At 43.6% G+C, this 60,948-nt stretch overlaps 4 protein-coding genes across 8 annotated transcripts; all 4 read right to left on the bottom strand.

The window, feature by feature from the left end:
* Window positions 779-8,765, bottom strand: LOC8076322 (cysteine-rich receptor-like protein kinase 10). 2 transcript variants are annotated; one of them, XM_021461142.1, is made up of 10 exons: window positions 8,620-8,765; window positions 7,596-8,523; window positions 6,591-6,655; window positions 6,319-6,380; window positions 2,847-2,944; window positions 2,641-2,676; window positions 2,415-2,574; window positions 2,054-2,318; window positions 1,814-1,955; window positions 779-1,269 (listed from the first exon to the last, which is right to left on the bottom strand). In XM_021461142.1, exons 2-10 carry the CDS (start codon window positions 8,481-8,483, stop codon window positions 1,003-1,005), a joined length of 1,983 nt encoding a protein of 660 aa, XP_021316817.1. In that variant the 5' UTR covers window positions 8,484-8,523; window positions 8,620-8,765; the 3' UTR covers window positions 779-1,002. The 2 variants fall into 2 exon arrangements, with proteins under 2 accessions (XP_021316817.1, XP_002450012.2); XM_002449967.2 differs by having other exon boundaries at window positions 2,415-2,676; window positions 8,620-8,763.
* LOC110435519 (glutathione S-transferase omega-like 2) lies at window positions 2,955-6,297 on the bottom strand. Its single transcript, XM_021461143.1, is given in 2 exon segments — window positions 2,955-5,023; window positions 5,026-6,297. Coding segments are annotated over 2 exon segments (843 nt in total). The 5' UTR covers window positions 5,450-6,297; the 3' UTR covers window positions 2,955-4,604.
* Window positions 10,642-12,471, bottom strand: LOC8076320 (cytochrome P450 89A2). The gene has a single exon (XM_002449965.2). The coding sequence runs from the start codon at window positions 12,427-12,429 to the stop codon at window positions 10,843-10,845; it is 1,587 nt and encodes a 528-aa protein (XP_002450010.2). The 5' UTR covers window positions 12,430-12,471; the 3' UTR covers window positions 10,642-10,842.
* On the bottom strand, window positions 19,103-31,945 carry LOC8086000 (disease resistance protein RPP13). 4 transcript variants are annotated; one of them, XR_002452884.1, is made up of 4 exons: window positions 31,017-31,940; window positions 20,629-22,631; window positions 20,092-20,178; window positions 19,103-19,906 (listed from the first exon to the last, which is right to left on the bottom strand). XR_002452884.1 is itself a non-coding variant. In XM_002449963.2 (3 exons), the coding sequence occupies exons 1-2, from the start codon at window positions 31,844-31,846 to the stop codon at window positions 20,633-20,635; spliced, it is 2,829 nt and encodes a 942-aa protein (XP_002450008.2). In that variant the 5' UTR covers window positions 31,847-31,940; the 3' UTR covers window positions 20,281-20,543; window positions 20,629-20,632. The 4 variants fall into 4 exon arrangements, 3 of the variants coding, with proteins under 3 accessions (XP_002450008.2, XP_021316365.1, XP_021316366.1); XM_002449963.2 differs by lacking the exons at window positions 19,103-19,906; window positions 20,092-20,178 and adding an exon at window positions 20,281-20,543; XM_021460690.1 differs by lacking the exons at window positions 19,103-19,906; window positions 20,092-20,178 and adding an exon at window positions 20,281-20,536.

Raw genomic sequence — 60,948 nt, 5'->3', positions numbered from 1 at the left:
TACCGAAATTCGCGAAATTTCGGCGAAATTTCGCCGAAATTTTGAACCCTGATCTTGATAGTGCTTTGGTAGATCAAACATCATACTATATATTTGCAGTGAATTAGTTACATAATAATTATCTGCCACATACCGACAAGTGTAAGGAAGTATGAACAAACTACCTTGTCGTCGTGACTGGATCAGAGATGAAGCTTTTAGCATGCTGCATGTTTTCTGTATCACCAAGTACCACATGAGTGCCAGTAGTGCAGTTGGTCTTCTTCCTTGCCAGTTCCATAGTATTTTAATTGTGCCTTTTGAAACTTTGTAAAGATTATAATACCCTCCTCAATCAGTGGAAGGATCTATATTTCAAAATGTATTGATAGAAACATGATGATCAAGTGCATATGTTGGATTGAATTTTCATGCTGTGCCTGCAGCGCAAATATCTGTATTCAGATTTTGACTATCCGAATTTCGGAATGTTTCTTATATAATAGTAAGACGAGTGATTGTTTATCTTGTGCTTCTCCTATTCAGTTAAATTTTTGTACTTGTTGCAAATGAAAATTCTGTTTTAGTAACAAATTAATTTCCGAAACCTTGATAGAAATTGTAGACACCAATTATACTTTGGCAAGTACGACAATAGTTGTATGTAAAATCTTCCTTTCTGCCTTTCTCTCCCCCGTCGATTATGCGGTGCCTACTCGACTCCCTACTTATCAATTTATTGCCTTCCCATGAGTTCATGAGGAATTGAGTCGATAAAATTTCTCATAATATTTCTCCATGAGCAGCCTTAAATGCTTTCATAAACACCACGTGCGTGTTACACATGCATGTTTACTAGTTTATTACAAGTAAAGCATTTACAAATTGTTCAAAAGAAGAAATTCCAGTTGATTGCCACCACGTAAGTAGCACACTTACAGATTGCATACAAGCAAGCCAACTATATTTACAACAGCAAATTGTTATTCATCACTCAAACAGCTCCAATACTTGGATGTTTTGCTACATCCGACTCCTGACATTTTGGCTGGCCCTTTTGGCATCTATGACCCTTTCTTTGGTATATTCCGGTTGCCATGGGGTTGTTAACTCTTTCTTGCCATTAAGCATCTCAAGAACAGATGCCATGGTAGGCCGCTTTGCTCTCTCAAACTGAGTGCATAGTAGTCCTATCTCAAAGCACCTTTTTATCTCTGTTAGCTGAGATTCCTCAAACAAGGATGAATCAAATAACTGACCCATTTGTTGATTTTCACGCACATTCCAAGCCTGAAGAAGGAAAACACATAAACGATGTAAAGTCTGCACTAAGAAAAAAGAAACGACACAAAGGTTTCTTCAGTATGACTGTGAATTAATGCCGAAGACATTTTGACCTTTTACAAATTTGGAAAAAATTCATGAGTTTTATGGATGTGTATTATTGCAAAGAATAAAACTAATTTTAGTGTCCCTTGTAAATTGTACAATAAGACATCGAGAAACTTTTGAATCAATACCAATGCTACTTTTTCGGAAGAACTCAATTCAGCATTTCATTCTTCAACATTCTTTTTCTGAACACTACATAAAGGAATAAATATGGACCAATACAAAGAAGACATTCATGTGAAACAAGATGATGGTGGGGAAAGCAATATGATGCCTTGCAGGTCTTTTAAAAAGAAAAGTCCATTTTTGCAAATTCCATGAACCAAATTAGCTGCAAATCCATGCCGTCCTTTTGCATAGGTAGAAACTATCAAACTACACCTAAACAATGGCAACTAATGTGTCTTACTATACGTGTGTGTCCGTGTAATTTGTCGCTTACCCATGGAACTGAAGCATGGTGACGAACAGGGTTAGTTTTACACATACTGCTAATGGTCTCAAGGAGGGTGACACCAAAGCTATACACATCATACATTGTCGACAAAGTTCCTTCCAAGATATATTCGGGAGACATATATCCCCTGAATAGTTGAATAGAAATGGAAGATGTCAGACAACTTAAAACAAATAAAAGGAATCAGGAACGAACTCTAATTGCTTATATGGATATCTGTCTTACACTGTGCCCGCTATGTCATTGGATTGAATGGTCAGTCCCTCGAACAGTCTGGCTATTCGAAAATCAGTCTTGTTGACTTGAACGATCGGTCCCTTCAACAGTATAGCTATTCCAAAATCAGTTATCTTTGGATTCATATCAGAATCCAAGAGAACATTGGCTGGTTTAACATTCATATGGACAATGTGTTCCTCATGTAGGTACTGTAGGCCCTGCGCTAAGCCCAGGATGATCCTGAAGCGGGAGGTCCAATGAAGTTGAGACCCTGCAGATTAATACAATTTGTGTCAAAGCAACTATTAATATTTTGATTCATAAATGTGTATTGTTGGTGCTGATGTAGGATATGATCAGAAGATACCATAAATAAGGCTGTACATGTTTCCATTTGGCAGGTATTCTTCGACCAGAAAAATTATACGGATCTCACGACTCACCGATATGAACTCATGTTCATAATATCCTAGAACTCTTATTATATACAAGTTATTCCCAGAAGCCTCCACATCCTTGCTTTGAAGCTTTGATGCAAGACGAACTTTAGTACTCAATTGTTCTCGAAGAAATTGAGGTGGACCTCGAAATACCTTTATGGCAACCTTGAGTCCGTCATGCAGTACACCCTCAAAAGCAACAAAATTTTCATTATGATAGTAAATCCATAAAACAAATGCCATGTGTAAGAAAGGTTGGTAGCTTAGCTTTATATATTTCTTATCATTCAAAGTGTGATTGACGTTATCAGATTTGTAAAATCTCCTACAACAGAGCCTGAAAAGCATATATGGAGTACCTTGTAGAAAATACCAAAGTCATTTGTTCCAATTTTATTCTTCTCTGAAAAATTATGTGTAGCATCCCTCAACTCAGATAAACTGAACTTTCTTAAACCTGTTGTAAAAGTAAAGAGGTTTAGTTTTGGTTATGTATATAAAGTTTGCAAGTCTGTTTCCTTAGTTGGATACTAAAAATACAATTTGAAAGAGAGCTGATGGCACTGACCACTAGACACAACTAGCTTTGTATTAATATCTGCTGCTTCCACTGTTCCTATTATGTTTGTTAGTGAAAGATATAAACGAATAGAGGGAGTAATATTTATTAACTATGTTTTCTGAAAGCATTTGTAAAAAAGGGTTCTACTATTATAGTAGGGAATTTGGTGTTTCTACCCTTATTCCATAGTCCAATGGTGATTTTACCCCTCCTTTTTTAACTTTGTGATTTTAACCTTCTTATTTTCAAACAAAGCTCCCATCTACCCCTGCTTTGTAACACCGTCTAAAATGACTAGATTAAATAGTTAAAAAAAAAGAAAAGGCACCTACACAAAAAGACCATAGTACCCCTCACTCCCTTTCCCCTTGGTCATGGTCGCTTGAATCTCTCCAACGAAGGGAGTCGTGACTCACGGCTAGTCACATGCACTCGTGTTAGGGTTTCACTACCCGGTGGCCTGGCAAGCGGTAGTGGCACAGCAAGTGGCGGTGCTGCTCCTCCTCTCTCTGCCCGCTTCTCCCTCGGCTCGTCTCCTCCTCCCTCCAGCCCGCTTCCCCTGGCTCGTCTCATCCTCCACCGGTTGCACAACTACTAGGTGGGAGGCGCCGCATGGTCTCCGGCGGGATCCACCCAGCCCACAACCTCCAGCTCACAGCCTTGGTGGTGCGGCTGGGGGTCTCGCCTAGCCCCACCTTGTAGGCTGCAGGCTGCTATAGCAGCATCTCGGCCGACAGCTCTAGTCAGCCACCATGGAAGAGCCTAGGTTTTTTCAGCAATTTCTGTGATGTGTGCTTCAATGCAGTACAAAAATAGCCATGATTAGTCGATGTGTTGACTTGTTTCTTCCCTATTGTGATTTGTAGGCTAAATCACAGTAAATTGGAAATTGTAGGCTAAATCAAAAGCAGAGGTAGTCAACATCACAAGATGGATCAGGACAAGGAATCAATGACCTAATGTGAGTCATATATGGATTGTTGCCCAATTTCATTTATTTAGCCCAATTATTCATATTTACGTGTACTAGCAATTCTTCGAACAAAGATTTAGTCCAAGTGCAAGTGGTACTGCGACTGGAAGGGGAAGGGGAAGGGGAAGAGGAAGGGTTTCAGCAGAGGACAACAATGAGACAATGTATGTGATTCACTGCTGTTCGTTACTATTTTTCTAGCAAATTTCAGCGTTGCCACCTATATTAACTTGCTTTTACTGTATTCTTGTTAAGTGGGTACACACGAAGGGGAAGGGGGAGGGGAAGGGGAAGGGGAAGAGGGTTAAGAGAGGCCAATAATGATACAAAGTAGCACCTTATCTTTACTACATATTTTAGTAACTTTACTAATATAAGAGCATCTCCAGTGGTTTGGTAAAAATCACTTGCCAAATCTTGTGATTTGACAACTGACCAAAACATATAGCAAGTGGAAAATCTTAGTATCTCCAATGGTTTGCTATTTGGGCTTGGTAAATTAGAAAAAGTAGGCCCACTTCATCAACTAACTTTGACTGGAGTTGATAATTTGAAAGCCGTTCGCAGTTAGGATCAGAGAATTCAGTTGCTGCGATTGACGATCTGATCAGGGCAATGGGGCAGAGGAATCCAGTTCTGAATATACCTGTACACGCCGTTGTTGATGCTGGGGTAGATGAGGCCGTACCAGCGGTCGATGTCCTGGCGCAGCTCCGGCAGCCACAGGTCGAGGCCGCCGGCGCCGTCGCCCACGAGGCCGCAGAGGAACTTGACGATCTCGATGCTCTCGTTGCAGACCACCTCGCGGCGCTCGGCATCCCAGAGCATGGGCACGGAGGCCCTGCCCTCGAACCCGCCGCTCCGCAGGGTGTACACCTCTCGGAGCTTCCGCTTGCCGTAGAGCCGGTTGGGGCTGCCGGGCGTGAAGGACCACGCGCCGTCGTCCCCGGGGACGGTTACGGAGACCGGGAGGCGGGCCTCAAGACCGAGAAGCGCGCGACGACGAGGGTGCGGTGCGCCCAGGGGCAGGGGAGGCCCACGTAGAGGTGGAGCCGGGAGCTGGGCTCCCTCGCGACGACGGGGAAGCGGGCAGCGGTGCGGGTGAAGGCGCCCGTCGTGGGGTCAGACGGCGCCAGCTGCCGCATCAGGAGCTGCCACGCCGCGGTCCAGCCATGGCGCACGGCGAGGACGAACTGCGCCTGACGACGCAGGGCTAACGCTAGAGGGCGGACGCCGAAAGACGATGATGGAGGATGGAGGCCGCCGCGCGTGACTCGCCGATTGCCAGGGGAATCGTCTTCTTGCGTACGATGAAAATTCATGCCTTGTGCGGGAGAGGAGGCCGCCGGCGCCCGCACCTCGCGATAGCAAGCGGAAGGAAGCGCGCAAATTTGCGCGTGGATGGCTGGAGAATAGCAAGTTGCCATTTTTTGGCAAGTTGTTTAGCAAACCATTGGATGGGTCATTTGTCTAGTTTTGCCAAATTATACAAGGTAGCAAGTGTGTTTAGCAAACCACTGGAGATGCTCTTATGCTCTTTTTCATACAAAGTGTAAGTGCTTTAGGAAGGGGAACAAGAAGAAGCGGAATAGGAGCAATTTTTGGGAGGCTTGCTACTTTGTTGAGTTTCTATAGTTGATATGTAGCTCACTGCTAGTTGCCTCGGAAACTCGCTACTAGTTGTACTTTTGTTTCACGTGTCATTTAGATCTATATGTTGGTGTTTGACATATTATTTGGACCTCTATGTTAGCATCTAATATGGTACTGTGATGGCATGTTATATGGATCTAGTTGTTGCAGCTAATGCAATATATATGTGTGAAATTAATTTGTTGTGTGGTAATAAATTGTGTTTAATGGACTGTCAGCTGAAATGCTGTCAATTTTTTCTAAAAAATCTGTACACAAAATGTGAACTTGCCGATCTAAAATAGGGGTAAAAACACAAATATCATAATAAATAAATTAGGGGTAAAACGCATGGGCAAAGTTGTCCTTTTGTCCAAAAGTTAACAGCATTAGAGGGGCTTAACAGACCAGGGGTAGAGTAACGCTTCGTTTTGAAAAAGCAGGGGTAAAATCATAAAGTTAAAAAACTAAGGGCAAAATCACCATTTTTCTTAAAAGAAGGGTAGAAACGCTTAAGTCTCGTAGTAGTTTTGATAGGGCCAATATTCGATTACACAAAAATATGGTTTCCAGGATGGAAATAAGCCTATTACCTAATCACTGATGCATGAATGGGATATGGGAGTTGTTGAAAATACACACAAAAAATGCAATCATATCATACCTGGTAACGAAGTAGAAGGTCCATCAGCTTGTCCTGAGTAATTTTTTCTTTGACCAGATATCCTGCTTTCAGTGAAGGCGTCCATTCTTTTTTCTATGAGTAAATAATTCGAAAAATATCTCCAAAGCTTTTTGAAGCTAATTTAAATGTTAACTTAATAAATTTCATACCGAATATTTCACTCATATACACTAACAATGTGCACATGGAAATGTTTTACGCCAAGATGAAAAACACATTCTCTGATAAATATACCAGATAACTATACTAACCTAGCATCTGGTGAAGCCGTGGACATAGAACTAGTAACAGGCAACGGAACCTCCTCCTCAGTACTCTACAATATAAAATTAATACATCATAAAATCAATATAGAAGAATTAAATAGTAAATTATGAAAAAGATACAAATGTTATGAAACCAAAAACAACATTTCGTGTGCAATATGTTTTATCATGAACTATACCATCGAGCACTGTTATCCAAAATGATACTTTAAATTAAACAGGCAAAAAAAAAGGTGTGTGTTTGTTAGAGTATGCAGCAGATTTGGTTCAGTTCGCTATACATACAACCCGGCACGCCATAATAATAAGGCCTACGTGCCTAGAGCCCACAACATACCAAGACATCATTGAGCCGAACTTAACTAGAAAGACTACACCTTACATGTTCTGCTCCCCCATTATAAATTACTAATGTGGGACTAAACCTAACAATCTTCCACTTATCTACTCATATACTTTTCTTTATAGCAAAAAAAAGGAGAGGCTGCATCATGTTTACACTAATAATATTAAAGAAGTTAGTACCAGAGACAAAAAAACATCAACCAAGAAAATATAGGCAATCACTAATTTGAGGAAAATCACTCTTCTCAGCCTAGAGCAAAAGCAAAGGTTTTTCAAATTCTTTATAGGGAAAGTATATCTTAGAGAATTCTAATTCTCATATATCATCTCAGTTAGGTTGTGGTATTTTATTACTAGAAACATGGCTTATTGTAAAATGGTGTCATTAATTTGGATACTTCTCTTGAATATTAAAGTATTTTTAGATAAATAGTTAAAGTGAATTTTACAAAAGAAAATAAGGCAGAATATGGAAGTGTGAGTAACTTGAATTATTAGATCTTGAATAGTACCTAAAGTCCGAGAAACAATACCATTTTACTTGCATGCTTATTCTCGCCCTTATAGCTTGACCATGGATGATCGACAGATGAACTACGTCAAGTATAATGTGAGAGGTAATTGTAAGTAACTAAGCAATCATACCTGACATGGTGATTGTCGTGGTGGATGATGGGCCCAGTGTTTAGGCACAGGAGATGTTACATATGGGGGAAGAGAAAGTGATGATGGTGGAAGTTTTGGAGGGGCTGGTGGTGGTGGTAGGGATGTGGTCATATGAGGAGGTGTTGGCGGTGGCAGTGGTTGTTTGGGACGACGATGAGACTGGTGTTTGAATTCAAAAGGATCTACATTTATGTGAGGATCGAAGTATACATCCGAAGGAGGCTCCAGATTATTAGGTACATCATCTGTAATAATAGGAGCCAAAACAGGAGGTTCTTGTATTTGTGTGGGCAGACGAGGAAGGTGGCCATTGCTAACAACAGCATCAGGTGAACGATAAGGTTCATCTGTAAGCACACTAAGCAGAAAATCGTCAGTAACAGCACGAGGAGACGATTGCAGATGTTCGGATAAGGGAGATGTTTGTTGATGTGTAGGAAGAAAGAACACATCGAAATTCAGGCCAACTTGGTGGCCTTTTGTAGCCACAAAGACTGCCGCATCATGGGTAGCAAAGATGGCCCGCATCATGCCCTGTGATATGTCATTCTTCACCCGGCTCAGCTTCTTGGACGACTTCATGGCCTTGAAGTTGAAGCAGGGGCACAGGGTATTCCTCCCCTTGCAGGCTGTTACAGCATAGAGGGCGTCGCTGACAGCATCCCAAAGGTCCTCGAGAGGGCCGCTCACCACCTGGTGCTTCATCATCTCCGACTCCTGCAGCAGCGACAGCAGATCTCTGACTCTGCACACAAGCTTCTGTATGCCGTGGCATTCCTCCATGTTCTCCCTGACTGTCTCCACGGTATCCTCGATTATGATGGCGATGCGGACGATCTTCTTCACAATTACCACTGGATCAGCCATGCAATCTCCTCGTATTGAAAAGTAATGTAATCTCCGGCCTCTATAATAACCAAGGGAATGCACAAGAGGTTAAGCAGCAGGCGATCTGATAATTAAGCAACAACAGTAGGAGCAATTTAATTAAGCATGCACTAACCTTATTGTCTCATGTTCTTTCTACCAGATTACCTCTCCCTCCATTCAAGCGAGGTTGCGCTCTTCTGTTCCATCAGCACCAAGCTAGCAGCGCCTAAATGGTGCAACGAATAATACATACATGTATACAGCAACTTGTGTATCTGAGAAGGAATAATCCATGGATGGCCCAATGCATGCAAAATACAAAAAAGGCTAAAGTCATGCCTTGCACTAACAATACGGGTACGAAAAGATTGCGTGACAGTAAAGAAATGCATACTCGTATGGAATCTCAAGGTGGAGTGAGAGATTACACTAACTAATAAGATTCTCCTCAGGTACTTTAGTGAAAGGGGAGGTATCTATTAGTGTAAACTTTGAAAGGACGAAGATGCTTTGAGTGCTGTTGATGGACCACGTTTCTGCTCCTGAATATTTATTTATCAGAATAGAGAACGAAGATGCTTTGAGTGCGTGAGATAGTTGGTCACCTTTTTTTTTTGCGTGTGAGGTATTTAACTTATTAACTACACCCCTAAATAAGCCGCTTGCTTGCACGGGAAGAAGCAGGTCCGTGTCGCTCCAATTATTTTCAGCCGTTAGATCTTCGATCGTGCAGCTCAGATTGTTTGGAGATTCTGTCGAAAGCGGCTTCTCACACTTCTCCCGCTTCTACCATGCGTCCCCGCTTCTCTTCCGAATCTAGACAAACAAATATATATCCCAACTTCTGCTTCTTCATCTAGCTTCTCGCCCCCTCCTTTCTCTTCTTCACTCTTGGAGTGAATAGAAAATATGTTTGTTAGGTTTTTCACCCACCAAATAAATGCTCTAAGTTCTTGTTTCTATCTCTCAAAAGTTTATGAAAAGAGACATGGGTTATACATAAAAAAGAGTTCAAAAAATGAACAAGTGTCCGAGAGATCCAAAACAATGGACACTTAGATGTTCGTCTATAAAAAGGAGAAAACAAAAGGAGATGAATAAGATATCCCCTTTTCTTTTGCAAAAAAAAAGCTTCCAAGTTTAAAAAAGAGAGATAAGTTTTCAAAGAGCAAAGTAGAATTAGGTTATCTACTATATACTCCCTCCTTTATTTCTGTCTTTGTAGCATTAGAGATTCTCTGAATGTAGGTAGAGGAGCAGTCCAGATGCATGGCAAATGCAAGGAATGTGGACATTCAAATCCTACTCCCCAGCGACAGTCAATGCGGGACGGAGGGAGTACATCCACCATACATCCACACACTTGCACATCTTGATTTGATTGTATGACTTTTCTCTTTTTGGATCCATTGTTTGACTTTACAATATGTGCATTGCAAGTATGCTCTAGCTTTACAATATTTTGTATTTGGCAACTTTTTCATTTGAGTTCATCTTGTCGTGCAAAACCAAATTTTAATTAAAAAATTTAAAATTTAAATTTTTTAAACGATCTCGGATGGAAAAACTTCCTAAACAAACTTTGTAGATCTCAAAAAGTTATTAAACTTTATAGTTGACAACTTTTTGTTTTGAGATCATCTTGTCATGCAAAAACTACGTTTGAATTTTTCAAATTTGAAATTCAAATTTTGTAAACGACCTTGGATGGAGAAACTCCCTAAATGAAAATTGTAGATCCCAAAAAGTTATGAAACTTTATAGTTGATAACTTTTTGATTCAAAATCATTTAGGACCTCAAATACTCAATTTACATATGGTTTGATATAATATATGAGGAACCGAAATGCAATATAGACATAAAGGATAGTGTGGTGCAGTAGTTAAGAAGAAAGACACGGCGGGCGCTGGCCTCCTACGATTTTTTTTTTTGATTAATTTCGTTTTTATCTTTGCTGAATGTCGACACTGAGCAAAGCCTTCGCCGAGAGTGTCCGAAAAATAGCACTCGGCAAAGACCCCTTTGCTGGCTAAAAATTTGCCGAGTGTGGCACTCGGTAAAAGCTTTACTGAGTGTATTTGGGCATTTGCCGAGTGCCGCAAACACTCAACAAATCATCAGTATCCTGTAGTGGTACCGGCTGAATTAGCTTGTGATCACAAAGAAATTAAATACAACCAAAAACTTAGCCATCTCTCTTGGTGGAGCACCATTTTGTTCTTATTTGGCTGCATCAGCATGCACACTGCAGCCTGTACACGGACACGTACGTACGGTAACAATATCTGCACGTACGGGTATATATACTGTAATAGGAGTGTAGACGAATTGTATAGTTGTAGATTTGTAGCTCGCTACGTGCGCGGCGTGATGCGCGCCCTGAGCGGCGTCTTCATGTGCTTGACGAACCCGTCCACTTCAGTGAGGTCAACAAGAGCAGCTGTTGCCGCCGCCGCCGGTACCTCCCACTCCCACTGGAACGCACGCACCAGCGCGGCGAGCAAGAGCCTGACGTGAGCCATGCCCAGCGCCATGCCCGGGCAATGCCTCGTCCCGGCGCCGAACGGCAGCATCCTCACGTCCTTGGGCCCCGGCATCGGACCCACGGCCTCCCCCTCGCCGCCGGCGAGGAACCGTTCGGGCCGGAACTCGTCGGCGTCGTCCGTCCACGTCCTGCTGTCCCTCCCGATGGCTCCCGGAACGATGGTGAACCGCACGACGTCGACCCCGCTGCTGCCGTCCTCCTCCTCCGGCGGCACGTGCACACCGATAACTGCCGCTGCTGCGCCGCCGCCGCCGTCGTCGACGCTCCTCACCACGACGTCACGCTGTATGACTGCCACCGGCGGGTGCAGCCGGAGACTCTCAAGGATGACCGCGCGCAGGTACGGTGTCGGTGTGTCGCTGCCGCCGTGGACGTCGACCTCGCGGCGGAGCTTCTCCTGGACCTCCGGCTGGTTGACGAGGTGCGCGAGCGCCCACTCGACGCAGGACACGACCGTCTCGGTGCCCGCCCCGAGAAACTCCCACACGAGGTTCGCCTTCTCGTCGTCCGTCAGAGCTCGCCTGACGCTCCCGTCGTCGTGGCTGGGAACCTGCAGGTCGAGCAGCGAGTCGACGTACGGCCGGATCCCGCCGCCGTCATCGCCACTATCGCTGCAGCACATGGACATAGACTGTCGCCGCCGCTGCCTTTCCATGATGAGAGGGAGGAGGAGCTTCGTCATACGGCTGCGGACGGCGAGGAAGCGCCGCCACCGTCGCCAGTGCAGCAGCCGCGCCGTCCTCGAGGTGGCTAGCACGGGGGCGTCCACCATGCCGTCGAAGAAGTCCTTGAGCACCCGCTGCACCGCGCGGACGTCGCCCGCGTCGAAGCCGCCGTCGCCGAAGCACATGCGCATTTGGAGAGTGAGCACGGCGGTGTGAAGTCCGTCGCGGATGACGACGACGTCGTCGTCATGGCCGCAGCCGGAGGAGAGGCCGGCGACGAGACCGTCGACGGCCTGACGCTGGAGTCCGGCGAGGCGGCCGAGGCGCGACGGGTGCAAGATGCCGGCGGTGAGGTTGCAGCGGAGCGCGCGCCAGAGCGGGCCGTGCGGCACGGTGCTGATGCTGTAGCTGAGGTTCACGCGCTCGGCTCTGACGAACTTGACGTGGAATGGCGAGACGGGGCGGTCGGAGAAAGTGTCGGCGTGGTCCACCAGCATGCTGCGTGCAATGGCGCGGTCACGGACCTCGATGTTTGGAACCGCCGGCAGAGCACGAGCGCTGCGGCTGCTGGTTCGCCGGAAAATGGCAATGAACACTACAAGAGCAAGGCCGGCCATGAGGAAGAAGACCTCCATTATATTCCCTACGTTTTGGTACTTGATCGCACTTAGCTGAACGCCTGGAGCAGACAATGTTTCCCTACGTGTGTATAAATATATAGACACATGCATCAGCCATCCACAGGCTAGCCACCGCGCTTTTCATGAGCAATTTTAAAGCCTTGTTTAGTTGTCGAAACAAAAAGTTTTCGGTAACCGTAGCACTTTAGTTTGTTTGTGACAAATATTGTCTAATTATAAACTAACTAGGTTCAAAAGATCCATCTCGTGATTTACAGGCAAACTGTGTACTTAGTTTTTGTTCTTTACTATATTTAATGCTCCATACATGTGCCGTAAGAATCGATATGAAGGAAAATCTTAAAAAGTATTTGGTTTTTATGGTGAACTAAATACAAGGCCTAAATTCAGGGGTCACCACTCACCACTACTAACCAAACCGTTATTTAAGATGCATGGGAGCAGCTACAACAACTAACACTAGTGGAATATTGATTGAAAAAAAAAAACCACTGGTGGAATACCCACTACGTACTAACCAAAGCGTCACTCGAGATTTATAAGAGTATAGCTGCAACTAACACTAGTGAAATATACAAGTGGCGAAGGTGGGGGAAACAAAGTCAGCCGCATCAACTGCTGTTGTATGGCATGCCGGCCGGCTCGACCAGTGGAGGGCCGCATCCCGGCACGCTAGCACCTCGGACGACCCTGCAGATGGGTCTCCGCCCCCAACGCTGATGTGTAGCCAGAGATCTTCCATATCAGCAGGAGACACGACCTGCCGCCACATTGGCTGAGCAACGAGGGCAAGCATTGAGAGGCCAGCCGGTGTGTCGTCGACCACCGAGGCACATCCCGGCAGATCTTCATGGCAAGTGCCTCAGTTGCCTCTCTCCTCTGCGCATCGGATGACAACTTGCAAGCTACATACCCCAACACATCGCTTGTGAAGGACCGGAAACGGCGACTGGAGGGGGTGAATGGGAGCCTCAAATTTTCTTTTGAAACTTTTGGACCTTGGCTCACAAATAACCCAAAACAAGACTGTGCGCTACAGTACCGTGTAGTGTGCTACAGTAGAGTTTATCTTTATAAGAGATATTCTATTTTTTTCTAAATCGTCCATTGATCTGAGGCGTGAGGTCAGTTGGTTGGGTGGAGCTAATTGTTGGTGGATGAAACGGATATTTTATTTGCAATACTAATTAAATAGATTAAGTTTGTTGATGATGTGGATCGCTATGGGATTAGATAGATTTTCTAGTGAGGTTATATCTTTACAAAAGATATAGTATAGATATGAAGCGAGTATATCAAACCGTTTATTAGATATATAGTGGTACCGGATATGTGGTCTTTTTTTATCAGATAGAGGTACATGATTCAAACCATCAATTAATAATTAGTAATCAAGAGTGTAGTACCAGAAAGGAAGAAGCATATATAGCCATGAGCGAACAGAGGAAGAAGCATATACCAGAAAGGAAGAGCAACAGAAACAACAATTGTGTTCCTCTAGTCACTCATGGCACTCGTTAAGACCAACACGACAAAGGCTGTGTGCGCTGCTCTTTGCATTGTGCTTGTGATCATGTCATCTACTGTCTCAGCCGTCGTTGAAGAAAGTATGTCTCTATCAGCTTGTGAACTAACATGTGCATATGGTTTACTAACTAATCCGTGAATTGCATCGATCAACATGCAGTTGAGACCCTATGCGACCCAGTACGAAATGGAAAATGTGACGAGGATGGAGCGTGTGCCCATGAATGCCGAGAAAAGGAAAAGCAGCACAACCAACGGTTGACACAGATTAAATGCGAGACGCATGTTAACCCTGAAGAGTACGTGTTGCTGCACGTTTTGGCACGTTGGAGCGGAAGATACTGATGGACTTCTTGGTTGAGCAGTATTTATGTTGGCAGTAACTAATGGATGGATTCATATCATGAATGCATAGAATCCTAAAACGCTCTTGCATCTAAAGCATCCATGATATTTTGCATCCAATTATAATAAATATGTCTTTTTTGTGCTTATGCTCGCCTAGTGTTTCAACTAAAATGATATTAGTGAACAACCGTCCTAATTAACCGAAACAACCGTATAAATCTTGAGTCTGCTTCTCTAAATTGTCAGGTATCCTCTAGACAAACGCCTATCGCTGTTAATCATCAATAAATTAATTAACAGAGATGCGCAGCTATAAGGTGGCTATCTCTTTTAATCATTTATAAATCGATTAACTAAGGCGCATATTACCACATGCCTATCTCTTAAAATCACTATTAATAGAGGTGGGCATTCTAAGGTTAGTGGGCGCCTTAATGATGTTATATATTTGACGTGCTTGGTCGACCTCTCTAGTGTGTACCAATTTTTTTATTTTCAAAAGCCATTATCACAACCCATCAGTAATAGGATCTGATGGTGATAATGGATTACGACACTGGTGGTAACCCTAATTATCACCACCGATTTTCACCAACAGATGGCAAAACTGTTGGTGATGAGCTGTTTGTTGTACTAGTAGATTCAGTGAAGCTAGAGTGACTCCTAGTGGCGATATAATGTGATCAAAGGAGGAACTGCTGCCATTACCGGTGTAGAGGAATTGTCGTTGTTGCTGTTCCTGTGAGAGGTAAGGGGCGGCAAAGGGAGGTACACCAGCTACCTTTGCTCCTTGATATAGAGGGGAATGCAGCATATACCTACCGCCTGCTTCCTGCTGCAAATTGAGATGGATGGAGCATGCGAGGAACCGCTAGTTGCTTCTCTCCCGTGGATTTACCCTCGCTCAGAAGATAGAAACAGAGAGAGTGAGGATGGAAAGGATGCGACTCCAGTGTGCCGTGCATGAGCACTGATGACAAAGGTGGATTGGATGACTACTATGTTGTATTGGGCCTAGGCTGATTTTAATTATTGGAACTTTTTCTTATCTATTTTCTTGGTCTCTTTATTAGTTATAACCGAGGTCAGGAACTGAAATAACACTGCCAAATTTGGTTAGCTGAACCTCAAAACCGGATTTGGTTTTGTCTCAATCATCTCTGTTTGCTTAACGTTTTTGGTTACTTATGCCCGTCCTTACTAACATGATTTTCTTTTATTTAGCAAGGCTTCATTAAATTTTCCAAGAATAGTACATGATACATAGCCTTGGGAAAGATCTCCTGACCTCTGCCTAATAGCACACAACCTGATGAGTTTACAAAATAAATATCACATACTGACATACACTAGTGACTTCTAATTGACCACCTAAGTTAATTGATCACATACACCCAAAAACTAGTTTTAGTTTTCACAACTGCCTCTATTCAAGCGCATCTAGAAATGAGGCATTTATAGGTGTCGGTATGCAACCATCCCAGCATCTCTAGTAGTTGATTTCAATGGTATTTAGTAGCCTGCCCCTATAAATTGGTTTTACAAAATGGCAAAAAGTTTTTTTTGGGACCGGGTTTGTGCCCGTTTTTCATTAAGATGAAGAGAAACAAAGGTACACAAGCCTGTCACGAGTAGGGAGAAGGCGAGCAGCCTAGCACCGAAAGGAAGGACCTACTGCTACTGGGTTACAAAGCGAGTCAATTACATAATACTCTGATTTTGCGACCAAAACGCCTGTAGAGCCAGCAGCGGCGCGTAGCCCGCGGCCGCCCACTCCTCACCCTCAATGGTGATCGCGGCGACGATGTCGTGCGCAGATGACGGTGCGCGCCCAACGACCCTCGCATTGTGTTCCTTCCACAACATCAAGGAAATTAGTAGTAGCAAGCTGTCAAACAGCGGCCGTGAAGTCTCGTCGATCCGCTTCCGCTGGTCGATCCACCAAGCACCTAGATCGTGTTCGCCGGACGGCATTAGATCAACCAATTGAAGGCGAGCTAGCATGGCGAGCCAAACCTAACGAGCAAAGACACATGCCAAAAACAAATGGCTCGGCGTCTCCACATGTTGATCACAAAGCGCGCAGAAGTCGTTGATTTGCAGCCCATGGCGTTTGCGGCGCTCCGCAGTCTAGAGCCTCCGATGCAGGGCGAGCCAGAAGAACATTTTGATCTTCGATGGCGCCTTGGTCCGCCAAAGCTCCCTGGCACCAAGCAGTTTGGTGGCTCCGGCGAAGAAGGCACGATATGTCGAGGATGCTGAGTATGTGTCGTCCGCAGACCACTTCTAGACGAAGCGATCCGATCCATGAGTTTGGAGCTCGACAAAACGTAGGAGTTCCCATACCTTTAGGTAGTCATGCACCACCTAGAGCACCAGTGACGTCGCGTGCCCATTGGTTGTCGATCATGGCTTCACTGAGCATTCTCTTCCTCCCTGCACGCGACGTGGCTGCGCATAGGGATGGCACAAATGTGTTCAGTGGTCCGACGGGTGCCCAATTGTTGGTCCACATGCGCACCGACGCGCCGTCGCCAACCACCACCGTGATGCTGACCGCGCACATTGCGGCGACGTTCGTTTCCGTACGCGATGGCAACGACGCCCAGCAGCGCTGCGGTTTCGAACGAGATAGCCACTACCATCTAAGCCTTAGAGCGTAACCAAACACCCGCAAATCAATTGGCCCCAGACCACCAAGCTCTGTTGGCTTGCATACCATAGGCCAAGCTAAATGGCATTTCCCGCCGATGCAATAATCATTGCCAGTCCAAATGAAGGCGCGTCTCCTCTTGTCAATCTGGGAGATGGCCCATGATGATAAGCAACAGGCAATACTCAGGTGGATGGGGATGGCTGCTAAGGTGCTTCCGGTTAGGGTGACCCTCCCAGCATTCGTTAGTAGCCACGCCTTCCAAGTTGGAATTCTTGCGGCCACGACGTCGATCAAAGGTTGTTCATCAGCACAGCTCAGGCGTTTGAGCGATAGTGGAACACTAAGGTACTTGCATGGGAAGTTCGAGACCGTGCACAGTAATACCGACTGGATGGTTGTGATCGTCTCGTTGTCACAACAGATAGGCGTCGCGATGCATTTCTTGGGGTTGCTTACAAGCCCCAACGCACCCGCAAATAGCTGAAGGATCTGTGTAAGGCAGTTGAGGTCGTCAGCGTTCGGTGCCAGCAATATCACCAGATCATCAGCATAGAGCGAGGCGCGGTGAACGACAACTTGGCCTGGCAACGGTGACATGGCAGCACGGCAATCAGCCTCCCTGATAAGTGAATTCAGCACCTCCATAACGAGTACGAATAGCATCAGAGAGATAGGGTCACCCTGGCGCAGACCCCGCACGTGGGAGATGCGACGCCCCAGCCTTCCGTTAACAAGTACACACATGCTGGCAGTAGATAGCAGGATGGAAATCCAATTCACCCAGCGACGGGAGAAGCCGATGTGTTGCAAGACCTCGAGGAGGAAGGGCCAGCCTACTGAATCAAATGCTTTCGCAATATCCAACTTGAGTAACAGTGAAGGAAATTTCTTGGAGTTTAGCCATCGACAGGCTAGATGGACTGTAGCTCTTCTCTTGATGAAAGCACTTTGGTTGTGCGCAACCATCTCATTCAGCCTTGGTCTGAGGCGCCTAGCAAGGCATTGGGCGAACAGCTTACCAAAGCTATGAATGAGGGCAATTGGACGGAAGTCCTTGAGCGTGGTAGGAGCATTGTTCTTTCGTAGTAGCACCATGAACGCGTCGTTGAGCAGACTGAAACTTCTTGCATGAAGCGACCATATGGGCATTCAGTGTGTTCATGACATCATGCTTAATGATGGCCATGCGACTTTGTAGAACAGCCCGGTAAATCCATCAGGCCCCGGAGCACGGTCACTCGGCATCTCATTTATCATTTCCCAGACCTCTTGTTTAGAGAAACAGACGTCCATGCCGGACAACTCGAGTTGGGGCAGCAGATTGTCCAGCAGAATGGAATGCGACCAGCTGAACGGTGCTCCCAGGTTGGAGTTGAAGTAGTCAAATATGGCATCTGATTTGGCCTGGTCGGCAGAGACCCAAGCGCCATCATGCAAGATTGCCGGTACGATGTTTTTGCGGCTCCGAGGTGAAAGAATCTTGTATTGGCATATGCACCCCCCTCACGTAGGAACTGAAGCCGTGCACGTGCATGCCAGGGAGGCAAGGCCTAGGCTCATCAGCTTGAATTGCTTGTGCAGAGCGCTCTTGTCCTGGGTGAGCGCCCGAGCTTCCTGCTCTTTGTCAAAGTGGGCGATGAGCTCGCGTGCCATGAATAGTTGGGAGCGCACACTGCCAATGCATTTCATACTCCAGCTCGATCTGCAGTGATTTTGCCGTCATCCTTAGCTTGAAATCCAGCACTCTGCAGGGATCAGCCACCGGCAGATCGCTGTCCCAGGCGGCCGCGACTGCTTCGTGGAAGCCATCAAGTCGTGTCCAGAATGACTCAAAGCGAAAGCGCGTTTTGGCCCATGGCTGGGTGCAGAGCTGCAGCAGCAGTGGCGAATGGTCGGAGCAGTCCGAGGAGAGGCAACGTAGGTACGGCTGGACCATGTGTAGAGTCGACCATTCAAACAGCTCTTGTAACTGTGAGTTGTCTAGCATACGACGAAACCGGCGCATGGAGCGGCGGTTGAGGTGACTGTTGTTCTTGTCCTCGGCACTATAGATTCGAACTTAACATAGGCAACGCTAATCGCGAGTTCGCGACAGGCCCAAGGCCGAGAAAGTACACTAGGCGGTACTAACGGCACAAAGTGCCAGCCGCTTCCTGCCATGGAACAAAGCCTGCATTGCTTCCTTAGAAAACAACTCCAAAGAAACACAAAGTTTCAAGTGCTAACAACACGTACGTTCCCTATTTCTAAAGATAGGACTCATTACAAACTGACGATAGAAATGGCTATTTAAATCCCAGTTTGTAATTTGTGTGGCCCGTGTCTAGAAATGGAGCCCACCTTTGTAATAATCACCTATCAAAATCGATTTTCAACTGTGGTTCGTAACGGTTTGGCCCCTCAATCTTTTTCTTTTTTATAGAGGGCTTTCACAAGACAACCATAGGGAAAAAGGAGGACGTGCATCTAGCTATTAATCATTTTGTAGATGTGAGCTTATTAATCTTTCTTAACATTGCAGTGAACAATATGAAGAGCTGGGAGCGCACACTTCCGATGTTCTTCATGCTCCAGCTGGGCAGCAACTTCGTCAATCTCTTCAGTTTATGGTCGAGGGCCTCAGGCATCAGCACCAGGCAGGTGGCCGTCGAGGCGCACCCAGAAGGATTCAAAGTGGAAACAGGGTTTGGCTTGGGTACATATATAGCTGTAGCAGCAGCGGTGTGCATGATCCGAGCAAGTGATGTCTGGGGAAGGCCTCAAGCCACTCGATTGACGCGAACGCGTGGTCAATACGCTGAAGCGTAGGTCTCCAATACACTGCTCAAAGGTATACAGCCTCCCGAGTAAATAAAGCTCCTGCAGTTGACAATCATCAATCAGGTGCCGAAACCTTCTCATGGAGTGGAGGTTAAGGCGAGAGTTGTTCTTATCAGCGGCGTGGTAGATTAATTGGTTGAAGTCACCACAATCAATACCGGCCCTGGAGATCAGTATCATGCTGAACTCTTGCAGCCTGGTGCCCAATTAAACGACCTGGGAAATGAGAAATACATCATACTAATATGACAATTGACTGGAGCCAAAGCCAGGAGAAATTAATTGCCGCCGAGTCAGTACTCACGTTACTAACTGCAATATGGGACCGATAATATAATACCATGCATAAAATTAAACAACAGAATATTATAACAAAATAGGATCTCACAACAGTTAGTTACCTTTTACAGTAGTTTTCCACTACGGCTACGATCCTCCACTTGATGTATGAGTTAGTGGTTGTGCAGTACGGATAAGAATAAACAGAGCTGAACACGGGAAGAACAGAGCATAGTCACTACAGTTTGGACAATTCCCAATGCTTTTCATAATGAATAGTTTTGCACACTCGACCCACAACAATTATGTCAAACATATATGTTATAAGGAAATACAAAACCGAAGTAGCAAACTTTAGCATATACAGTAGTATTGTACAATATATGTGTTGATCCAAAGAGAGGACTGTAACAATGGTTCCACACAATATATATATCACAACGACTGCTTTAGAATTGAAGTCCAAATTAACTGAGTGTCGTGGACCTCTCTCTTTCTGTTACTTTCCATGACATTTTCTTGAATCGCTACATGAACTTGGATGCACTAAGCCACTGACCACAAGCCCTGGATACTATCAAAAAACAACTCGATTCACCCGTATGTCTATAAGGATTGGTTATTAAATGAACAGAAACGAGCAAGGTTATAGCTTTTACCTCACTATTTGCTGCCCTCAGAACCCAGTACAATGGCCTCCTCGTCAACACTGCCATCGTTCATTACACCCCCGATGTAGCCACTACTATAAGTAATATTGCCCCTGACATTATTCGGGTGCTTAGCAATTTGTTGACGGATCATATGACATGCAGCCTCAATGTTTGATTGTCTGGCACCGTCTGTATATATTGTAACATTGACATTTTTTAGATCGTGAAGGTGCTCAATACCAGAATGTGTGCTTCCATATGATTTTGCCCCACAAGCACTGAACATCAACTCGAGGGTTTCGAGCCTTGGCATTGACTTCTCTTGGAAAACTAAGCATGGCAGCCCTGACCAGAGGCGGAAAGCATTAAGACTACGGAAACCATTTCTCTTAATGATAATCTTCTCCTTACGAAGAGGAACCACCCAAAGTTGGAAATGAACCAAAGCCGGTAGATGTCCGAGCAAATCCAAATCTTCGTCCTCCATCTCGCAGACATCAAGTTTCATCTCAGTGAGCCTATTGAGTGGTCCAATCCACTTGGGACAGCGCTGAAAGTAAGAGTTCCACATCCAGAATCTTTTAAGGAGGTACGGTGGGGGTGATAATGATGCTAGAAAATCAACTGGAATAGCTTGTCCGCTAACAATATTCAGTGACTGGAGGTTGTAACTGCTCAATTTGTTGAGAGAAGAGGCCAAGTACTCCTTGCACCTTCCTTCTGCTGGCTCATTCCATGATATCGAGAGATCTCTCAAGTTTTTCAAATTGCCAAGCTCCTGCACTGCACTTACTGGGCTGTCACGGACATTGAAATGTGGTAGTGTCTGAAGTGCTTGCATGCTCCCAATGGCTTCTGGTAACAACATCATCCAGTTCACAATAAGATGCCTTAGATGCTGTAACCGAGTAACACCATGGGGCAGCAAGTTTACCCCTCGGTAAGAACACAATTCTAGTGTCTCAAGATACCGCAGCTCTCCAATTTCTGCAGGAAGTTCATGTACATTCAGTCTCAAATACTTCAGCTGATGTAGTTTGCAAATAATCTTCAAATCATCCGCCCCACTCAACTGACAATCGAGACTCAAGACACGTAAAACTCTAAAATAAGCAAATGGTAGTGTCTGGTTGTAAGAGCCACCAAAGGTGCTGAATGATCTAACATGGGTTAACGATGGCATTTCTTGGGGTTCCAACTTCTGCTCTCGATCATTGTATTGAATTGATAGCCGTCGGATAACACCTTCTGGGTTTGTTGAAAGCGGGCCTGGACCCATGATTGTAACAAAATTCTCCTCTGTTGCCCTTGATTTCAGTAGTTCTAGCATCATATCGTGCAGACGACAAACTCGCACCTTTCCAGAACGGTCAATGTCAACAGGTATAATCATACTCCTATTGATGAGCTCATTGAAGTAGCTTTCAGCAACATCCTCTGCAATTAACCCCCCTTCCTCCTTTATGAATCCTTCAGCTATCCATCTTCTCAGTAAACTACCTCTTTCAATGTCATAATCCTCAGGAAATACACTCAAATAGAGTAAGCAAGTTTTGAGATGCTGCGGAAGATCACTATAGCTGAGTGACAATATAGATTCCATACCCCCAGGATCTTGTTTTATTTGCAATGCATATCCTGTAGATGCCCTCACTTTTTCCCATTGCTCGATCATATTGGGCTTGCTAGCCAATAAGCTAGCTATGCAAACTATAGCCAGGGGGAGGCCACTGCATTTTCTTAGTATATCAGCTGAAATATGCTTAATTCTGTCAGGGCATCCATCCTCAGAGCCAAATACTTTTTTAAAAAGTAGGCTTCTTGAGTGGGACTCACTCAGTGCTTCAATTTTGTAGCAACGGTCACCGGGAAGACTGCAACATGCCTTTGCTATAGACTCGATACGTGTTGTAGTAATTATTCTACTACCCATATTGTTCTCTGGCAGAGCACACTTCAGCAAATTCCAATCTCGTTCAGACCATATGTCGTCAATTATGATAAAGTACCTATTCAATAGTATATGAAAAAGGGTCAAGATATTGAGACAAAATGGAGAGTAAGAAGAATTAGAAGTACTTAATTTATTGTGAACGCATCAGCTGATCAGCATCGTAAGCATGTGGTCATTTCTTCTATGACGACCAATTAATTTCCAAGGAATATTTTAGCAAATTGAAGTTTGCCTGCGGTATAGTATAACACTAACAGCGGCAGTGACCCGAAAGGGCCCGAGAAGGGGCGCTACTCAAGTATGCATGCACTAGTTGCGTAAAAGAGAAGTATGCATGTACTACTGTGTCGTCCCAACAGGACAAATCATTTTTGATTCATTTGTGATTTATATGTTTTTCTACTAAAACAAGCCATTGCACTACGCCGAATAATTCACCGTGTCCATCTGACGCACTAGACAAAATATTGACACAATCCTCAATTATTCTATATTATACCAATGAAAAGTACCTATTTATTTTCCATTTTTCCTTAGGTTATTGCAAAGTATGGATTAGGAATTTTTTTTTGTTTTTATCTCCTTTAATTTCCTGGTACACCTAGTTTTATTTCTTTTTCTTGCATTGAACATCACAAAATGATTTAAATTTGCAATTTTGATGTCTAAAATGCATGTAGAATGATGTAAGCAGATACATTATAGGATTCTAAGACTTTGCCGAGTGCTCGGGCACTCGGCAAAGGCCCCTCTCGCACTCGGCAAAGGCTTTGCCGAGCGTCCACTCGGCAAAGACCGCTCGGCAAAGAATTAATCGGCAAAGGGATTCTTTGTCGAGTGCCACATCAGCACTTGGCAAAGACAAAAATGAAAAAAAACCCCAAAAAATATTTTTTTAGGGGGAGGGCTGCCATCAGCTAGCACCTCCCTCCCCACTTTTTTCAACGTTTTTCCAACAAAATTGTCAACTTTGCCACAGCCAAGATTCAAACCTAGGACATCTCTCACGAGCATATATTCCGTTTTGGTTCCTCATATATTATACCAAATTACATATAAATTGATTATTTGAGCTTTTAAACGATTTCAAATTAATTTCCGGGGGGTGTTTCACACATACAGTATGCTGATGATATTGTCATCATGATTGAAGCTACTGAACAATCAATTAGAAACCTAAAACTCATTCTTTATTGTTTTGAGTGGCTTACGGGTCTAAAAATCAATTATCATAAGAGTGAAGTCTTTGTTTTTGGTGTTACTCGGCTGGAGAAGGAGAAGTTGGCTAATATGCTGAACTGTGTGCTAGGAGAGTTCCCTATGAAATATCTAGGTATCCCTCTTAGCTATAAACATTTGAACATGAGCGCTTTTAGTCCTATGACTCAAAAAATGGTTAAAAGGCTGGATCCTTGGAAAGGAAAATTGATGTCTTCAGGGGGGAGACAAATTCTGACAAATTCTTGCTTGAGCTCCATTCCTCTTTACTGCATGGGTTTCTATCTTCTCAAAGATGGGGTACACAAGAAGATGGATTCTATTAGGGCCAAATTTCTCTGGCAAGGTGCTGATGAGAAATTTAAATACCATATGGCCAAGTTTGAAATGGTTTGTAGACCTAAAGACCAAGGGGGTCTAGGCATTCTTAATACCAAAATAATGAATGAATGTCTTTTGGTTAAATGGATCTGGAAAATCTACCAACAACCAGATGAACTTTGGTTTAAAATTTTGAAAGCAAAGTACCTGAGAAATAATAACTTCTTTGACTCCAAATCTGCAGGAGGTTCCCAATTTTGGAAAGGTTTACATAATATCAAACATCTCTTTAAGTGGGGGGCTGTCTTTAAAGTGGGAGATGGGAAGCTGTGTAGATTCTGGGAAGATTGTTGGCTACAAGGAGCTCCACTGAAATTGGTCTATAATGATTTGTATAACCTGATCAGGAACCCCTTCTGTCATGTTGCGGACTGCTGGGATGAGGGTTCCTGGGGTCTTGAATTTAAAAGATGCCTTTCAATACAACAATATGATAGATGGTTGGGGTTATTGAACTTGCTGAATGATTGTGCGTTGACTGACAATAGAGCTGATCAAGTTTTATGGGCGTTAGAAAAGAAGAATCATTTTACCACTAAGTCCTTGTATCGTTTTTTGACTGACAGGGTGTCAAGAGTAGGGTTGCAGGTTTTATCTGGAAAAGTAGAGTGCCCCTTAAAATTAAGTTCTTTATTTGGCAACTTCTTAATGACAAATTACATGTGGCTGCTAACCTGGCTAAAAAAGGGTGGAAAGGAAGCTAATTTGTTGTCTTTGTGATTGCACTGAGACTGCAGATCATATTTTCTTTAAGTGTCATTTGGCCAAATTGATCTGGGAAATGCTTAAGGAAGTTTTTCACCTAGATTCTTATCCTAAATCATGGGAAGATTTTTGCGATACTTGGTTAAGGGGCAAGGGGCCCTTTCCGATTAGATTGATCATTTTCATATTTTCAGGTTTTGCATGGGCCTTATGGACTGCCAGAAACAAGATGGCTATTAACAAGACGTTTCCTCGTGCCCCCTCTGATATCATATACATTGCATTGTCATTACTGCAGAAGTGGAGCGCAAAGCTTAAGGAGAAAGATCAGGAGCAGGTCATCAAGTTGAAGGCTGCTGTCACAAGTTGGGTCAGAGAATTCAAGCCTAGCTCGATCAATCCTTCTGAAGTAGTAGAAATCTAATGGTGTAGTCTTTCTGGTTTTAGCTGCTATGCTCTGTCTTGAACTGGTATCCCCAGTCGTCATGTTGCACTGTTACATTGCTTTCTAAAAAGCAGAGGTGTTTTGCCTCTTTTTAAAAAAAACGATTTCAAATTAAAACGTTGTCAACTGCAAAGTTTCATAACTTTTTGAGATCTATAATTTTCATTTAGAGAGTTTATCCATCCAAGGTCGTTTATAAAATTTGAATTTCAAATTTGAGAAATTTAAAGTTTTTGCATGACAAGATCATTTCAAATCAAAAAGTTATCAACTATAAAGTTCCATAACTTTTCAAAATATACAAAGTTTATTTAGGCAATTTTTTCATCTGAGGTAATTTTAGAAAATCAAAATTAAAAATTTTTAAATAAAGACGCAGTTTGGAATGACAAGATAAACTCAAATCAAAAAGTTGTCAACTATAAAATTTCATAACTTGACAAGATCTTCAAAGTTTATTATTGTTGTTTGGTCATTTGCTCATCTGACACGGTAATTCTAACATTTTTCACAAATCTTATATATCGATGTAAAATTTGTGAACAAAATTATTTTCATTTTGTCAAATGAAGAAATGGCCAAAATAAATATTATATATCTTGAGAAGTTATACAACTTTGTAGTTCAAAACCTTTTTTTTTGAATTTGTTTAGGACTTCAAAATTTGATTTGAAATTTTCTTTGTCGAGTGTTTTTTTGGCACTCGGCAAAAAAGGTCTTTGCCGAGTGTAAAAAAACACTCGACAAAGAGGGTTCTTTGCCGAGTGCCAAAAAAAACACTCGGGGAAGTCTTTACCGAGTGCCTATCCCCTGGCACTCGGCAAAAGGTCAGGCGCTCGGCAAAGCGCGAGTTTCCTGTAGTGATAGGCTCTCTAATTAACGGAGGCAAATGCACAAAGCAACTGCCTTGGCAAAGCAAAACTTTATAGATGAACTCCGATTGCTACTTCTACGGGCAAATAGCAATTATTACTCTCCAAGTTTAGATCTAGGGATAGCAAATCTCTGTTAGCTCTTTTTTGTGCATTCCTGTTACTGCTCTTCTTTATTTCCTTCCGAGTCTATTAATTGATCCCTTTTTGTTCTGTCTTAGCTCTCTTTAGCTTTGTTAGCTTCTTTTGTTTGTAAGACTACATTGTTTCTTTAATTCTAGTTATTCATGTAGGGGTGTAAACCCCTCCAATTTTCTTAAAAAATGGTTAATGAGCCTCCACGAAAATGCCTGCCACTGAATATCATTTACAGTGGCAGGCATCCTAAGGTGACATCGTCTAAAAACCATTGATTAACAAAGGTACATCAGGATGCCTGTCTTCATAAATCACTTTTCAAATAAGGACATCTTAAGATTCTCGTAGTTGAAAATCACTATTAACAGACGCGGACATTCCAAGTGTCCATCTCTAAAAGTCACTTTCTAGAGGTGAATGTCTTAAGATATCGGTCTCTAAAAACAAATTTTTACAAAATTGAAATCTTCTATGAAATTAAAGCTTTTAAAAGTATTAAGATTATTAAGCAATATAAAAGCTTTAATTTTATTGGAGGTTTACGGGTCACAGATGAACTTCTCCATTAAAAGTATTTCGATATGACTAACGACAAATACACATAATCTTTCCCAATGCAAGAGCAAGATGTCGCCATGGAGTACATGGGAAGGCGACCACCATTTGGTTATTTTTAAGTGGTATAATCAACAGGTATACTTATAAAATTAAAGCTTTTATATTGCTTAATAATCTTATAAGGTTGACAAAAGATACTTAGAAATTTGGAATACTAAATGAAAACATTATTATGAAGCAAAGCAAAACACTTGGGCCTGTTTGGCATAACTTTTTGCAGGTCCAGCTCATCCTGCACCAACAACCGTACGAACAATATTCACATATAAGCTATATATATATTTCTCTCCTCACAAAATGAACAAGGACACCGAAAGAAGACATGTTTTATGGCTCCTCTACTAGTACAAAGAAGCACAATGCTGGCGGTGGAATATAATTTTTACAGGCAGTTTTAATTAAACAACGCCTATGGAAAGGTATCGGTTTGCCCGACTAAAAAACCGCCTGTGAAAATCAATTTTTACGGGCGGTTTTGCTAACAAAACCGTCTGTAGAAATCATATATTTCTACAGGCTGTTCTCCTAAGCAGCCAGTGAAAATCATATTTCTACAGTTGGTTTCTTAAGAAAACCACCCGTAAAAATAATTTAAAATTATTTTTTTTGAGATTTTTAAATGACCTCGTTTGAAAAAACCATCAAAATGAAAGTTGTAGATCTCGAAAAGTTATGAAACTTTGTAGTTGATAAGTTTTTCATTTGAAATCTTCTTGTCGTCGAAAACTACGTTTGAATTTCTCAAATTTGAAATTCAAATTTTATAAATGACTTCGGATGAAGAAACTACTAATACAAAAGTTGTAGATCTTAGAAAGTTGTGAAACTTTGTAGTTGACAACTTTTCCATTAGAATCCGTTTAGGGCCTCAATTAATCAATATATGCTCGGTTTAGGATAATATGTGGAGAACTAAACTCTAATATAGATATAATTGAGTGATAGGTGTAGTGGTAGAGAGGAGGCTACACCTAAGAGTAAGATCTCAGGTTCGAATCTTTTTACAGGAGGTAGCCGGTTCCAGATTACCCACATGTGGAAAAAATTATTTCCACACACCCAGCTTAGGCGGTTCGCCAATCCACCTATAGAAAGGAGTGACGAACCGCCTGTTGTAACACCCGATTTTAAGAACAAAATCAGATATGCACCATATGTGAGTTTTAGAAGACAAGCCTCACATATAGCTACAAATAAAGGGGTAATATCAAAGGACAATGCATAAATTATATAGCGTAGATAATAAATTAGAAACAACCTTGGGCAGCAAACACGGAAATGAACTCCAAACTTCGGGTGTTAATCTCACTCTACAGGATCCAACTGACTGGTTGATCACAAGCCCAATACTTCTCCTGAGGTGTGGGGGAGATAGCAAGAGTGAGTCCAAGACGAACTCCGCAAGTATAACAACTAGATTGTATAGATCCCACAATCTCATGATCAATGTGACATAAATAATATAGAGCATTAAACAATAATCAATGAGTTTCTTAACACAAGATTCATCACCCTTAATGTAAGAGTTCCCAAGGCCGCTCGTGACCGTGAGCACGGCTAGTATACCAGTTTTTAACACTCTGCAGAGGTTGTACATCTTTACCCATGAGTCATGATTTACCCTTTCGCCTGAGGTGATCAGCCTCGTAACCCACTACCAAGGTAGGTCGGCAGGGATCACTATGAAGTCTTTCAAAGGTTCGTCTAACAAGTTAGGGCCGCTTGGTTTCGGTAGTCAGTCCGTGTGATTCTACTACTCGCAGGGAATCCACGGTCTGCTATCCCCCATTTGCGCCACACGGGTAACCTCTAACAAGCTAGAAAACTTACTCATACTTGACTAAAGCCAGAGCCATTATAGCCCTCATGGTTGCACTTTCATCCCGGTTATCACTTACGAATAAATCCTCAAGTTGCTAAAAAGTCATTATTATCATTTGTTGCTTTATATCGATCTAGTCACAAGATCATGGTCATAGAATTAAAACCCAAATGCTATACTTGCCTTGATCCAATTGCTCCTACTGGTCCTGCTGAAATTACTTGCTTCCAAGGCTCTGATCTTGATCACCGAAGTAATGCTCACCGACTAAACTCGATCACCAATCATCAACACACAAGCATTCAAGGCCACACATACACAAAGCAAACAAAACTAGAATTAAAACATTACACCAGCAGTAAATAAATTTATTTAGTTTTCCAAAATCATCTACACGCCGCTACGATCACGTCAACGCAAAATTCATGCAAAACGGAGTTACGACGCGAAATCTACGCATTAAACGGGACTACAAAGGCTATCTACGGACTTGTATTTATCTAGGAAACCTAACAGTGGTGAATCTAGACAACAAAGGTACCAACGCGAAGCTTATGAAATTGTGAAACTAACGCAGCTTGAACGGATCGAATCGGAGCTAAAACGGAGAAGATATTAATTTTCTAAGATTTTATATAGAGAAGTAATTAATTAAATAGGGTTACAAAATTAAAATATTTCAAACTGATGAACCAATATTACTAACATGTAGATCTCACGAAAACGAATCTAACTCAATTTGAACGGGTCAAATCGGAGCTAAAACGAATATTTTATGAGCTAAACAAACTCAGTGGCAAAACTGTAAATACTGAAAACGTATTCTGATTCAAACCGAGACTTTACGCTTCTCCAAAAGCAAAGCGTATTTCCTGCAAAGCGCCAAGGACTGCGGGTTTTATTTCCTAAATTCAAAAGGACTCTTTAGCAAAATATCCACCCGAAGGGGTATGGAGCGCTCCTGGCCATCGGATTGAAAACGGACGCTCACGATTAGATCGGGGGGGGGGGACAGGAGATGCCGGCCGGAGGGGGAAGAGGACACGGCGGCGCTCCATGGCCGGCTGGCCCGAGATCGCCGGAGAAAACCTACAGAGCGCTACGGAGCTCGGTTTCGCGAAGCAAAAACACCGGGAGAGAGAGGAGGTCGCGGCGAATCCAATCCTAGCCTTTGCGCAGCCGGAGAAACGTCCGCGCAGCGCGGACCGCGGTGGCGCCATGGCCGGCTCCTCGGAGCTCATGGCTAGGACGCTAGGAGGCACCAAATCGCATGAAATTTGATTGAGAAGAACGCGGGGAAGGAGTAGAGCTCACCAGCGCGAAGAATTGGAGCGTAAATGGCTTGATTCGATGGGACGACGTGCGGAGGTCGCGGCGGTTTTCGGCGAGCACGCTGCGCGTTCAAGAACGAGGGCAAGGATGGGGGGAGAGCAAATGGGGAAGGGGAAGGGGGCTCGGGCGCGCGCGCGACTCCAAATGACAAGGAGCGGGGGAAAGGAGATCGTGGGAGCGGGGGGGGGGGGGGGGGCTCGACTTGAGGTTGAGGTTGAGCAGAATCGGGAGAGAGGGAGCAGGGGCTGGCGGTTGGAGATGATGGAGCTGACAGATGGGCCCCATCTGTCGGCGGGAGGGAGAGGGAGTTGGCCAGCTGGGCCTCGGCCCAGGAAAAGAAGAAGGGGGCGCAGGGTTTGGGCCCTGCAGGCCGAAAGGAGAAAGGGGGAGAAGGGAAGAAAGATTTTCCTTTTTCCTTTTTCAAACCAAATTTCCAAATATATTTTCAAATTGAGATTTTGTACAAATTTACATTTTTGTTGTTAAAACAATTATCTCAATAAAAATGCACCAGCATATATGCAACAACAATGTTATTCTAAACTTATATTAAATTTTAATTTCTCTAAAATTATTATTATTATTATTTCTTATATTTTGATGCTCACAAAATTGACACAATAAATCAAATTTCAACTATTTTAAAAACAAGCAAATTTTCGGGTGTTACACCTGTATAGTACCTCTGTGTACTAGTGCTATGGCCTATGATATCCTGTAGCACGAAGCTAAAGCAAGTGGGAGCCCAGCCAGCCAAACAAGGTTTGTAAAGCTAAGTTGCTAGTTTGGATCCAAATATACCGTGTAATGAACAATGCAAACTTGATGAAAATGATTTCATGGGACTAAGACTGGTAGAGTACAAATAAATTGGATAGGATCAGGGAATAATAGGATAATAATAAGTACCTCTTATGTTCCAGTAGGTCTCTTATTTCTTCTATAATCCTTTGCTCGTCCCATATCTCTCTTTCATGGACAAGAGTACGGTTCTTGTCTACGCGAGTGAGTATATTCCAGAGGATTTTCTTGTCATCGGGCTTTTGCGAGACCGGCACAACCGCCTCACAGTCGAATTGCTTCCCAATCTTACGCCGGACCTCGTTGGCAAGCGTGGTTTTTCCCAAACCACCAAAGCCATAGATGGACAGCACCTTGCGACGACGACCAGCAAGGTCGTCATCCTCCATCAGGAGCCAGCTCGCAAGGTCATCCCTTGGGCCATCGATGCCCACAAGCTGAGACTCCTCTGGGAACAGAGCCCACAGTCGAGGATCCGTGGCTCGAATGCTGCTGCAGGGACTGCTGCTGGAAACTTGATCGAGCTTGTACCTCACGCGCTGCTCCGCCACCTCCACCACACGCGCCTTGAGTTGTTGGATTTGGTTGGCGATCTCGTGCCTCGTCACCAGCGCCTTGAGACGCCGAGCGCACTCCTTGATGCAGCTTGGACGACCGTGACGCTGACGCTGACGCTTGGTGTCAACTCCGCGGACGAACTCGTCCACGCAGTCTTCGATGTCGTAGGCGAGCTCCCTCAGCTCTCTTGTCCAGGCCTTCACTTGCACGTCTGGGCTCTCCATTGCAGCACACTTTTGGAGAACGGCATTCATGCTGTTTAGCTCAGACCGGAGGAAGCGGATCTCGCGGCGGACTCCTTTCAGGCGAGTGTACTCCTCAGCGAGGAGATCGCCAAGTTTCTTCAGGAGGGAGTCCATGACACCCGTAGCCTCCATCATCTCTTGCCCGCTCAGCAGAGTGTCGGTGCCGTGCCTATGGTGGACAAGGATAAGAAGGCAGCCTTGCTAAATAATGGAGCGTGCTTATCCTCGATCTGCCTCTGCGGCATTTTATTATTTTATATCCCTCATCCCATGTCATGTCCCTTGGCTTTTCTGGCACCGTCGCGCTGGAAGGCACCATGCCAGAGGATGACCAAAGCCATGACCAACCTACTCCACCTTGTCTCGTGACCAAACACTACCTAGGGCTTGTTTAGATATGAATAATTTTTGGATTTTGACGCTATAGTGTTTTTGTTTTTATTTGACAAACATTGTCCAATTAAAAAGTAATTAGACTTAAAAGATTTGTCTCACGATTTACAGATAAACTATATGTAATTAGTTTTTATTTTCATCTATATTTAATGTTTCATGCATGTGCCATAAGATTCGACGGAGAATCTTGAAAAGTTTTTGCTTTTTGGGTGAACTAAACAAGGCCCTAATGTTATACTAGTTCACTGTTTAAAACACATATAGGCCGGCCTTGTTTAGTTCCCCCAGAAAACCAAAAAGTTTTCAAAATTCCCAATCACATCTAATCTTGTGGCATATGCATGAAACATTAAATATAGACGAAAACAAAAACTAATTACACAGTTTAGCTATAAATCACAAGACGAATCTTTTGATCCTAGTTAGTCTATAATTAGATAATATTTATCACAAACAAACGAAAGTGCTACAGTACCGAAAATTTTTCACTTTTCGAAACTAAACAAGTACAAAGATCATTTGAGGAGCGTAAGTCTGCAACACATCAGGGCCTTGTTTACTTCCAAAAAATTTTGCAAAATAGGAATAGTAGCACTTTTGTTTGTATTTGACAAATATTATTCAATTATAGATTAACTAGGCTCAAAAGATTCGTCTCACCAATTCCGACCAAACTGTATAATTAGTTTTTATTTTTATCTATATTTAATACTCCATGCATACGTCTAAAGATTCGATGTGATGGGGAATCTGAAAAATTTTGTAAAATTTTTGAGGAACTAAACAAGGCCAGGCCATAGAAATCAGCTTGTATTTGATAAATATTATCCAATTATGGACTAACTAGGCTCAAAAGATTCGTCTCGTCAATTCTGATCAAACTGTACAATTAGTTTTTATTTTTATCTATATTTAATACTTCATGCATACGTCTAAAGATTCGATGTGACGAGGAATTCAAAAAATTTTGTAAAATTTTTGGAGAAGGCCTTGTTCAGTTTGCAAAAAAATTTGGCTTCGGGTACTGTAGCACTTGCGTTTGTTTGTGGCAAATATTGTCCAATCATAGACTAACTAGGGTCAAAAGATTGTTCTCGCGATTTACAGGTAAACTGTATAATTAGTTTTATTTTTTTCTATATTTAATGTTTCATGCATGTGTCGTAAGATTCGATGTGACGGAGAATCTTGAAAATTTTTGATAGTTTTTGGAACTAAACAAGGCCTAAACAAGGCCTAAACGAACGAGAACCCAAGGTCTTAAAAGCATCCCATTGCTGCAGTGTTTTATTGTCCCACCCGTGTCATGTCCTTTGACCTTTATGTCACGGTCGGTCGGCTGGAAGGCGCCATTCCAAACGCTCGAGGTCTATGCTTTCACTGAAAAATAGCGTAAGGCCTTGTTTAGTTTAAAAAGATTTTAGCAAAACAAACGACGACGTAGTACTTTTGTTTCTATTTGATAAATATTGTCTAAATATAAACTAACTAGTCTTAAAAAATTCATCTCGTAAATTATAAATAAATTATTATTTTTATTTATATTTAATGTTTTATGCATACGTCAGAAGATTTAATGTGACGAAGAATGTGAATTTTTTGTATAAGTTTTTAGAAACTAAACAATGCCTAAATTTTATAATTAACGATATATTACACCTTAGGTTAGAAATTTACGCTAGCGATTCGTTTGTCAATACTCTTTCCTCCACGTTAGATTCTGAGCATGAAATCGCTGGTACAAAACGCCTTGTTGCGATGCCCTAACGTGGATTCTGAGCATGAAATCGTTAGTACAAAACGCCTTGTTGGGATGGTGTGAGATGAGCTAAGTTTCGAGTTAATTTTAAACCATTTATTTGTAGCTTTATTTTTAAAGTTTAGAGGAAAAAAAATCCAAACAAACCCTTAATTATTTGTTGTGATTTGACGTCTAGTATAACTTTAAGAAAAGACCACGCTGTAGCTTTAGGGTACCTACCACGCGCTTCACAAAAAGGATGCTTAATCATTTATGAACCGACAAGGTTTGTTCCATTTCAAAAAGTTCGTGGTAGTAGGTGCGTTAGCTTTATTCGAAGTTCTCGTAATGCGCCAATTATATTGCCGACAAGTTCCAACATTATTCGATAATAAAGCTAGTACCGGTAAAGCGAGAACGAAAGATTCAAAGTGATATCGTTGATCACCGTATGTTTCCAATTTTGATGGTATTTGAACTTTTGATTTTGTAATTTTCTTCAAGTACGGTATTGATGTCGCTGCCGCTAATATCAAATACTCAATCCATCCTAAATTGTAAGTCGTTTAACTTTTTTAATATCAAGTTTGACCACTCGTCTTATTCAACGTTTTGTACAAAATATTACTTTTTTTTGTTGTGTATTGGTTTATTAATAAAAGTTCTTCAAGAATGACTTAAAATTTGACTATATTTGCACAATTTTTTTGAAAAAGACGAGTGGTCAAACTTGGAGTAGAAAAAGTCAAACGACTTACAATTTGGGATGGTGAGAGTAGTAGTTAAAATAAAAATATGATACAGTTCGCCAACGCCAACGCGCTGTCAAGCGAAGACCACCGAGGCCAAGGTCAAGTCACGCTTGGTGGACCTCCGCCAGCACAGAAAAGGAGCAGGATAGGATGCCTGGATGATGATGATTCATGGATTATAATATTATGGTCTTGTTTAGTTTTCAAAAAGTTTTATAAAAATTTTTAAATTTTTTTTCATATCGAATCTTGAGGCACATATATAGATTTGTTTAGTTGATAAGCTATAGTAAAAAAATTATTGTTGGCTACTTCGTTATGAAAGAAAAATAATGTTGAATGGTTGGTAGATTCGGCTGATAAGCTTAAAGTCTACAATTTACGAGACGAATCCAATAAATCTAGTTAGTCTATAATTAAACAATATTTATCAAATACAAATAAAGTAGCTATAGTGTTCATTTTACAAATTTTTTGCAATATGCTGCATGCAGGCCGACGCCTACTTTCCTCGGTCTGGTCCGTGCGTGATCGGACCCTCGTGTCTGCTCGATCACTTGTGAATTATTGCTACGATTAAGCATCGTAACTACCCGAAAACGAACGTGACGGGTCAAAAACGGTGACCAGAGGGGGATAAATAGGAGCCTCAAACTTCTTTTGAAATATTCAGCCGTTGTTTTAAAATCACCGCGAAACACAAGTACGTTCCAAAAACTAAAATACTCAAGTCAGCTAGTGACGAGAGTATCTAGATAAATTCTTTGAAACGGTAACGCAATAGACGGAACAAGAATTGGGACTCAAACAACCAAACTACGAGCGGAACAAAAAAATCAAAACTGAGAAAAAATAGACACAAAATCCCCTGAAAAATCGTTCATCATAGAAAAATCAAAACTGCAGGACACTCAAACCAAATCTTTGCTAGGCTTTGGGTCCACGAACAGCCCACCAAGGGTGAGCGCTGCTGTGCTTGTTTGCTTGACGCCGGTCGAAACGGCAACCTGCAGACAGAAAACGAATACAAACGCACAGAATTGGTGACCTGCTTGGGGACTCGATGAGCGGAGTAGCTAGAGCTCCTAAACGTGACTGCTGGGGATAGGCAGGGTCTGCACTGCTGAAACTGCACTGCCTGAAACCTGAAGCGAGCGGCCAGCTACAAAGACCTTCGGCAAACACTGGCTGGCTGGGAGGCGCTCGGCGCTGCAGCGTTGCTGCTGTTTCTCCCGTACTAGCACTTGACAAACAAAGTGGTGATACCGTTTTCGAACACGTATCTTTTGACGCGTACCGGGGTTAGTAAAGTATAGATCGGCAGATGAAGCAACGGTAACTAGTCTACATGGAAGTTGCCGATGAAGGTGGTTGCCGATGAGAAAACAACTGAATGTGACTAAGTCCAGAGATGGTGACGTGTTCGTGCCGATGACCAGTATCAATGTTTGCCGATGGCCACAACAGGAGGTCTGCCGATGGCTCTGAAGAAAAGCGTGGAGGTTGCCGATTGATCTGTGGCGGTGCCCCGGTCGGTTACAAGGGGGTAGTTTTATGTTTTCCTTATTTATTAGAATTCGTTTTGTGTACGGGTTCCGTTTAGTTTGGAATTCGAGTCCTAGTCGTATCTGGTTGTAGCTCTTCGGATAGGGTATAAATGTAGACCCTAGGGCAATGTAATGGGACAATCTATGAATCCATCAAACACAAGTTTTTACTCATATTCCAGCATCTACTTTTTCGACGACTTCGTCATATTTTCTTTTTACTACGAGTTCTTAGAAATTCGTCGAGTCAAACTCGACGCGTTCTCAAGTTCCGCGTGATCACCTCTTGGCCGTGACATCCGGGCGCATCGCTGTTGTCGGGACCAAAGTGGTCGAGTTACTACCTTTGTCGATTGTAAGGTCAAATCGGCTGGCACGCCTTAACGTTTGAATCGGGTATTAGCCCTTTGTGTTTGCAGATTAGTTTTGCACCAACACAAAGGAACCAAGATCGAGCAGAAGAGAACAAGTGTCCTATATATATTTTAAAAAAATTCAAAAAAATTATATTTTAAATATATTACTAAAATGTCACTACTATATTATATACAATATGTATAACCATATACTCTATGTATACATACTTAACATACATATCACTCTAGATGGTCTACTATGATATATATATATATATATATATATATATATATATATATATATATATAGGACGCGTTTCTTTTACACGCGCGTGTAGTTACTCTCATCTATATATCTCTAGATTTAAGGTGTATATGACCGGATGAAATGTATATAGACAAAGTATATGATCATACTAGATCATCTAGAGTGATATGTATGTAAGTATGCATGCATACATAGAGTATATGGTTATACTTATTGTATATAATATAGTAGTGGCATTTTAGTAATATATTTAAAATATAATTTTTTTTGAAAAATTTTCGCGTGGTAAGATCTAGAGTATATTAATATGAGTATATAAACATACTCAAATCGATAAACAAGTATGAATACATACACAATGTAGTTTATTGAATATGAGTGTGTGTGTGTGATCATCTTGTGGGATGCCTGTTTATGTTTGTGGGTGTTCTTGCAGCGGCTGGTGGTTCGACAACATACGGGAAAAGGATATGGACATGTGGAAAAAGGTGAAGGGAGGCCCGCAGTACGACGGCGAGTTCCTGCATGATAAGATCAACAAACTAATCAAGGACACCAAGCTGGCGGACACGCTGAGCAACGTCGTGATCCCGGCGTTCGACGTGAGCCGGATGCAGTGTTGGCAAGTATCGATCAGAAACACACGAGTATGATGGTGGCTAGCCTAACAAACGAGCAGAGATCGAAAGCAAAGCGCAACGGGAAGAACGCTTGGCAACCGCCACCAGGGCAACAGGGTGACAGTGCCCCTTTTCGCTCTCGTTCTCCACGAGTACATACACAGATACAAAGTACTGGAGGCTCTGAGTGAGTCCTCTTACATCAGGGAGTTTATACCAACTCCTAACTCACGCGACTCACACATAAAAGAAACTGCTAAACACGATACAAGATGGACTGAAACACAGTCTTCAGGAAACTGTCGAACCGTGGTCACGGTCACCACGCGCTCCACGCACTCCCGTTCCCGCCAGGCTTTCAAATTGCTTTCTCCCGCCTTGCCCACGTCATTAGCTCCCTGAGTATGTGTCCCACACCATCAGTGACAGGTTTACACTAACATTCTCCCCCTTAAACCTGTCAGATAGCAACACCAAGGTCTGACACCCAATAGGTGTCTCATCACCACCAGCTTCCCCACCGGCAATGCCTTGGTCAGTGCATCAGCCTTATGCTCATCAGTGCTAACCCTTTTCACTGTAATCTGACCTCTCTCTACACACCGTCTGATGAAGTGATATTTTATATCAATGTGTTTACTCCTTCCATGAAACACAGGATTGTTCATCAGAGCGCTAGCAGAATTATTGTCTACATAAAGAGTTACTGCACTTGGCTTCTCTTCAGTGATTTCACTCAACAGATTCCTCAACCACAGAGCTTGCCTTGCTGTAGATGTTGCAGCCATAAACTCTGCTTCACAAGATGACAAAGCCACTGTTTTCTGCTTCTGGGAACACCAGCTGATCAAGTTTTCTTCCAAGTAGAAAGCCAGCCCACCAGTACTTGTTCTCTCAACCTGATCAGCTCCATGATCACTATCAGTGTACCCCACTAACACACCTGTGCCACCACCTTGGACATACACCAGCCCAAACTCAGTAGTGCCCTTCAGGTACCTCATGATCTGCTTCACTGCCTGTTGACGGTCCTTAATGCTCATATTTAACCATCAATTAATCATGGAAAAAGATCCAAATGCAACCAACACCTAGACTTAGGGTTTTATCTGACAGAATTCCACGAGTTTTGGTGTTTGTCTATTTCTGCAGGGGGTTATCAGGAAATACGGAAGAAAGGCCCACACGTCGGGATTACATAGAGATATTAACGTGCCGCGCAATTATCTTACATCTAGAAGACTCCAGAAGCCGCGGGAAGGAAGCGGAGGCCAAACGGGGCTAGGCACTGGGCGCCCGCCCAGTTGACCTGGGCGCCCGCCCTGACTTGGAGTTGGATCAGGACTCTTTTCGTGGATGATGTTCCACCGACCTAAAGGATCAAGGATAACCGTTCAATCAACGTCGGTTTGATCCAACGGCCCATATTCACTTGGAAGGACTATAAAACCAGACCCCCTAGCCCTTGGAGATCATACCTCTTCTACAGAATCAAAGTTAGGGTTTCAATTCTTCATCCAAGTAGAGAGGATCCCTCTAGTTCTTCTAGTTCTACCTCTAGTTCATCTAGTTCTAGTTCTAGTTCATCTAGTTCTAGTTCTAGTTCTAGTTAGTTCTAGTTGTAATCTAGAAAATAGGGAGAGAGAGAAGAGGAGAGCGGAGGAGGAGCCAGATCTGTCGGATCTTCCTCAACATTGTACTTTTGCAGCAACTGGTTCGTTCTTCATCGTTCTCCAGGTTCTTCAACTCATAATTCCTGAGTTCTTTAATTACTTTTATTTACATTCAAGTTATTTATTGGATTCCCGCTTGCATCAAGTGCTCTAATCTTTGAAATATTAGAGTAGTAATTAATAGATTAGACATGGTGTTAGTCTTGCAATTACCTGGAATTGCACCCGATCCTGCGGATTGTTGTGGTAGCCTTAGGGTAGTGACAGCCCTAACGGTCGACGTATTCCACCTCGTTCGGATCGGTGTTTGTAGGACCGTAGTCAGACCTTCCTAGCCCCCTTCTCATCTCTTTCTGTGGTTAGTGCTCTGATGTCCCGATATAAATAATCTTTGAAGTAATTCTTGATTCTTAGATCAACTAGAGAACTCTCAGGAAACTTTCTCTCTTCCCACCAAAAATAATTATATAGTTATCCTTGGGCGATCTTGATTCTTAATTAGTACACTCACGTTCCCTGTGAAAAATCGATACTCTGGAATACTCCCGGGTGAAGGCTACATCGGTATCCGTGCGCTTGCGGATTTTTCTGTTTGCGTTTAAAATACCCAACTAGCTTTCTGGCGCCGTTGCCGGGGAACGGTAGTTGTGCTAGTTTCGAACCAAGTCGTCTGTGTATCCTTTTTCTTTTCCTTTTTTACCACACTCACCTTTTTCACCATACCACATGGATTTCACTCTAAGCATTAATGAGCATGGAATTTATTTCATAGCCACTTCATTTACTCCATGCTCATATGCAACATCTTCCCAATCCATTGGTTTTTCCAACATCACCACATTCGAGATCTCCAACCCCCTCATCCTTTCTATTTATAAAAACTTTAAAAGGGTGGTTGTCGATGCATATGTCTATATTAAATATTGCAGATCTCGTTGAGTTGATCTTGATATAGGTCAGCGTTGGAGGGGAAACCACTTCGCCGACATAAATTGATGGTTTCCCAAGGACAAGCTTAGTGTCCTAAAATAAGCACTGATCAGATCGTAACATGAGCTTTTAATTATTTGCAACATTCCCTTGTGTATTGAGCATATAAGGATAATTGTAAAAAAATTCCTTCGGGTATTCTTGTCACTAAGCTTTCCAGGATTGGAGCAAGAAGATCGGATGAATGACAAGCACAAGGTATGTCCAACCAATCATCATACAACATTGAATTAAATTCATCCAAACTTGAATTTTGCAAAATTCAAGCTTGGGGGAGTACTTTACATTAAAAACATTCTTTGATATGTTGCTATGTTGGTTGTCCCTACCTTTGAGACATGCTCAATTTGTTAAATACTAATCACACTACTTCATCTCCACTTGAGTAGATCTCTATAAATACTCTCATACTACCTTTATTTGCTTTAGTATATGTCTAGGTTTGGAGTAGTTTCATTAATCTCTTAATTAAGCATGGTGCTTAGTTTAGGAATGATGATCTTACTTCTAAGGGATTTTAAATTAAGCATGGTGGTTAGGTTAAAATGCCCTCCTAAATCAAATTAGACATGGTGTCTAGGTTGATCTTTGAGCTGATAGTATGCTATAGTAGATATTGGATATTTTGTTGGACTAACCCCTGCAGGAAAACATTCAATATCGACCTAGGAAGTCCTGGGATAAACCCACATTGGAGACAAAGAGAGAGACACATGAAGTTTAACAATTTACACAAGGAAGACATAGCTCATAAGAGATGGTCCATGGAGGGTGCCACAAACACGATGCACAACCACTAAGAAAGGAAAGCTTCCACAAGGAGATACTGTACCATCACTCTTCAAGTAAGGTAACATCTTAAGGTACTTGACTATCACTTTTATAAGCTTCTCCTTGGTTCTGGCGTTCACATGAGTAAAAGAGACAAACATGTATGGTTTACAACTCTAGATTAACCAACCCAATTGATTCAATATGTTTAGTCCTTCCACCTTTGTGATCCCACACTCCTAATCATATGAACTAAAATATTACACACTTAATCTTTGGAAGATATATAAAAACAACATAAATATAGATAGATTATCTTTCCATTAGGTTGAGCGATCTGATCTGACAAATGTTTTAAATGCTACACTCATGATCTTATTATCCATCGACTTTGTCTTGCTCACTATGCTTAAGGTTAGAGAAGAACAAATAGACTTTTGGTTCTGTTGGTGTTTTCCACCAACAGGGCCCATGCACTTGATCTCTGCCTTGTCTCTATGAGCAGGTACACTTCGAGCAAAATATGAAGGAGTTTTACAACTCCCAGACTCCACCAAGTGAAAAACCTGAATCTACGAGCACAAACACACTGGAGATATTGGACACTCAGGCAATCACTGCCCTGAGATGCTTGAGGACGTAACTACTGGAGTAACCCCATTGTGGAAGTAATTACTAACCTTCTGCCGGTCAAGAGAGGCGATCTAGGACACCCCGTCATCCCGATCTCTATCAGCATGATGGACTTCCTAGAAGCACTCTGCGACTTTGGCTCCAGCGTCAACATTATGCCCAGGGTATTCTATGAAAAATTCTTTACACATCCTTTACTAGAAACAACCATGTGTTTGCAGCCTGCAGATCGGACACTAAGTTCCCCAAAGGGAATATTGAAGAACCTCTGCGTCCGAGTTGGTACCTTGTACGCCCCAGCAGACTTCGTGGTGATAGAGACTGGTACTGATGAGAGAGCACCCATCATCCTAGGGAGGCCATTCCTGAACACCTTAGGAGCTGTCATCTACGCTAGTACTGCCAAGATCAGTTTTTACATCAAGGGTAGGAAGGAGACGTTTTCCTTCAAGAACAAGACTACACAAATCCTAGAGCAATCCCGACATGAACCAAGGAAAAGAACCAACAGGAGGAATAGGAACAAGCAAATGTGGACTGAGTCAGCTAAGATGGTCACTGCAGTTCAAGGAGGTCAAGATCGTTGACTTAAGTCACCGTTTCTGACCAAAAAGGATGACCCAGTCACCTATCAGCTCCTGTTCGGAACCATGCCCCTTAAACCGACATACATTCAGCTCCAGATGGCAGATCAGACATTTCGAAAGGTTGAAGGTTATTGACATGGGAGAAGACGAGTACGATCCACCCATCATCCTTGGGAGACCGTTCCTCAGCACCGTTAAAGCAATCAACTACATTGGAACCGGAGAAGTCCACATGCACTTCCTCTCTGAGAAGGTACACCGCTATTTTACTGACCCTAACTATATAGTTGAAGACTCTAAGCAGGTCAGGACATGAAGAAGACGACGCAACCGCAACCAGAGGAGGCAAATCATCAAGGACAGATGGGTAGACTACGAAGGAGAAGTGGTAAGGTCTGGAGATATACAGCTTGAACAGAACTGTTCTAAGGAGACCGTAGCACCGAGTCAAGTGTGGAGAGAGAAGATAGTTATACATGAAGAGCAGGCGCCGCCGGAACCACCGACTACGCCATCCAACGAATTCCAGGACGACTGAGAAAACAGAGAATCCTGTTCGAAGGACTTAAAAACACCGAACGCCTTGCCAAGAGGTAAACTTGGTAGTTATCCTTTTTCTTTCAATTATTTAAAGTAGTTTGCTTAGTTAATCAGGTTCATATCATCTTGAAAAGAAAATAAAAATGTTAAAAATAGTAAGCCCCATGTGAGTATGCTCATGGCATAAAACCCATAAGTACATTCACTGTGGTAGCATAAAAATAAAATAAATATATTTATGTGCTATAAAAATGAAAATATAAAAATAAATTTATGATTCTACTAAAGAAAGTAACATTTATTGAGGAGGCTCAACATGATAAAGGCTAGATATTTATGCTAACACTTAACCAGTTCCACAAAGCTTTGTTGTCAATTTGAGCTCCACAGAATTCAAGGATCAAAGAAGACTAGCAGACGAAGGACATCCTAATCACTGTCAGGGTGCTGCTGACATTCAAATACACCTCCATCACCTGCTAGCTACATGAGAAGAAATTACGTCAAAATCCAGCTTGGGGGAGAGCACCCCCATTTATCCAGCTAAGTGTTCTACTCACGTTTATACTTTACTCAAATAATAAAAAGTTGCATAATCATAAAAACCCAAATAAAGATTTTGTGCTTATATATATATATCTTTGCTTAGTTTGCTAAATAAATAAATATATAAAGTTTGCTATGAACCCTCATGATAAGCTCTCACATGGAAATGATGAATAGTTGCTCTGCCATGACTAGTTCGCAAAATTGAAATCTCTCTCAAATTTAGGCATAACTGTTATAATTTAAACCTGCTCTAAACCAAAATTTGTGGGAAGAGTACTTGATCTGAAGTCTAAGTCGTTAACGGATATGATATGGGAAGGTTGAGCTGCTGTTTATCTGTTCCTAGAGATGCTAGAATTCTGGAGAATTTTATCTTTGAAAATCTTTAAAATGTTGCATGATGAGTTCCTGTATGATGAGAGTTTAAAATCCTACCACAGCCATATATATATATATGCTTATTAGACTATGAACCATACATTTACTTTTTACTGCTTATGAGCATTGAGTGTGGTCAAACTGTGTAGACCCTTAGGAGCTTGTCATGTGGTTAAATCAAGATTCACTTGCACGTTCACTCACACATGCTACTTCTACTCCGGAAGTATGCATCCACATATATCCATCCATTTCCATCTCTAGAACCACCCAAAAATATTCTACTCCTAATCCGGGTGAGAATAGCCAAAAACATTCTTCTATTTCTGTTTTTCCCTATGAAATAAATGCTCAAGTTATCTTGGTTACTACCACTTGCTATATTATTTCAGGAGATGAGTGCTCTAAAAAAAGAAAGAAAAAAAGAAAGAATACGAGGAAATAAAAAGGAGCAAGTGCCCGGAACCTCGAAAGAAAAGAAAAAGTGAGACGAGAGGTAAAAATGGACAAGTGTCCGATAGTAGAATTAGGGGTACAAGATACCCACCTAAGAGAAAAGAAAAAGAAAATATAGAGCATCTCATTCTCCTCGAAAAGTTTCAAAAGAGCAAGAGAGGTATGTATCCCCTCAAAAGAGCACAAGTAGAATTAGACTTTCACCATTGTTATCACCATCATCACCATACACCATTCATTCGCCACACATGCACATCTTGATTTGACTTATTGACTTGTTTCTCTGGATCCATGGTTTGACTATGCAATAAATGTCTTGTAAGTATGTATTAGCTGTCTCCCACCTATGAGCTCCAGATATTAAAGCCTTATTAGAGTAGGGTGAGAGAGAAGGCAATGTCACTATGTCTCATACCAACAATACCACATACTTTGAGAGAAGGCATACACCATTACTACCTTGGTAAGGATCCAGAATACCACAAAAGAGAGATTAGAGAGAGTCATACAAGGAATCTCTGAGTTTTATTTGAAAATTTGCAAAAACTCTAGAGCTATAGTTAATCAAAGAACAAGAGACATGGCGCTTGACTTGACCGTTCAATCTTTTAACTACTCAAGACACGAGTGACGGTTGCAAGCCCCATGGTGGAAGGTAAAATGAGTAAGTTTAAATCTTAACAGTTTACCCTAACCTAGAGATGAGATCTTGTTTGAAAGCATGTGTATCTTTAAGGTATGAAATCACTGCAGAAACTCTTGAGTTCATCTTTGCTCAGGGACGAGCAAAGGTTAAGCTTGGGGGAGCTTGTTGACGGTCCTTAATGCTCATATTTAACCATCAATTAATCATGGAAAAAGATCCAAATGCAACCAACACCTAGACTTAGGGTTTTATTTGATAGAATTCCACGAGGTTATCTGGAAATACGGAAGAAAGGCCCACACGTCGGGATTACATAGAGATATTAATGTGCCGCGCAATTATCTTACATCTAGAAGACTCCAAAAGCCGCGGGAAGGAAGTGAAGGCCGAACGGGGCCAGGCACTGGGTGCCCGCCCAGTTGACCTGGGCGCCCGCCCTGACTTGGAGTTGGATCAGGACTCTTTTTGCGGACGATGTTCCACCGACCTAAAGGATCAAGGATAACCGTTCAATCAATGTTGGTTTAATCCAACAGCCCATAATCACTTGGAAGGACTATAAAACCAGACCCCCTGGCCCCTGGAGATCATATCTCTTCTACAGAATCAAAGTTAGGGTTTCAATTCTTCATCCAAGTAGAGAGGATCCCTCTAGTTCTTCTAGTTCTACCTCTAGTTCATCTAGTTCTAGTTCTAGTTCATCTAGTTCTAGTTATAGCTCCTCTAGTTCTAGTTCTAGTTCTAGTTAGTTCTAGTTGTAATCTAGAAAATAGGGAGAGAGAAGAGGAGAGCGGAGGAGGAGCCGGATCTGTCGGATCTTCCTCAACATTGTACTTTTGCAGCAACTGGTTCGTTCTTCATCGTTCTCCAGGTTCTTCAACTCATAATTCCTGAGTTTTTTAATTACTTTTATTTACATTCAAGTTATTTATTGGATTCCCGCTTACATCAAGTTCTCTAATCTTTGAAACATTAGACTAGTAATTAATAGATTAGACGTGGTGTTTAGTCTTGCAATTACCTGGAATTGCACCCAATCCTGCGGATTGTTGTGGTAGCCTTAGGGTAGTGACAGCCCTAACAGTCGACGTATTCCACCTCGTTCGGATCGGTGTTTGTAGGACCGTAGTCAGACCTTCCTAGCCCCCTTCTCATCTCTTTCTGTGGTTAGTGCTCTGATGTCCCGATATAAATAATCTTTGAAATAATTCTTGATTCTTAGATCAACTAGAGAACTCTCAGGAAACTTCCTCTCTTCCCACCAAAAATAATTATATAGTTATTCTTGGGTGATCTTGATTTTTAATTAGTACACTCACGTTCCCTATGAAAAATCGATACTCTGGAATACTCCCGGGTGAAGGCTACATCGGTATCCGTGCGCTTGCGGATTTTTCTGTTTGCTTTTAAAATACCCAACACTGCCCCAGCATGCATCACTGTTGGCTTCTCCATAAATCTGCTTGCTAGACCCACTGAATATGACAGGTCTGGTCTTGTATGTAACAGATACCTAAGACAACCAATCATCTTTCTGTATTCTGTTGCATCAATTTGCTTACCTCCATTGTCTGTATTCAGTTTGGTTCTGGGCTCCATTGGAAACTTGCTTGCATTGCATTCACCCATTCCAAATTGCCCCAAAACCTTCCTAGCATATGTAGACTGTTTCACAGTGATATAATCTTCTTTTTGATCCACCTCTATACCAAGATAGTAAGAAAGAAGACCAAGATCTGTCATCTCAAATTCACTAATCATCTGTTCTTTGAAAAGCTTGATATTCTCTGGATTTCCTCCTGTAATTATCAAGTCATCAACATAAACTCCCAAGAGTACTGCATTTTTCCCATGCCCTCTTGTATACACTGCTTGTTCACTCATACATCTTATGAAATTCAGTTTTCTCAGGCTCTTGTCTAATCTGACATTCCAAGCCCTTGGTGCTTGCTTAAGTCCATATAGAGCTTTACTCAGCTTGAGTACAAACTACTCTTTCCCTTTCACAACATATCCCTCTGGTTGTGAAACATAGACTTTCTCCTCCAACTCACCATGAAGAAAAGCTGATTTCACATCAAGATGATGAACTTTCCAACCCTGATTAGCTGCTAGTGCAAGCAACACTCTCACTGTGTCCAACCTGGCTACAGGAGCAAAAACTTCATCATAGTCAACTCCATGCTTTTGCACATATCCTTTTGCAACTAACCTTGCTTTATGTTTTACCACATCTCCATCTGAATTCCTTTTCAGTTTGAACACCCATTTTAAACCAATGGGTTTCTTCCCACTTTGCAACTTGACCAGCTCCCAAGTCTTGTTTTTCTGTATGGACTGCTGTAACACCCAGAAATTTGCTTTTGAATTAATAGGATTTAATGAGAATTATTTAAGCAATTTTTGTGGGCATTTAATCTGGTAAATAAAATATTTTTGTCAAAATTAAAATTTATTATAAGTTTAGAAACATGGTTGTGCATTCATGCTGAAATTAATTTATTTATTTACTTGCTTGCTTGCTTTTTGTCTATGTATTTTGTTTATCTCCAAAAGGATTTAAAATCTCTTTTCAAAAAGACTTTAGAAAACAAAGGAGAAATAGGAAAAAAAACAAAAGAAAGGCAAATCCAACCAGACCCTCCCCTCGGCCTGGTGGCCTGGTGGCCGAGGCCCACTCCCTCCCTGGCCTCCTTGTTCCCCCCCCCCCCCCCCCCGCGCCTCCTCCTCCCCGCGGCCCAAGCCGGGCAGCAGGCGCGCCCCCTCTCCCCCTTTCTCCTCTTTGACACCCGGGACCCACCTGTCAGTGACCGGCTCCTTCTTCCTTCTTGAGTCCGAACAGGACACGACGCCACCGGCCGATTTCAATCCCAGGATTCACGATTTTCCTTGCCTTTTAGCGCAAACCGACCCCTATTTAACCTCTCGCGATGCTCCGTGCCTTGTTTTCCCCAAACGAGCGTTTTTCCAAGCCCTAGCTGCCGTCTTCCTCGGTTTCAGATCCCGCCGAGGTTGAGAACAAGCTGCCGCACGCCGCGAGCTTCTTTCCTTGCTCCTCGACCCCAACAAAGCACTCCAGCGACTCCACGGTGAGCTCCTCGTCCCTCTGGTGTATTTCTTTTGCCTTTTGGTGCACGTAAACGAGAAGGCCGAGAACGCCGGCGAGGCCATCCATGGTGCCGCCGTGGGGAGCTCTGCTCCGGCCGGCCGCCGGCCAACCCTTCCCCCAACGCGCCCAAGCCGTCCAGATCAAGATCGACGGCCGATAAAAGAAGATACCCCTTCGCTGTGATTTTTCGTTAAGAGTCCCTGGAAAACTTGATAATCGACCCGCGGTCCTTGGCGCCTGAGACAGATTCCGTTTTCCAATTCTGAAAATGTAAACCTGGCCGGTTTGAGCAAAATACGCTTTGTGTTATTTACAAGTTTGCCACTGAATTTATAATGCTTATAAAATAATCATTTTAATTCCGTTTTTGTCCATTCAAATTCCGTTAGATTCGTATTTACATGCTCTACATGTTAGAACTATTTATTCTCTGTTTTGAAACTTTTTAATTTCCTGGTTCTATTTAATTAATTATTTCTCTATAGAAAATCTTGGAAATTGCATAACTTCTCTGTTTTAATTCCGATTTTCGTAAACCTTACGTTTGTGTGATCGTAGCGCTGCGTAGAATATTTTCATAAACTTTTATCTTTGATTTCTCACTGCTGGTGTAATGTTCTAATTAGATCTTGTTTGCTTTGTGTATGATTATCTACATTGGATTGCGTGTTGTTGATTGATGATTGGGAATATACGGTGAGCCGTACGTTGGTGCTCAAGATCAAGCATTTGAAGACCAGCAGGCTCAGGAGAGCTTTGATCAAGGCAAGTATAACTTGGGATCATCCTTGTTACCTATTCACTTATAACTACACATATATATCATATGCATGCTATCACCTTGTCGACCTTAGCAAAATCATAGATGTTTGATACCTGTATTCCTTGTTACCTACTTGATATGCATTTGGTGTAGATGTGCTAGTGCTTGATATAATCCATGATCTTATAAGATGATTAATAGCTATGCAATGAACGTTAAAAGATGACAAATAACTATATGAGACCTTGTCTGTAAGTGATCACCGGGACAACAGTGTAACCATGAGGGCTATAATGGCTCTGGCTTTAGCTTAGTATGGAGACCTTTTCTAGCTTGTTAGAGGTTACCCGAAAGGGCGGAGGAGCTAAACCGACACGGGTATAGTGCGAGCCCCTGTCCCTATGTGTATAGGCTGCGCGTCATTGTGCCATTCGGAAGGGGGTATCTATATCTGCTCGCAAAGGAAACCTTGCGGCCCTAACATGTTAGACGAACTCTTGAAAGGCTTCATAGTGATCCCTGCCGACCTCCCTGGGAAGGGGTTTAAGAGATTAGCTACCTCGGGCGAAAGGGTAAATCATGACTCATGGGTAAAGATGTACAACCTCTGCAGAGTGTTAAAAACTGGTATACTAGCCGTGCTCACGGTTAAGAGCGGCCTTGGGGGTTCTTGCTGCGACGATGATGAGCTTATTAAGTTGTTATGTTCATTTGATTATCGTTTATGCTATGAGATTAATTATGCTTACACTTGATCATGTGATTAATGGATTATTACTGCTACCTTGACTTTTGCTATTTAGTTATGAACACGTTATCCACTATTAAAAACTAAATGCAGTCAAACCAGTGTCAGCTTTTTGAGCCTCATGAACCCCTGGTTATACTTGTTGAGTACGATATGTGCTCACTCTTGCAATTTCCCAACACCCCAGGTTATGATAATGAAGATGACTGGAATTAGGATTACCGTTATGAGTACTAGGTTTGGAGTCAACCAGTCAACAGTGTCCCTGTGTGGAGCTTCCGTCGAGAGCGTTGTCTAATATTATTATCATTATTGTGTAAGACTATGTGATTTATTATATTCCGCTATGTAATAAACACTGCAATGGTACATTTGAGATTTGTCTACTTATGTGTGTGACTGTTTCTGGGGCACATATGAGTCTTTTATGCATCCTATTTTGTTCTTAAAATATGGGTGTGACAACTGCATTTCCCTGTCGATTGCATCAACCCAGTCTTGACTATCAGCAGCTTCTCTGTAACTTGCTGGTTCCTCCATTTCAATTAACAGTGCTTCCACATTCTCATCCATCAGCTCTACTTCATATGAATCATCATAAACATCACTCAAGCTTCTGAACCTGACTGGACCACTGTCAACATCTAGGTTGTCATCGACATCCATACTATCATACCCAGCACCTGACAATTGAGGTGAATTCTGTGGAGTCACTGGTTCTGAACCTATTGCTGGATTTTGTTCAGACTGGACATCCTGATCTCCCAGATCTGAACTGCCTCCACCAGTTGACTACTCACCACTACTGGCTACTCCCCCTGTCACATTGACATCCTTAGTGCCCTGTGCATCACCAACTTCAACATCAAGACTTCCATAATCACCAGAGAAGAATTGACCATCCTCCTCAACTCTATTTTCAGCAAAACTGAAACTTCCTGTAGGCTCCCAGCTCCATTTTACAGATTCCTCAAACACAACATCCCTGCTGACTACAATTATGTTGGTTGTTGGATTGTACATCCTGTGAGCTTTGCTGCCTTCCTCTACTCCAAAATAGACCAAAGGCACACTCCTATCATCAAGTTTCTTTAGATGTGTTCCCATTATCTTCACATGACCTTTGCAACCAAAAACCCTCAAATGCCCCAGATGAGGTTTTCTCCCATTCCATCCTTCATATGGTGTTCTGTATCCCATGGACTTTGTTGGCAACCTGTTCAGCAGATAGACTGAGCGTCTCACTGCCTCTGCCCAAAAAATTCTAGGGATCTCCATGCTCTTCAGCAAGGACCTTGCCATCTCCATCACTGATCTGTTCTTCCTCTCAACCACTCCATTTTGCTGTGGAGTATATGGAGCAGTGAACTGATGCTTGATCCCAGCTTCCACACACACATTCTGAAAATGTTTTGACAGAAATTCTCCACCTCTATCTGATCTAAGAACCTTGATCACATAACCAGAGCTTTTCTCCACTTCAGCTCTGAACTTGATGAAAGCATCCACTGCCTGGTCCTTTGACTGCAACATGTACACTGTAGTCCATCTAGTGCAATCATCCACAAGAAGCATGAAACACTTATGTTTGCCAATGTGGATGGAGTAATGGGCCCACAAAGATCTACATGTACAAGTTGAAGTGGTTCATCTGCTTTCCACAACACTGACCTTGGAAAAGGTTTTCCAGTTTGCTTTGCTGCCAGACAGGACTGACAGACCTGATCTGGATGTTGAATCAGTGGCACACCCCCAACCATATCTTTATCTACAATTTGCTTTAATGCATGAAAATTGACATGTCCTAGCCGACCATGCCACAACCAAGCATCCTCACTAGCATGACTCAAAAAACAGGTTGGCTCTACTGTGACTAACTCAATTTTGTACAATCTGTTTCCTGTTCTCTGAACTTTCATGATCAATCTCCATGGGTTTTTCTCTGACACCTCAATAACATCATCATCCATTACTACCCGGTGCCCAATTTCAGTCAGTTGACCCAAACTAATCAAATTGCTTCTCAACTTAGGAATGTAATAAACATCTCTAAGAACCCATTGATCACCCGTTCTACCTTGAAACAGTATTGTACCCTTTCCCAAAATCTCTACTGATGAACCATCACCAAATCGTACCTTGCCAGTCACGGTTTGGTCCATATCTCTGAACTTGTGGCGATCTCCAGTCATGTGATTACTGGCACCATTGTCCAGGTACCAGACATCATTGTTGACTTCACCCTCACCGACGAAGTACAGCTCCGGCATCACCTTCTTCTCCTTCAGCACAACTTCTGTGTGCACATCTTGACATGGTGCATGCACGAGCAGTCCCTGCTCCACAGTTTCCGCGAGCAGCACTGTCGGCTCCAGCCTTGCATGGTGTGCCTCCTCTTCCTTCTTCTCGCCAGGACACCGGTTAGCATAGTGCCCATACCCATGGCACCGAAAACACTTGATGTGACTTTTGTCACGCTTCTCGGTGTTTTCTTTTCCTGCTTCACCGCGCCCACCATGACCTCCCCGGCCGCCACGCCCTCGACGTTGACTTCCCTGGCCACCACCGCCTGAAGACCTCCCGCCTCCAAAGCTCTCACCGCTCGATTTCTTCTGGCGTGCCTCCCACTCAGCCTAAGTGAGCAGAGCTTGCTTCTCGCCAGATCGCAAACTCCCAGCTCCTCGCCTCGTTCGCTCCTCGAACGCCCTCAATCGGCCAACTGCCTCATCAAAAGGCAGTGTCTTGAGATCATAAAACTGTTCGATCCTGGCTATGACATGGATGTATTTGTCAGGCACGGTGTCAAACAGTTTCTTGACCATAGCTACATCCTCCAATGTCCCGCCTAGGTTCCCGTACTTGACCGACATGGCTGTCAGTTTTCCAGCAAACTCATCGACAGTCTCCTCCTCCTTCATATCCAGCGCATTAAACTCCGCCTTGAGAGTCTGCAGCCGAGCGTCCTTGACACGCTCTGCGCCCACAAACCGCGCCTTCAGAGAGTCCCAAACTTCCTTCCCCGTCTTCTTCTTTGCTACTTGCATCAACAGCTCGTCCGACAGGCACTGGAAGAGATGCGCCCGCACCTTCTTATCCTTCCCGGCCTATGACTCTGTCTGAGCTCCCACCGAGCTCCCCGCCGGCGGTTCCACCACCTCCCACCACCCCTGCTCCTCCATGATCTCCTGCACCCGGATACTCCAGCTGGTGTAGTTGGTCGCCGTCAGCGCCGGGAACACCTGCCGGTGTCCACCGTCGCCGCTCCCTCGACCCCCATCAGCAACCGCTAGCGCCATGAACAAACTTTGGTGGATCTCGAGTGTTTGACCGGCTCTGATACCAAATGTTGGCAAGAATCGATCACAAGCACACGAGTATGATGGTGGCTAGCCTAACAAACGAGCAGACAACGAAAGCAAAGCGCAAGAACAGGAAGAACGCTTGGCAACCGCCACCAGGGCAACAGGGTGACAACGCCCCTTTTTGGTCTCGTTCTCCATGAGTACATACACAGATACAAAGTACTAGAGGCTCTGAGTGAGTCCTCTTACATCATGGAGTGTATACCAACTCCTAACTCACGCGACTCACACATAAAAGAAACTGCTAAACACGATACAAGATGGACTGAAACACAGTCTTCAGGAAACTGTCGAACCGTGGTCACGGTCACCACGTGCTCCACGCGCTCCCGTTCCCGCCAGGCTTTCAAATTGCTTTCTCCTGCATTGCCCATGTCATTAGCTCCCTGAGTATGTGTCCCACACCATCAGTGACAGGTTTACACTAACATGCAGCCTGTCGTCTTCAACTCGCTGGAGGCCGAGCGGGACACCGGGAAGAACGCGCGCCTCGCTGACGTCTGCATCGCCGCGTCGGCGGCACCGACGTACCTGCCGGCGCATAGCTTCCGGACCATAGACGCCAATGGCTGCCCGCACCAGTACGAGGTCATGGATGGTGGCGTGGTGGCCAATAACCCTACCATGGTCGCCATGTCCGTGCTCACCAAGGTGGTGATGCGCATCCGCAGCCAGCTGAAGAACAGGGCCGTGCCGATCATGGAGGGTGAGCTCGTTGGAGACCTGGACCTGAACCTGAACCTAACCCGACCGTGGCCGCCATGGAAGCTCTAGAGATGAGCAAGGAGATGGGCACGGCGGCGGCGGAGGATGCGAGTGTCTATAGCAACATCCTCGTCCTGTCCATCGGGACGGGCACTGCGAATCCCAACAAGGCGGAGAAGTACACCGCAGCAGAATATATATTGGATTTCTTGGTTGAGCAGTATTTAATAAGTGGAGACTAGCTAGAGACGATGAATGTAATAACCCTGGCACTTGCATGCAATTCATCCATGTTGATCTATTGAATCAGACAGAAAGAATGAAAGTGTTCTTTTTTTCTCTCCTTGTGCTGCTCTAGTGTTTCACTCCAAAACTCAAATCCATCTTAGCATCAGGTCCGCTAGCATTTCGTTTTGCGTCAAGCTCCTCGTCTCGTCTGATCTGCCGGCTGTATTCCCTCCCTCTCCTTTGGGCCTTGACCGTGTCCACAACCTGTTCGCTTGAGCTTATCAGCCGAATCTACCAACCACATTGTCCCTTGTGTTATATTGCATTTCGGTTCCTCATATATTATACCACTACTATAAAATTCTTTACTGCAATGATCGTTTTTTGTTAACCGAGGCGGGCACATGTGACCGCCGCGAATGAAAGGTCACCATTAATGGTGGCTTAACCGCTGTGCCCGCTACGGTTAATTGATTAACCACGGTGGGCAAGCAAGGAAGACCACCACGGTTAATGAATTTAATAAAAATAAAAAAGACCAGAGCCCAACGGAGAGCCCGTTTCCGAGCCCACTGGCTAGATCCACTACCTAATCCTAGCCCCAGAGCTAGATCCACGCCCAGACTCTGCCTCTGCTTCACCAAATCTGCCTTTGCTCCACTGGATCTAAAAGGGAGAAGGTGAGGGAGATGAAGAGGGGAAGAGAGGGATGAGTGAAGGAGATGGAGAGAAAGAGGGTTTTCTACCTTCATCGGTGCTAGAACAAATCCACTGCTCGCCAGCACGGCCACAACGCACATTGGCCGACAACAAGGTGCTGCATGCTGACCGCCGCAGCGTCTGTCGACGAAAGCTAGTCGGCAGTCTACCTTGGGGTATACCCACGGTAGTAGTTTGTCGGTAGACGGTGCGCAAACTACGAACTCGATGGTGACGCAAGACACGGACAAGCTTTTTATCCAGGTTCGGCCACCGAGTTGGCGTAATACCTACGTCCTGCGTCTGGTTGTATTGATTTGTGTTGAGAGAATATGATCTGTATGATCTGTATGATCTGTATGATCTGTCCTCTAGGGGACCCCTGCCCCTCCTTATATATCCTGAAGGGACAGAGTTACAAGCAAAGTATCCTATTTGGTACAATATCTTGTAGCCTTGCGGTGCACGCCGACCAGTCGTGCGCCGCACGTCTTCATCCTGTGGGCCGAGCCACCTCTGATGGTGCGGCCCATATAGGCCCATAAGGGTATAGGGGTTTATACCCCCACAGCTAGTCCCCAAGCACCATGTATTGTGATGTAACACGCCGTCTTGAGCTTCTTCGACCAGTGAGGCTTGACGTCTTCAATAAGTAGGAAAGTCGCCCAAACAGTTGCAACGGTATTTTGACCAACTCAAAAGACAGTTGATCAACATTGACATCGAAGAAGCAGGTTGTTCGAAGAATGCATGGTGCTCTTAATTAAAAAAGATTTCTTTCCTGGTGAAGTGTGCCCACTTTACTTTTCTGAAAAGTATAGACCTCAAAAAAGCAAGCATATTCACCGCAAGGTGAAGTGTGCCCACTTAGTCCCCAAGCCTGATAGTAGGTGACGTAGGCACGTGGTGCCAGGGTCAAAAGAAAAGTCCTCAAAGAAATTCTGAAACGAGATGCATCGCCAGATGCATCGTACCGATGTAGTCCCCGAGCTTGCTGGGAGGCGAAGTATGAGCCTTGTAGCAAGGTCTAAAAAATTGAATTTACCAGTCCCCGAGCATATCATGCTCGTCTGCAATTGAATAGACTAATCGACCAGTCCCCGAGCATATAACGCTCGGTGGTCGGTACAGTCCTCGAATTCTCAAATTGGTGGGCTGGTCGACCAGTCCCCGAGCGTATAGTGCTCGGTGGTCAGTGCAGTCTCCAAACTCTCAAATTGGTGAGCTGGTCGACCAGTCCCCGAGCGTATAGTGCTCGGTGGTCGGCACAGTCCCCGAGCACGGCGTAGGGACCGGTGGACAAGTCCCCGAGCGTGGTTGGGAACGTAAACATGCTCGGTGGTCGGCACAGTCTTCGAGCACAGCATAGAGACTAGTCGACAAGTCCCCGAGCGTGGTTGGGAACGTAAACGTGCTCGGTGGTCGGAGCAGTCCCCGGGCACAGCGTAGGGAATAGTCGACGAGTCCCCGAGCGTAGCTTGTCGACTGGGCCAAACTCCTGAAAAATAAATATAAAGAATAGGTAGTACATGATGTATAAATAAACTCTAGATAAAAAATCAACACTGAGGTAAGTTTTAGATTTTTTATTATAAAATTAGCACGAGTAGTTAATTCATCCTAAAGCTTGTACCAGCTCTGGTCTAGCCAACAATCAGCATGAGGTGCGGAACCTAGACAAGCGTGGGATTGCCAGCCTCGCCAGAGAGCTACTGCCGACCACCCGGAACGTAGAGGACGGATCTCATGCACGTGTAGGGAGGAGTCGGAGACAGTACCGACTCTGGAAAACTCGTGTAGGAGAAGAAACTAGTCGGCTAACCAAAAAGTTGTTTTGAAGGATAATAATATTAAAAATATTATGCCAAAAATAAATAAAATATTAGAATTGTACTTATCTTTGGACGAAAGTCTGGTCGGGAGAGCTGCTTGACTTGTTGTCGTGACGGTGGTCGCGGTTGTCGTAGCGCCGTTCTTCACGGCAATTATTGCGACCGGTGGTCAGAGCAAGTAGGCCAAAAAATTTGGTCGATGGCCCGAGCAGGTCGGTGTTGTCGATCTGTCTCCCTTTGTAGCAGGGAAGCGGGTGATGCGTTGTCAGCATGGTCGGAGACGTTGCTGGAGTAGTCGGAGTCGTAGCCAGCGTGGTTGAAGCCGCCGCCGACGTTGATGAAGAAGTGGTTGGCGCAGATCGGATCTACACCTCCTCCGTGGTCATGGCGGTGAAGTTGTTGAAGCTGACGGTGAACGTGAAGTCGCCCGCCATGGCCGCGAAGTCGGGGATGATGGCCATCTTGTTCGTCGGGAGAGCTGTACGCACACCCACTACCTGGCGCGCCACTGTCGACGAAAGCTAGTCGGCAGTCTACCTTGGGGTATACCCACGGTAGTAGTTTGTCGGTAGACGGTGTGCAAACTACGAACTCGATGGTGACGCAAGACACGGACAAGCTTTTTATCCAGGTTCGGCCGCCGAGTTGGCGTAATACCTACGTCCTGCGTCTGGTTGTATTGATTTGTGTTGAGAGAATATGATCTGTATGATCTGTATGATCTGTCCTCTAGGGGACCCCTGCCCCTCCTTATATATCCTGAAGGGACAGAGTTACAAGCAAAGTATCCTATTTGGTACAATATCTTGTAGCCTTCCGGTGCACGCCGACCAGTCGTGCGCCACACGTCTTCATCCTGTGGGCCGAGCCACCTCTGATGGTGCGGCCCATATAGGCCCATGAGGGTATAGGGGTTTATACCCCCATAGCGTCCCACACCACCTCCTGGGCGCGCGGTCCGCGTCGACGCGGGTGAGCTCCCCATGCCGTCATACCGCACGTTGGTCGCCGAGGCTGCTCCTCCGTCGCGACGCGTGGGTGGGTGCCCATCATGGCCAGGGGCTCCAACTCGCTCACCCACGTGCTCCTCGCCGACGACCACCTGCGGCGGTGACCCGTTCAAGGCCGCCACCGACGGGTGCTACCGGCCGTTGCTGAGGTTCCCGTGTTGCCTTCTCTGGGTGGACGTGGATGGCGTAGTGCTAGACGACTACCTAGACCAGCGCGTGGACGACATGGTTTCTAAGGCATGGTGGAGGACCTTCGGGAGTACTTCACGTCCACGTCCCCGAGAGAAGGGGTGCCAGGACGGGAGTGGAGTGGAGTGGAGTGGAGGGGCCGAGAAGGGAGGGGTGCGACTAGTCGGGAGGGGAGGGGATGGGGAGAGTGTGCGGCTCAGACAAGGAGAGGAGTTAGGGTTTGACATGATATTTCGTTAATATATTGCCTATGGTAGTGGGCCTGAAGTGGGTTTGTGGATTGGGCTCGATTTACTGAGACGGGCTTTATAACATGACCGCCTCGGTTAATACATTAACTGAGGCGGTTGCATTAGAAAAACCGCCTCGGTTAATGCTAGGCATTAGCCGAGGCAGTTGAAAATGCTGCCCGCCTCCGAGAGCCATTTTAAAAGGTCATGGTTAATAAATTTTGTAGTAGTGTACGAAACCACGTGTAAATTGATTGTTTGAGATTCTAAACGATTTGAAAATAAAAAGTTATCAACTATAAAGTTTCATAACTTTTTTGAGGTTGAAAGGTCCTAATATGGCTAGAGGGGGGTGAATAGCCTATTTAAAAATTCTACAAACTCACTAGAGCAAGAGGTTAGTAAATAACAAAGCGAAGCTTTTTGCTCTAGCTCTAAAGGGGTGTTTGCAAGCCACCTATCCCACAATTCTAGTTGATATAAACACTAGGCACACAAGAGCTATGTCGCTACTAACACTAGAAAGCTACCTAAATTTTCTATACAAGTAAGTAAGGTACTCTAGTTTGCGGGAATGTAAAAGAGTGGATGAGAAAATTATACCACTGAGTAGGGAATGAACCAATCACCAATATAAACAATCAAGCACTGGGAGAATGCCAATCAAACACAATTGAGACACCAATTTTTCTCCCAAGGTTCACGTGCTTGCCGGCACGCTACGTCCTCGTTGTGTCGACCAACACTTGGTGGTTCGGTGGCTAAGAGGTGTAGCACGAACCTCGTCCTCACTAGGACACCACAAGAACCTACCCACAAATGAGGTAGCTCAATAACACGAGCAATCCACTAATGTTGCCTTTGGCTCTCCGCCGAGGTAGGCACAAACCCCTCACAATCACCGGGAGATGGCCACGAACAATCACTAACTCGTGCCAAAGCTCCTCCGCTGCTCCAAGCCATCTAGGTGGCGGCAACCACCAAGAGTAACAAGAAAAACCGCAGCTAGAACGATCCCCAAGTGCCACTAAATGCAATCACTCAAGCAAATGCACTTGGAAACACTCCCAATCTCACAAAGATGAATAATCAATGAAGGAGATGAGTGGGAGGTGTTTGCTTAGGCTCACAAGGATGTCAAGTATGTTAGAATGCCAAGAGAGTGAGCCCCAAGCTGGCCAACAACTATTTATAGACCCCTCAAACAAATAGAGCCGTTGGCTCTCTCACTAGGCAAAACTCGAGCTCACCGGACGCTCTTAAAGGGGCACCGGACGCTCAGCCCTTGTGTCCGGTGCTCCAACGTCAGCCACGTGTCGCCTTTTGAACTTCTCGTGTCAGAGTCTAACGGTCACCTGCAGTGCACCGGACGCTGAGCAAGTTAGCACCGAACGCGTCCGGTGCACACCGGACTCATGCGCAGAGAGTTCCGCAAACCTTTGGGTCACCGGACGCTAAGCACCGGTAGCGTCCCGTGCTCACCGGACCCATGCGCAGAGAGGGTCGCAAAACGCCCGCACACCGGACGCTAACCACTGGACGCACAGGCCTGCGTCCGGTGCCTGTCGTCCGATGCCTTACCCTAGCTGGGCCAGGCACTGTCTGCACCGGACGCTCAGACGCGGCGTCCGGTGCTCCAGAAGCCAGCGTCCGGTGAGTGTTTTCTCAGCGAGAAACACTCCCGCGACTTCACCAAATTTCCCACCGGCGCAATAGAAAATATGCACTTCATTTTCTCAAAAAAGCGCCGAATCCCGCCATGCAAGCTCGACGGGAGGGAGAGAGGAACCCATCCTCTCTCTACCCTTCAAACTCCACCTCCTTCTCAAAGTGTGCCAACACCACAAAGTGTGAACCAACAAGTGTGCACGTGTGTTAGCATTTTCACAAACAATTTCTTTGAAGGAATTAAGTTAGCTCACTAGATTCTAAATGCATGCACATGAACAATGACACCTAGTGGCACTTGATAACCGCTCAGCCAAAGAATTCCCCTCTTTATAGTACGGCTATCTATCCTAAATGTGATCACACCCTCTATGGTGTCTTGATCACCAAAACCAAAATCCTAAGCAATACCTTTACCTTGATCTCCATAGGGTTTTGTTTTTCTCTTTCTTCTTTTCCAAGTTGAGCACTTGATCATGTTGTGGTCATCACCATCATCACCATGATCATCTCTTGCTCCATTACTTGGCATGTACCAACCTCATTAAGTCTACACACACTTAACATAGAGGTTAGTATTAGGGTTTCATCAATTATCCAAAACCAAACTTGAGATTTCAGAGGTCTACAATTTTTATTTAGCAAGTTTCCCCATCCGAAGTCATTCATAAAATTTGTATTTCAAATTTGAGAAATTGAAACGTAATTTTTGCATGATAAGATGATTTCAAATAAAAAACTTGTCAACTACAAAGTTTTATAACTTTTTCAGATCTACAAAGTTTACTTAGGGAGTTTTTCCATCCGAGGTCATTTGAAAAATTTGAATTTTAAAATTTTCAAATAAAGACGCAATTTGCATAACAAGATGAACTCAGATGAAAAGATGCCAACTAAAAAATTTCATAACTTCTTAAGATCTACAAAGCTTATGTTAGTTGTTTAATCATTTATTCATCCGACATGGTGGTTCTAACATTTTTTACAAAACTTATATATCTCTCTTTTAGTTTCATAAATTATAAGAGAGATATGTAAAATTTGTGAATAAATTTTTGTCATTGAATGAAGAAATGACCAAAATAAAGATTGTAGATCTTGAGCAGTTATACAACTTTATAGTTGAAAACTTTTTTATTGGAATTCATTTAGGACTTCAAATTTTGATTTGAATTTTTTTGTTGGGTGTTTTTTTCGACACTCGGCAAAGATTCTTTGCCGAGTGTGTGCCCGAAAAAACACTTAGCAAACCATTTGACACTCAGCAAAGGGCCGGATTCTAGTAGTGTTTTATGGGAAAATACTTCTACTATATTTTTAAAATATGGATGTGTTAAAATCAGGGTAATAAAACCTTACTGAGGATGGCCTAAATAGCCCCTCACGTTGGGTTCTCGTTTGACTTTGTGTCCTTAATGACTAGAAACAAGGGTTCTCGTTTGCTAATCAAGTTAGGTTCTCGTTAGAGTAGTCTACTTTTTCGTTGAAAATAATACTCTAACGTTGACTTGGCAGACGAAAGAATATTCGTTACAACTTGTTCAGTTGATTTGGAATAGGGCATTTGGAATAATTCCTAGTGGGAACGATTGAATAATTTGTACTAATTTTGAGGGGCTGAAATTGCTCCCTGTGGAATCAAATCTAACGTGTCCTTTGCCTGTGAGGCGTGTGCACTTGCGATGTCAACATCGGCAATTAACTTTTAATTTTCATTTCAAATAGTGGCCGCACTTGATTTTTGTTTTTTTTTAGTTCAGGATACATGGTCGGACAGTTGTGAAAGAAAAG

Source organism: Sorghum bicolor, chromosome 5, assembly GCF_000003195.3.
Source record: "Sorghum bicolor cultivar BTx623 chromosome 5, Sorghum_bicolor_NCBIv3, whole genome shotgun sequence".
In the NCBI taxonomy this organism is placed as follows: Eukaryota; Viridiplantae; Streptophyta; class Magnoliopsida; order Poales; family Poaceae; genus Sorghum; species Sorghum bicolor.
Note: the sequence above shows the minus strand (reverse complement) of the source record. Positions and strands in the feature narration are given on the sequence as shown.

Coding starts and splice junctions, on each gene's coding strand:
- LOC8076322 (XM_002449967.2), bottom strand. CDS start 8,483: ATGGCTGATCCAGTGGTAATTGTGAAGAAGATCGTCCGCATCGCCATC. Junction 6,381..6,590: donor ACGGCTTCACCAGATGCTAG/GTTAGTATAGTT, acceptor CACTGAAAGCAG/GATATCTGGTCAAAGAAAAA. Junction 2,677..2,846: donor ACTTTGGTATTTTCTACAAG/GTACTCCATATA, acceptor GTTGCTTTTGAG/GGTGTACTGCATGACGGACT.
- LOC8076320 (XM_002449965.2), bottom strand. CDS start 12,429: ATGCATGTGTCTATATATTTATACACACGTAGGGAAACATTGTCTGCT.
- LOC8086000 (XM_002449963.2), bottom strand. CDS start 31,846: ATGATGGAGGCTACGGGTGTCATGGACTCCCTCCTGAAGAAACTTGGC. Junction 22,632..31,016: donor GACCTACTGGAACATAAGAG/GTACTTATTATT, acceptor ACTATTGAATAG/GTACTTTATCATAATTGACG.